General features: G+C 35.2%; 6 protein-coding genes and 1 pseudogene across 7 annotated transcripts; 5 read left to right on the top strand and 2 right to left on the bottom strand.

The window, feature by feature from the left end:
- Nucleotides 1-11,868: 11,868 nt before the first annotated feature.
- Nucleotides 11,869-13,125, top strand: LOC143585897 (protein ANTAGONIST OF LIKE HETEROCHROMATIN PROTEIN 1-like). The gene has a single exon (XM_077067572.1). It carries the CDS (start codon nt 11,869-11,871, stop codon nt 13,123-13,125), a length of 1,257 nt encoding a protein of 418 aa, XP_076923687.1.
- A 331-nt stretch (nt 13,126-13,456) lies between these two features.
- On the top strand, nt 13,457-14,665 carry LOC143585900 (uncharacterized). Its single transcript, XM_077067575.1, has 2 exons — nt 13,457-14,250; nt 14,352-14,665. The coding sequence occupies exons 1-2, from the start codon at nt 13,927-13,929 to the stop codon at nt 14,559-14,561; spliced, it is 534 nt and encodes a 177-aa protein (XP_076923690.1). The 5' UTR covers nt 13,457-13,926; the 3' UTR covers nt 14,562-14,665.
- Nucleotides 14,666-28,903: 14,238 nt separating this feature from the next.
- On the bottom strand, nt 28,904-30,960 carry LOC143585899 (uncharacterized). Its single transcript, XM_077067574.1, has 3 exons — nt 30,255-30,960; nt 29,970-30,049; nt 28,904-29,189 (listed from the first exon to the last, which is right to left on the bottom strand). The coding sequence occupies exons 1-3, from the start codon at nt 30,594-30,596 to the stop codon at nt 28,904-28,906; spliced, it is 708 nt and encodes a 235-aa protein (XP_076923689.1). The 5' UTR covers nt 30,597-30,960.
- A 7,281-nt stretch (nt 30,961-38,241) lies between these two features.
- On the top strand, nt 38,242-42,335 carry LOC143585896 (protein TWIN LOV 1-like; annotated as a pseudogene). Its single transcript, XR_013144612.1, has 5 exons — nt 38,242-38,778; nt 38,977-39,181; nt 39,260-39,324; nt 39,403-39,551; nt 42,015-42,335. The product of XR_013144612.1 is annotated as a protein TWIN LOV 1-like (transcript).
- Nucleotides 42,336-44,311: 1,976 nt separating this feature from the next.
- On the top strand, nt 44,312-44,825 carry LOC143585895 (uncharacterized). Its single transcript, XM_077067571.1, has 2 exons — nt 44,312-44,419; nt 44,517-44,825. The coding sequence occupies exons 1-2, from the start codon at nt 44,312-44,314 to the stop codon at nt 44,823-44,825; spliced, it is 417 nt and encodes a 138-aa protein (XP_076923686.1).
- Nucleotides 44,826-48,436: 3,611 nt separating this feature from the next.
- On the top strand, nt 48,437-50,717 carry LOC143585898 (putative glucose-6-phosphate 1-epimerase). The gene is made up of 8 exons (XM_077067573.1): nt 48,437-48,640; nt 48,724-48,798; nt 49,599-49,655; nt 49,737-49,897; nt 49,970-50,110; nt 50,183-50,285; nt 50,363-50,462; nt 50,546-50,717. Exons 1-8 carry the CDS (start codon nt 48,488-48,490, stop codon nt 50,707-50,709), a joined length of 954 nt encoding a protein of 317 aa, XP_076923688.1. The 5' UTR covers nt 48,437-48,487; the 3' UTR covers nt 50,710-50,717.
- Nucleotides 50,718-51,408: 691 nt separating this feature from the next.
- LOC143585893 (plasma membrane ATPase 4-like) lies at nt 51,409-58,562 on the bottom strand. The gene is made up of 15 exons (XM_077067570.1): nt 58,499-58,562; nt 55,407-55,526; nt 55,055-55,291; nt 54,224-54,985; nt 54,025-54,147; nt 53,836-53,940; nt 53,600-53,744; nt 53,362-53,526; nt 53,000-53,271; nt 52,834-52,915; nt 52,586-52,746; nt 52,316-52,489; nt 52,063-52,245; nt 51,805-51,986; nt 51,409-51,713 (listed from the first exon to the last, which is right to left on the bottom strand). The coding sequence occupies exons 1-15, from the start codon at nt 58,553-58,555 to the stop codon at nt 51,617-51,619; spliced, it is 2,865 nt and encodes a 954-aa protein (XP_076923685.1). The 5' UTR covers nt 58,556-58,562; the 3' UTR covers nt 51,409-51,616.
- Nucleotides 58,563-72,089: the final 13,527 nt, after the last annotated feature.

The raw sequence follows: 72,089 nt of genomic DNA, 5'->3' as shown, positions 1-72,089 counted from the left end.
AGAAGGTTGTGGCGATATGGGTTTACGGTAGACCACTCATTTAACAAGTATTTTCTATTTCTAATTATTTGTTGTTAAAATACAAAGATTAAAAGATAAACAAAATATATATATATATATAAATAAAAAAAGCTGAAAAGACAAATTTACCCTTGTCTTAAGGACTTTTAACGTTCAGAAACCAATGGAGTTAGTGATTTGGATATAATTGGCAATATTGATGGTGTTAAGCCTCGATTGTCCATATGAAAAAAAAAATCTTTTTGGACGAAATTCGCAATATTGACAAAAACTCAGGGACGATTTTCGCTCTTTACTCTATACTAAATCTCAAACGACAGTTGTCTCACAAAAACATACTGTTCATACGAGTAACGAATTAATTTTCTACACGCAGGCAAAGCCTTTCACTTGTCACGTGCTTACGGTTATGCGAGATACTGGATACATGTGACCTCCTCCCCTTTTACTCCTCTGTGTGTCCTAATTTTGATCACCATCCAATCCACAACTCCTACTACTAACCTTCGTCACTACATCGCCTTCTTCTCTTTCACTACTATTGTGATACTGTCGTCCTCCGCCATCCACCACCGCCACCGAAGATCAGTCCAAATTCCGATAAGCATTTTGGAGCAATCGAGTTGACACGCTGCTTCGGAACCAGAAGGACCAACCATTAGTAAGAATCTTTGATTCCAATTTGATATATTTCTTACTCCGTTATAGAGTTTTTAATTTGGGGAAATTTTGTTGTATGAGGGCATTTTATGGCAGTTGTGTATTTGAGATTGCAGTTTTGTCATTACATTGATTGATATAATAATAGGATTAGTAAATATGTGGTAACTGCGGGAAAAATTACTTAATAGCTTTGAAGAATGCTTTCTTGGTTACACCACTCCTAGCAACTGAATTTTAATGCTACCCAATCATATGTTGATGAATTTTGTTGGCAAAACTCATACAAATAGTGTGTTCGGTTGCTTAGGTTTTTGCTCAATTTGATGATACAGACTGACTCAAACGTCAATCGTACAATCTACATTTTAGTGTAGCAAGTATTTATGATTTTGGTTGTATGTATACCTTTCATGATCTATTTGTTTCTTCGGTAGATGCCACGTACCATGGTACATGTTTAGTCCTCTAAACAAACCGAATGAACACAAACAAAGGCATGACCATGTTCGTTCATTAAACTTTAAACGAACACAAACACTTAATCGGACCAATATATGTGTTCATGTTCATGTTTGTTCGTGTAACTTTAAACGAACACAAGCACTTAATCAAACAAATATATGCGTTCATTTTCGTTTATTTAAAATCTAAACGAATAGTTCAGAAACATATATGAAAATAAATGAATTGAACAAAGATAAACGAGCATACGTAAACGACGGTATTACTTTTCTTTTTTTAAAAAAAGGTGCTTATGAAACGTTATGTTGCTGTGTAATCCTGATGGCAGTGAGTGTATTACTTTTCTTGAAAAAAAAGATTGTTCATGCTTTTAGAGCTTAGGCAAAAGAATGCCAAATAGGCCTGTAAACGAACCAAACGAACATTAATGGGGCATGTTCATGCTTGTTCATTTAAATATATGAACAATAAGTTTGTTCATGTTTGTTCACTTATTAAATAAAAGAACATAAAAGAATTTCCCATCGAATGGTTCACGAACTGTTCATGAATGTTTGGTTCAGTTCATTTAAAGGCCTAAATTGCTGAAAGAAAGTATGATTCTTCCAAAGCGAAGGAAAAGAAAATTAAAAGAAGCTTCATGTTAAAATATACAAAAATATTTTATTTCTCGGTAATAGTCTATTTCATGAATGATTTGTATGTCGTGTGTAGGCTTTGAAACTTCAGTTAAGGTTGTTAAATGGGTTGTGACTCGCGAATCGACACTGACATGAACCTGAACCTAAAAATACCCGAATACGACATGAATCCAAAAATCATGTCATACACAAACTGCCAAACAACATGAATATTTGCAGGTTTACACGAATAGGACCCGTTAACCTGATTTTGGTTATTATTTCTACATTTTAGACCGGGTTCGAGTCATAGTTGAAAATAAGAGATTCTAAAATATAGGTTACTGATGCATTGCTTTTAACTTTTTTTTCCCTCTCTTTTAATTATGCCAGCTAATATGTACTTATGGTATAAAATTCGTTGTTGTAGGTATGTATTCCATTTGCAACCCGGGTCCATTGGTGATGTCTAACAGTAGTACTCGAGAGTTGCTCAGGAGTTGATGTTTGTTGTTGACTCATTGTGTTCTATTTGAATTCTTTGAGCATCCGAGCATGTAATGCGTTTAACGCACTCCGCTGCAACGTGCGGATAATAATACTGGTTGAATAACTAAAAACCATGTTGGATCGAATAACCATAAACCATGTCTAATTTATTACTGAAATGTGGATAAAAATAATTATTTTTTTAACGGCCAACAAGCATAGAATGCCTAGGTACTTCATACGGGGTGACCCAATGGCAAAAGGCCACCGCCAGCTGCCAACCCAGCCATACGGAGCCCTTAAGCGACTCCAAGTTATCTCCCGGGGAAAACCAACCGCCAGAAGGCCCGCTGGTGGTAAAACTCAAATGTCCTCAGAATCGAATTGAAAATCACAAAGATCCTAGTCTTCCTTCATTGAGCTACCCATATCCCCCAAAGTATTGTAAGTGGGAATTAAACTTGAGTCTCTATTAAGAAACTCAAGCTCCCTATCAATACACCACATTGGATGTGTGTGTATAGCTTCAAATAACGTGATAAGTTATTTTGATTAAAATGTTTATTATCGAAATAATAATGGTGTGAATAATCAAAACCGAACCATTAAAACCATAAAATCCAAATGGCTAGTTTAGTTTACGTTTATACAAAAATGCTACACCATAGGTCGCCGTAATCCAAGCCGAACCGGACCAAGAACACGTAATACCAACTTAAGGGAAAAAAACTAGTTGTATGTGAATGGGTGTTCACCGTAAAACACAATCAAAATGTAGAAGTTGAAAGATATAAAGCCAACTAAATTATACACCACACATATGGGACTATCATAGACATTTTCACATCTAGTGTAATGTTGGAACCTAATGTCCAAGACTAGTATGGGATGCATCACAATAAACTTCAAAATGCTCGACTCCATCTGGAAGCATGAAAACGAGTGCATTAATTAATGTGTGCTTCAGAATCTCAAAAGATTCACTTTACTTTGGCCTCAATCAAACCTTGGTGACTTGCGATTCATAGTATCGAAAGGTACTGCAATACCAGAGAAATCCGCGATGAATCATCTAGAATTACCGTAAAAACCTAGGAGGTTGCGGATTTCGGTTGGTGACTTTTGAATATCTCAGTTGGTTATCACTTCAACCATGTAACGATCTAATTGAATTCCTTAACAAATCAAGTCAGAAACATATATGGCAATCATGATCCTCTTTGTTTTTCAAGTAAATGAGTATGTCATCATTAATAAAATGACAAACTTGTTTAAATATGGCTTGTATAATTGATTCATGAAACTTATGAATGTTGTTGAGGCATTTGTGAGTCGAAAAGCATCATTAGAAACACGTAGTGTCATACACTATTATATACACTATTATGAAGGTTGTTTTTTGAGATATCCTTGTTGGAATTATGGACCGGTTTGGGTAAGTCAATACGGCCAACCGGGTTATGACCCGTGAGAGTTACACCGTGAGGTAAGGAACCATTAACCCGCTTAAGTTAGTTTACCGGGTTAGACACTTTAACGAGATAAAAATTACATGGAGCGGGCTTTGGAGAAAGAAGGGTACTTATTGGCCAATTGGGTTTATAACTAACTAAGTTAGTTAAACCTAATTATAGGTTATATAAACACATGATGTTATGGATATAACCTTAACCCTAAGCTAATCAACAAGTCCATCTCCTTTCTTCCTCCACCCCATCGCCGGCCAACCTGCATCACCACCGCTGCTCGACCACCGGCGCTGTCCAGCCATCGCCGTCACCTGCCGGCGCCACCGACGCCAGCTGTCACCGCTCACAGCCGCCGTCGCTGCTGTCAGGATACCACCACCACTGCCGTTGCCGTCGTGCACCACCACTGATTGGTCGTTGGATCTCGTTGTGTCACCTAGCTCGGTTCGTTAGCCTTCGGTGTCTCAACCGGTTAATTATTAACCGAGGTAAACTTAAATATATTGTTAGTTTATATTTAATGTTTTGACTCGTACTCGTATTGTCTGTAACCGGATCCTGTCGAGTTTAGTTTTCGGTGTTGATTATATATATATATATATAATTATTAATTAATGTGATTAATTATTATTTGCCACGTTTATTGAACCGGATTTAATAAACAAAATTTTAACTGATCACCACTGAAACCCAACAGTGGTATCAAAGACTTGGTTACAACATACGAGTCGATCCGGTATTTTCACCGGTTCTACATCATAAACTTCAATGGAGTTGACGTTTATGATCTAGATAAAATATTAGGGCAACTTTAGTTTGGTCAAAATTTTATTTATTTTATTTGACCAAAATATTGTCCGACTTATTTTTCATTGAATATGTAAATCTGGCCCGACCTTGTTTGTTTGGTTGAATGATTTTATTTTGGCCATATGGATGGTTCAAAAGTTGTATTTAATTTTCGGTTTTATTTTATGCTTTTTGGCCACCTTGATGGTTCAAAATTGTAATAGATAGGGTTTAGTTTTTCATTACTTGTATTAGTGTAATTTTGTAATGAAGAAGACCCGAAGAAAACCGAGGACGAGGACGAGGACGAGCTCATGGAGTTCTTGAAGTCAGTGGGAGTTACCGAAGATGACGGGATGCACCAAGAGTCCATCCTTGTGGTTGTTTTGTGTTGTGACCGCTTGACCCGATTGATCTTGCTAATAGGCTCTAGCAAGATCAATCACTAATCATGGTCATTTAAGATTTACATATTCTGTTTGCTATTTTGGTTGCTTGCTTGATTATAATAGGATTATAATACCACCAACCTAATACCAAATATATTAAAATAAATTAACCAATCAAGTTTTGCAAAATTAAACTAAATTTAATTTTCCATAACTAATAACTTAATAGGTAAAACTATTAACTTAAAATTGGTTGGTATTATCGCGACAAACTTAGTTTTAATAGGTTATATAAAACTAAGTGTCCTGAGAGATGAAAGGGTTTATCAAGTTGTCTCGATCAATAAAGTAAAACTGGACTTTTACTCTATTCGGTAATATTTAAAATAATCCCAATTTAAATCAGTAGTCTATGCCATCCTACTATAAGTCACACTTGAGGCATACTACGAAACTTCAAGTGTTTGGAGCTACAACATCACACTTGATTTCTAGCCTATCCCTTCAGGGTGAAAGGGCTTCGTTGACACATCCGGCTCTTTCACAAGTGACTATACCAGGGCGACTATTACTTTACTCTCTTGTTATGTGCTACAGCTGTCTGGAGACTAAGGTGGGCATATATGAGGCTAAACGTATCTACTTAGGCAAATGTTGTCTTAATAGGCCTCATAAACGAGAGTTGTGCTCTATTCACAATTGGCAATCGTTGTCTGTCTGCCTAACCACTTACTAATGTTGTGTGCTACAGCTGCCATTAGTAACTGGAAGCCAGATTCTCAAGTTCCTATTTATTAATGTTATTGGGTCATTAATAATAGGGTTAAAACATCGAAAATACTAATAGAATTTACTTTTGCTTATTTAAACGGATGTCTACTGGTAATAACTCCTCATTCACTCTCAAGGCTATCCTTGAGAAAGAAAAGTTGAATGGCACCAACTTTCTTGAGTGGCACCGCAACTTGGGACTTGTTTTCAAGATGGCAAAGAAGCACTATATTCTCGATGGACCTGTTCCAACTGAGCCTGAAAACAATACTGCTGACTTGACAAGCATATGGATGACTCGGCTGAAGTCGCCTGTATCATGCTAACCACCATGTCTTACAAGCTTTTTACGGCAAAAGGCTTGGAAGATTTTGGTGCCTATGAGATGCTTGAGCAACTCAAGGGCATGTTCCAGAAACAAGCCCGTCAAGAACGCTATGACACCATGAAGCAGCTTATCAGCTGCAGAATGGAACAGGGATCACCTGTTAGTGCGCATGTCGTCAAGATGAAAGGGTACATCGAACAAATAAGGAAACTTGATTATCCCCTGTCAGATGAAATGGCAGCGGATTTCATCCTGAACTCTCTTCCCAGCTCTTACCATCAGTTCGTAATGAATTTCAATATGAATGGCTGGGTGAAGACAGTGCCGGAGCTTCATGGAATGCTCAAGACGGCTGAGATGAATATTCCCGCTAAAAACAATCAAGTTCTTATGGTTCGATTTGCTGGTGTCGTCAAGCCTAAACCCAATAACCGGGGTCAAAACGGTAAAGGAAAGAAGAAGGTTACTGTTGTTGCCAAGTTTGCCACCAACACTAACAAAGGTGTTACAAAGGTACCACCGCCGCCTCTTGAGGAGCGCCAGTGCTATAAGTGCAAAAAAATGGGACGCTGGAAATGTAACTGTCCCAACTACCTTGCTGAGCTGAAAAAGGCAGAGGACCAATGGTGAAAGCTCCTCTAAAGGTATTTCTATTTATGTTATTGAACTTTTCACTGTCTCTAGCAACACATGGGTATTTGATACCGGATGTGGTTACCACATCGTTAATGTCTTGCAGGAGCCTGAAAACTGGAAGAAACTGAAACAAGGCAGCATGGAACTCATCTTTGGTAATGGGAAGAGAGTCCCAGTTCTTGCAATTGACACATATCATTTTGCTTGTCCGTCTGGTCTTGTAGTTACTTTGGATAACTGTTTGTTTGCACCTGGTTTGACCAGAAACATTATTTCAGTTTCTTTACTATTTAAACAAGGATTTAAGTACGTTTTTAATAGTATTGCTATTTCTGCCTACTTAAATGATATCTTTTATTATGAGGCTAAACCTCGAAATGGTATTTATGAGGTTGATGTTCAAATAAACAAAATGTATATAATCTTTCTAAACGTATCAGATCTGGCATCAATGATACATTTCTATGGCATTTCCAACTTGACCACATAAGCAAGGCACGAGTTAAGAGACTCCAATCCGAAGGGATTCTTGAATCCACATGGCCGGACTTTTTTGATGACTGCGAATCCTGCTTAGCTGGCAAACTCGCTAAAGACTCCTTCACTCATAAGAATGAACGAGCATAGGATCTACTAGGAATCATACATACTGATGTATGCGATCCTTTTAGAACCATGTCTAGAAATCACGAAAGATACTTCGTTTCTTATATTGGCGATTACAGTCGATATGCTTATGTGTATCTTATGAAACACAAGAATGAAACTTTTGAAAAGTTCAAAGAGTTTCAAAACGAAGTGGAAAACCAACTCGGGAAAACTATTAAAATGCTTCGATCAGATTGAGGTGGAGAGTATCTCAGCTCAGAATTCATACATCATCTAAAAGAGCGTGGAATTATTTCACAGCTCACTCCACCCGACACACCCCAACAGAATGGCGTGAGCGAGAAGAGAAATCGAACCTTGCTAAACATGGTCCGATCAATGATGTGTAGAACTAACTTGCCTCACTCCTTTTAAAGTTTTGCCCTTTTGACCGCCGCCCGCATTATCAATCTGGCTCTAACTAAAAAGGTAAGCAAAACCCCATATGAGATATGGCATGGGCGAAAATCCAATTTGTCTTTCCTTAGAGTATGGGGATGCGATGCTTATGTCACTAGTGATTCTGACGATAAGCTCGATCCTCGTGGCGTAAAAGTTGTTTTCGTCAGATACTATAACCAAAGCGGATATTATTTCTTCCATCCTGATACAAATATGATTTCTATCAAAAGGAAGGGCCACTTTCTCGAGAAGGAAATTCTCGATCAAGGAACTGGAGATAATATTGTCGATCTTGAAGAAATTCAAAAACTACAAACTACCGCTGAGGAAGTTGGAACGTCTGATCAACAAGTTGTTGTTGCTGATACATCAGACATGAACACAAGCGTTCGCAGAAGTAATAGGACTCGCGTACTGAATTCTAAATACCTATGGCATCTAGATGGTCCTGAGGTCCTCTTAGTAGCCTAGTCAAGCGACGAACCTACTAATTATAAATCTGCTATCTTAGATCCGGAATCTGAGAAATGGCAAGATGCCATGAACTCCGAGATGCAATCTATGCGTGCCAATCAAGTCTGGAACTTGGTTGAGCTACCCCCCGAGTGTCAGGCATTAGGGAGCAAGTGGATTTTCAAGAAGAAAACCGACATGCATGGAAATGTACAGACTTATAAAGAACGGCTAGTCGCAAAAGTTTTACTCAAACTCAGGGTATTGACTATGATGAAACCTTCTCGCTCGTTTCTATGGCTACTAAGACGAAAGAATGACAAACAACTGATTGCTTTTTTGTTCTTGATAAAATGGGAGCACTTCCTAATAAAAGGACGTACCCAGCCTAGACCATCTAGTCTAGGGATATCAAGCCAATCATAGTCGCTATAGGCGTCCGACTAACCGCCGGTATTGGTTGGCATCAACTTGTGGTTCATCTTATCCTTTACTTAGTTTGAGGTTTTATTCGATAGGGAAGGCGTTGGGTCAACATCCTTCCATACCGCTATCCTTCGATATGTCCAAAGTATATTTTCTTTGACATAGTACAACCATCATATGTTCTTGCCACCTCGATCCCAAGAAAGTACTTCAAGGGGCCAAAGTCCTTAATGCTAAAGTCAATGTAGAGTCGCTTCTTGGTTTGTTGTATTTTCGCAAAGTCATTTCCTACAATGATTACATCATCAACATAAATGAGGGTAGCTCTGAACACGTCTCCTTTCTTGTGAATGAAAAGGGAATAATCTGCCTTTGTTTGCCGGAAGTCAATGCCAAGAAGGACATTTGTGAACTTTTGGTACCAATTACACGAAGCTTGTTTCAAACCATAGTGGGATATGTGAAGATGACATACTTGCGTTTCATTTTATTTGGAGAAGCCTTGAGGTACATTCATGTAGAACTCTTCATCTAGATCCCCATGCAAGAACGCATTGTTTACATAAACTTGATGGATGACCCAATCATTCTTCACAGCATTGCTAAAAGAGTTCTAATAGTGACCAACTTGCCCATCAGGGAAAACGTGTCATGAAGATCTATTCCCTTCATTTGTGTATATCCCTTAGAAACAAGACAAGCCCTGTATCCTTCAATTTCTCTATTGGGTTTATATTTTATTTTGTAGACCCATGTGGAATCTATAGCCTGTTTTCCATCCAACAAGCTTTCAAAGAAGCTTCCTTCCATTTCTCGTCTTGTATAGCTTCTTTGAAAAATTTTGGCTCATTGTTCGAACTAATGGCAGCTAGGAAAGATTTGTGAGTATTAGAAAATTTATTATATGAAATGAAATTTGCAATAGGGTGTACCGCTGATGTTCCTTGATTTTGTGCGAGTTGCGTGTGGTCAACTGAACGTGAAGCTTTACTTCAAAGGCTTGAAATGTTTTGGTTGTGATTTGGTTCTTCTACTTCTACTATCCATGGTGTCTTTAATCACTATTTCTTCTGAATGGTTATGCTCATAACCCAAGGCTTCATTATATGGATTGCTTATTTCTAAATTTTGCCCATGATCCATTATATTAGTAACAAGGAATGTGAATAACAATCAAAATAAAGAAAGATCAAATCAAGGATTGAAGATTGGTCAAGGCCGTTAGCTCAATTATCTCCACATAATTAGTTATGAATATATTTGTATTTAATGTGTATTCCTATAAACTAGCCATCTCATTGTATTTATGTCTAATTGTTAATAGAAAAAAAAGGTGGTTTCATAATATATTCAAAATGTTAATAAGGTATCAAAGCTCATAACTCTTGAGCATATTAGCTTGCGAACCACCGTCCACCACCAATAAATTTCTTTTCTGACCATTACGATCCCCACCACGACTACCAAAAAACTCCCTTTATTCATCCTCTATTCCAGCAAAATCCGATGCTATCATCATATTACTCCTTCAAATACAACTTCCTCTCTCTCCATATCGTCAAGTTTTGTAAAACTACATAGAACTATGTATTTTTTATTGTCTTTGTTATCCTTGACTACTTTCCTATTCATCACACAAATTACACCCTCGTTCTACCGTGCACTTTTATCTATTATTCACTTTCTCAAAGTGCTTACTACACTTTCGACCGGTTAACCACAAAACTTACACTTCCCACAAAATTATATTTGTAAAACATAAGTTCCCTTTCGAGGAACTAACTTTCCACCCTCCACAAATTAATTATAATGCATGGATTCCTATTTATTTACCTATTTCTCGTGCATCTCAACTTTCTATGAATCCATCCGATACCCACAGGGGCGGATCCAGCATACAAACGGGTGGTTCCCCGGAACCACCCGAGTTTCGAAATAATAGTGTACGGATATATAGAAGACGCGTAGGAACCACCTTATAAATTAAGAGGGAACCACCTAAAAAAAATTCCTGGATCCGCCACTGGATACCCACTACTTCTTTACGCAATTCTGTGTCCACAGTAGCATCTTCTACGCCTAATTCTATATCAACAAACAATATATCCAATTCTGCCACTTTACATTCTACCACCGCTTCACCTCCATTATTATTCTTAAAAAAAGAACCAAAAAATATATCATATTTTACTTCATCTCCGTTTACATCTTCGACTTCTTCTATTTCTTAAATACCACTATCATCCACCTTTGTTCAAGATTGGACTTATCATACTGTCATCCATCTTGTGGGAGCATAATAAGGAATGTGAATAACAATCAAAATAATGAAAGAGCAAATAAATGATTGAAGATTGGTCAGGCCCGTTAGCTCAATTGCCTCCACATAATTAGTTATGCATATATTTGTACATAATGCGTATTCCTCTAAACTAGCCATCTTATTGCATTTATATGTCTAATTGTGAATAGACAAAAGTGTGGTTTCATAATATAGTCAAAACATTAATAATTTAGTTTCAAGAATTGTGTCAGAATGTTGTTCATGAGATGTTGAGACTGAATCAAAAAATTCAACTCGTTCCTCACTAAGGCCCTGTTCTTGAGTTTTTTTAAAGGAGGGAAAGGAAAGGAAAACTAATGATAGTTAAAAAATGGGTGTTCTTGAGTTTTTTTTAGGATGGAAAGGAAAGGAGTAGGAGGAGTTAGGAGGGATTAAATTGATGTTTTTTCCCAATAACTTATCCTCACAAATAGGTGAATAACTAAGCATAAAAAACCAAATTACAATATTACCAACTAATCTTTTCATCTTCTTCATTACTTCAACCCATTTTCTGCTTCTTTCTCTGACGCCTTTGATTCTATCAAAATCGCTGCCTTCAAAATCGCTGCTATCAAAATCAAAGGCTCCAGGTTTGTATTCATCTTATTCTTCATTATTGCTAGATTTCTATCGTAAACAAAGAATTTCATATGTTTGACCCTTTGTAACATTCGGACTTTGATATTTAATAAGTGAATTGCATCAGAGGTTGTAAATATATATCTCCTTTGACTTTCTATGATCCTTTAGTTGAATAGCATCATTAGGTTATTTTTATATGTTATAAAGATAAACCAAATAGAGGTGTGTGTACAGCAAAACATGTGATTGCATCTCAAATAGTCTTTGACTTTTCAACACATTATCACTAACAAACCAAACAGAGATACGTGCTATCATTTTATATATGATGGGTTAAGCTTGTTATAAGTATTATAAGTAGTTAATAATGGTTTTTTTATGTACTTGTATTATAATGGTTTACATAGAAATATGCTATACTGAAACAGGTTTTGATCTTGTTTTTATAATGGACGATAACCTATTTCTTGCGGTGAGACGACACCATTTAGCTGTCGTTCATTTGGTTTGTCTAGTGGTAGCTCTTATAGCACATCATACACATCGCAGTGGAAATCGTGTTAGGGGAGAAGAGATGTTACATCGACGACGAGTACGTGAAGAGATGTTGCATGAACTTGCAACAGGTGGAAAATGCCGACAAATAATTCGTATGAGTGAGAATGCATTTATGATATTATGTCAAAAGTTAGAAAGTAACGGTGGTCTCCGATTAACTCAACGTATGACTATTGAAGAACAAGCTGCAAGATTTTTGCATATAATTGGAAATGATTTTAGAAATCGTTTCGTCTCTTGGTTTTATTATCGATCTGGGTCAGCAACAAGCGTGCATTTTCATAGAGTCTTAAATGCAATTATATCATTAGAAGAGCAGTATCTTATTCAACCTACCGGTGATACTGTGCAAAAACAAATTCAAGAGAAAAGAAGATTTTATCCATTTTTTAAGGATTGTATAGGAGCAATTGATGAAACACATATTCGTGTGAAAGTACCTAGTAAAGATGCTCCGAGATATCGAGGTCGGAAAGGATATCCAACTATCAATGTATTAGCTGCTTGCACATTCAATTTGAAGTTCACATATGTTTTAAGTGGCTGGGAAGGCAGAGCGTCTGATTCAAGAGTCTTAAAAGATGCACTTACTAGGGAAGATAAATTAAATACTCCAGATGGTAAATTTTATTTCGTGGATGGCGGTCTACCACTCAAAAGTACACTCATAGCACCTTATAGAGGTGTTAGGTATCATTTGAAGGAATACTCAAAACATGCACCTCAGAATCCAAGAGAATCGTTTAACCTTCGACATGCATCACTAAGAAACTCTATTGAAAGGGCGTTTGGCGTTTTAAAGAGAAGATTTCCAATAATTAGAAGTACAACCGCGCCGTTCTACTCATGTGAAACACAATCACAAATATTTTTGGCTTGTTGCATTCTTCACAATTATCTACTTGAAGTTGATCGTGATCGAGAACTTGAAGATGAAGTTGCACAAGAGGTGTTAAATGCCACACAAGATGTAGAGGATCATGCTCCAAACGCCATGGATGATAGAGGGGAACAAATAAGAGAGTCTATAGCAAATGAAATGTGGAGTCAATATTTGTCGCATCCAAACAATGAAATTAACATGTCTAATTAATTATAAGCTATTTTGGAGTTTTTGGAACTTGAAATTTGTTAATCATGGATATTGTTGGGCCTTTGGAAACTCACTGTTATTCAGTTTCTTTATGAAAATGTTAGTGATAATTCAGTTTCTTTATGAGATTTTTATATTTGGCTATTATTAGTATGGAACAAAATTGTTACAGGGATTACACTAATGACAGAAATGGTAATGGGTATTATTAGCATATGGATTTGCTAGTTGTATACTTTAGCATATATTTGTTTCTTATAATGAGTGTTTATGTTAGACATTTTACTAATAATACATATTTGTAAATAAAACTCTCATATGTTTATGCAGAAATTAGCCATGAGCAAAAAAGATGGAATATCCACAAGATTTCATTGGACCACTCCAATGGACACCGCATTTTTGCAGGCAATGATTACGGAGAAAGACAACGGTAATAGAATTGATGGCATGTTTACTCCCCAAGCTTACACCAACATGGTGGAGGAACTAAGCAAAGCTTTTGGAATAGACCTCACAAAAGACCATCTAAAGAATAGACTTAAAACACTCAAAGATCATTTTTCTAAGTTCTATGATGTTCTTAAAGGGAATTCAATGAGCGGTTTTTCATGGGATCCGAGCACCAAATTACTTGGTGCAGAGGAAGAAGTCTGGGAAAAATTGATCAAGGTAGACCTTACATATAGTTGGACATTATTTTTTTTAATTATCCTTTATCTGTAATTTTTATGATTTTGTAAACAGGAGAGTCCCGGAGCTGCAAAATGGAGGGATAAACCAATTTTTCATTACCACGAGATGCTAGAGTTGTTTGCCAAAGATAGAGCTACATGTGCTAGAGCAGAAACTGCAAAAGAGAGAAACAAGAGACTGAAAGAAAATGATCATACACCGGAAACAATTGATGAGATTGATCAAATGGTGGAAACCAACGATATTACCTTGGAGAATATCACTAGTGCAGACGATATTCATGTTGTATCAGAGACACCTGATTCGCAAGCCAAGTATCTAAGTTTTTTGAAGAGTAAGAAAAGAAAGCTTGAGAAGGATGATGAATTTACAACAACACTTATGAGTTCAATTAACAATGTTGCTGATGCTATTGGTAAAAGCACAAAGGTATTCAATCAAATTTTAATATTACTTTTTTTTTCTAAAATTTATATATTTATCTTCACATGATTTCGTTGCCTAATACATGTTGTTTGTTACTATTTTAGGATTTATGCAAGGTAATGGAAGGTTCTCGTGCACGTGTTTACTCAGAGGAGGAAATCTACAAAGAGTTGGAGATTATGGGCATAGTGTCAGAGGAGGAAATCTTTGATGCGTATCTTTTTTTGGTTGAGCGCCCGGAAAAAGCACAGGCTCTTTTTGGTTGTCTTCTTAACAAGTGGGTGAATATGTTACGTAGAATGATGGGAGCATGAGAATGAGATTTGAAACTTGTTTTGAAACATTTGATTAAACATGTTTTTTTTAACCGAATTGAACTTTTTTGGAACGTTGCATTTCTTGTTAAAACTAGTTGGTTATTTTTTGGAGACGTTATTGCTTATTAAAAGTGTGTGTTTGTTTTTTTTTAATCCATTATTGGATGAGGCGTAAAATTGTAAAAGTGTTATTTTCCTTTTCTTTCCATCCAACTTAAGAACATAGTTATCCTTTCCTTTCCTCTAATTTCCTTCCAACTCAAGAACACACCTAATTAAAAAAAATTTCCTTCCCTTCCCTTCCCTTCCCTTTTTTATCCTTCCATCTCCTTTCCTTTTCTTTCCTTGGTTAAAAAACTCAAGAACAAGGCGTAACAGTTTCATGGGTTTCTTCTTGGATAGGTTTGGGTCAATTAATTTCTTTATCATCTTGGGCTGGTTTTCTCAATACATCAAAGATGTCATTCGTTTGGTTATCCTCCTTTGATGTAACAATAGAAAAGGGATAATTATCTTTAAAAAATTTAGCTCCATATTTATCATAATTTTTTGACTTTGAATATCATACACTTTGTATCGTTTTGTTCCTGGTGGATCTCCTAAGAACACCCCGGGCCTCCTCCTCATTTCAAATTTGTCCCCCTTTGTGCCATTATTTTTAAAATAAACAAGTGAACCAAATATTCTCATTTAATCATATTCCGATTTCTTGTTAAAAACTAATTTTAAAGGGGTCTTATTTTCAATCACTTCACACGATAACCGATTGATAATATAGAGCACGATTAAGACACATTCTCCCCATATTTTTTTAGGGAGGTTCGCCTGGAATCTTAATGCCCGTGCCATTTCAAGTAAGTGCCTATGCTTTCTCTCGACAACTCCATTTTTTTGAGGCGTGTGTGAGCACATCATCTCAAGTAAAATTCCATTCTTGGCGTAAAGAACAATCATAGAGTTCGATGTGGATTCTCCACCATTATCACATCTAACCCTTTTTATAAGTTTTTCAAATTGGACTTCTATCATTTTATGAAAATCAACTAAATAGTTACTAGTATCACTTTTGTGTTTTATAAGGAAAACCCACACACTTCTACTAAAGCCATCGACAATTGTAAGAAAATAATTTGCCCGTGAGTATGAAGGTAAAGGGTAACGACCCCAAATGTCACAATGTATTAGTTGAAAACAATCTATGGTTTTAGTTGTGCAAGTGGGAAAAGGTGACCTTGTGTGTTTTTCTTTGGAAAAAAATCACAAACCTTATTTCTAAGTTTCAAAGAAACATCTTTAAGGAAGTTAACTTTAGCTAGCTTTTCTTCAGAAGCATGGCCCAAACTCTTGTGCCATATGCCAACGTTAGTCATCATGGCTCTCCTTTTGTCTTCCACCATCTCCATTCGATGCAACCCTTCTTTGCATATACATGCACCAATCAATTTCCTTGAACTAAGCTCTTGCATAACACAAAAATCAGGGAAGAATGTCACTGCGCATTGCAGATCATTAGCTAATCGATTAACAAACAAAAGGTTACAACAAAACTTGGAACATGAAGAAATCCTTTTATTTTGATCCCCCCCGGTAAGGTGCAATTGCCTCTTCCCTCAACAGGAAAAGTTTCACCATTTGGTATGATAATAAGGGCCTCATGGAGATTTTTTCTTTTTTTTTCAAGCAGGTTGGTTCTATGGGTTATGTGCTCGATTGCGCCCGAATCCACAACCCACTCCCTGTCCTTGCTTGTCTTTCCGGCCATGTTTGTAACTGGTAGTGTTCCTTCTTTAGGAGTGAGACCAAAATATGGAAAGTATTTCAAATAAACTTGACAGGTAGTGTCCCTTTATCATCTTTTGTTTTTCCCCACCACTAATCCGGGTATCCAATCCGTTTGAAACACGTGTCTCGGTTGTGGCCGTCTCTCCCACAAAAGGTACAATTTTTTGTTTCTTCACTTTTTTTATATGCTTTAACACTGCATCTGTCCTTTAATTGACATAGTGCTCCATTACGCTTCATGAGTGCATTGAAAACAATGGTTTCCGATGCATGTCTTGTATCTGCATAAATGGATCTCTGTCTTTCGTCTTCAGCCTCCATATGGTAAGCCATGTGTTTTTTCTAGGTTAGGTTGTAGACTGCTTTGATGCCATCTAAAGAATGATGGTATAGATTGAAAGGTATTTATATATATTTCTCACTTGGATAGAGCCTTTGTGATACACGGGTGGTTAAAAAAATTAAATTTAGTAATATATATAATAGCATACCTTATGGATTAATTATATATAAATAGTGATAAAAACAATTTTACAATTCATAAATCTCTACAAACTCTTTAAATACAACATTAGATAGTGACCCGTGTGATCAGGAGAAATGTTAAGATCATTATATTTAAGCATATTCAAAGGTTAACTTATAACATACTGATAGGATATTTTATGAAATTGTGTATATATTCATTCATCTAAATATTTCAATAACTTATTTATTAGGATTACCAAATATAACATAAACTGGCTTGATAAATCTTAGGCGCTATTTTGTTGTTTAGTCTTTTGTATTATTTTGATCATGTCATGATGTATTCTATTAGCTCTCAGTTTGTGTATATATGTTTTGGCCCGAGGCCATGTACTTTGAGCCCATTGGGCCATAAATAATGAAGTATATGAAAGCCATGCTTCTCCTATAAATAGGGCAGCATGGACACGCATCAACAACCTTTTTGCAAATCATATCCATAACTTTCTACCAACTCTCTCTACTCCCTCTCTTTCTTTCCTATTTCGACAATAATCAAACACCAAACAAGATCTGAGATCTCGGTTTCTTGTGAGTGATTTCCATTAGCTCACAAGTGAGATTGATTCAAGAACATGTTGTTAGATCAATTCTAGGGGCCTGTAATTGGTATCGGAGATTTTGGCTCTACTTGTTAAGTTTCTTGGGCCACAACCTTGGATTTTGGTCTTCTTTGAGTGTTTGTGAGGTGTGCTTTACTATAGCAAAGTGAATTCAAGTGTTGCAAGTGGGTTTGGGCTTAAAAAGTGTGTTTGCAAGATTGAAAATCGGATAAAAGTTGTGTTGAAGGGTGTTCTAGTGTTCTTCAGGCTTACTAGGGTGTTTAAATCTACTAAAGTGTCAAAAAGTGTTGTTACTGATGACTTTTCTCGTTTTAGCTGGACTTTCCTTTTAGGGCATAAGGATGAAACCGCTCAGTTTCTAATCAAGTTTATGACTCTCGTGGAGAACCAAACTGATAAGAAGGTGAAGTGTATACGAAGCGACAATGGAACTGAATTCGGCAACAACTTTGTGAATGACTTTTATCACTCAAATGGGATTGCCCCTCAGTTCAGTGCCCCTATACTCCACAACAAAATGGGGTTTCTTAACGATGCAATAGAACACTGACTGAAGCTGTCAGAACAATGATGTCAGACTCAAAGTTTCTGTTTTTCTGGGGTGAAGCAATAAATACTGCTTGTTTCATCCAGAACCGTGTGTTGGGAAACAAGCATCTAAAGAAGACTCCGTATGAAGTCTATTACTAAACAAAGCTGTAAGTCAACTACTTCAAGACATTTGGGTGTCCATGAACCCTGCTTCACACAAATTCCAACTCAGGTCCCGAGTTTGCTGAGAAGGTTGATGAGTGTTATTTTGTTGGATATTCGACAAACAAAACCACTTATCAAGTATTTAACAAGAAATCAGGAATGATTATGGAACCCTTCAACGTTGACTGGCAAGAGCTTAATCCGACAGATGCTCACACGGGTCCAAACTTGATCTTTGATTATGACTACCTGTTCAACCAGTTTCATGGTCAATCTACCCCTCCTGTTGCAACTGCTCCAGTCTCCGCTACATTTTAAGCAATATCAAGCAGTTTGTATGATGTTAGTTTATCTGTTGGTCCATCAAACATAAATGTGTTACCCATAGCTCCCCATGTGGCTCAAGTCAATCCTATTCCACAACTAGCAGATACAACTAGCGTAGTGCTTGTTGAAGACGCTTCTGATTCTAATTTAGATTCTGATTCTTCTTTCAAGTCAGCTGATAACATTGATCCAAATCACATTGAGCCTGTAGTGAATCTTCAGCCAGAACCTAGTGTGGTTGATTCTATTCCCACACCTCCCTCAAACAATGAGAACATACAATTTGCTGCTGAAGAGACTGTTGCTGATAAAGTTCCTGCAGATGCTTCCAACACTACAGATTCTACAACAGTTCCCGGGATTTTCGTACCATTCATGGAAAATATTTGGGATGCCCTTATTGCATCTGAGTATGTGGTTGATCAGATAAACACCATTCAACCTGCCATAGATGTTCTCATAAATGCTCCAAGTATCTTCCATCCTGTTGAAAGCCTAACTATTGAAATTTAGGTCGATCCCGTTGAAAAAGTTGATCCGATTCCTCATATACCTATCCACCGATCACACCCAACAGAGAACATAATTAGCTCTCCCTCTGCCGGCATTCAGACAAGAAGCCAACCAGGAACTATGAACAAATGTCTTTTTACTTGTTTAATTTGTCAGGTTAACCTAAGGACCTCCATGTAGCTCTCAATGAGAACTCTTGGGTTGAAGCCATGCAAGAAGCTTAATGTTTAGAAGTTAGTAAATAAGCCAGAGAACAAGAGACCAACCGATACCAAGTGGGAGTTTAGAAATGAAAAGGATGATAAATGGGTTATTATCAGAAATAAAGCCAGGCTGGTGGTACAAGGCTTCTCGTAGTGTGAAGGCCTTGATTATGATGAAGTTTATGCTCCCGTTGCTAGGCTTGAGGCTATTCGTATCCTCCTAGCCTATGCATCGTGTATGAACTTCAAAGTATATCAAATGGACGTGAAGGCTGCCTTCTTGTACACGAAAGTGAAAAAAGAAATCTATGTCAAGCAACCGCCAGGTTTTGAGGATCTAGATCGTCCAAACTACGTATATCAACTTGATAAAGCCATCTATGGCCTTCATCAAGCACCCCGTTCTTGGTATGCTACCCTGGCAGAACATTTATTAAATAATGGCTAACGGAGAGGTGTTATCGGTTAAACACTCTTTGTTAATAAGGTTATCAAAGATCTTATCCTAGTCCAAGTGTATGCTGACGACATTATCCTTGGGTTAACGAGTGATGATTTTTGTAGAGAGTTTTCAGAGGTGATGAAGCGTCGATTCGAGATGAGTTCGTTGGGAGAATTGACATTATTTTTGGGCTTACAAGTTGAGCAAAAGCCGGATGGTATTTTAATTCATCAAGAAAAATACGTCCATGAAATTGTTTAGAAGTTTGGGTTCAAGGATGCCACTTCCTGTGTTACTTCGATTGCTACAAGACCCGTGTTAGCTCCAGATCCACCGGGAAAGCCAGTCGATCAACACCTTTGCAGGTCGATGATTGGCTCCCTGATGTATCTTAGTGCAACCAGGCTAGACATCATGTTCCCTATTTGTCAGCGTGCCATATACCAGTCAGACCCAAAAGAATCCCATTTAACTGCTATCAAGCGTATATTTTGGTATCTCAAAGGAAAGCCTCGTTTGGGTCTTTGGTATCCCAAAGATTATCCTTTGGTGTTGCATGCTTAAACCGACAGTGATTACAGGGGATGCAATTTAGACAGAAAGTCAACGCCAGAAGGATGCCAATTCCTAGCTGATCGATTGATTTCTTGGCAGTGCAAGAAGCAAGTCAGTGTGTCCACCTCCACCACTGAAACAGAATACATCGCTGCCTCCAGCTGCTATTAACAAGTGATATAGATCCAGCATCAGCTGTTGGATTATGGTTTGAATTTCTTTAATACCCCTATCAAGTGTGATAATGAGGTAGCGGTTTGTATTGTGAAAAACCCGGTCCAACACTCAAAGACAAAACATATTAACATCCAAATGCACTTCCTTCATGATTGTTTTGTCCGGAAACTTGTAAATATTGAAAGGGTCCACTCTGATTATAACTTTGCAGACCTTTCACTAAAGCCTTTAATCATGCAAGATTTCTGTATCTTGTAGAGTCACTTGGCATGATCTGTTTTGAATAAAATATATCTTTTTGTTTATAAAGATTTGTAAATATTTTTCAAATATGTCACAATTTTAGAGGGAGAAAATGAGTAAAGTTTAACTCACCAAAAAGATTTTCAGTTTGTTTTAAGAAAAACAAAAATGACTCACTTGACTTGCTAAAAAGATTTTATTTTTTCTTTTAAGAAAATCAGAAAATGTCTCAAAACGTTTTCTCATTAAGTGGAAGCTCCTGTCCAGAGGGAGTCAAATAATTTTAAAATTATAAAACTATGAGAAATTAACCCGACCCTTGGAAGATGATATGTAATTGTCTTTAACAAACCTAGCATATGAAAATAGTAGATAAAAAGCCAACAAGATCATTGCTTGATTTGTAGATAGGCTTGACAAATGAGTAGGTATTATTGTGAAATAAGCTAAAATATCCGCCAATGCTAGTGGTTATACTTTTATAAAGCGGTTGCATGTTTCCAATCAAAGTCATATCAATGAAGGCAAAAATATTATTAATCAGTCATACACGAGTCCGTTAGTGATTGGTCACCAAAATATCAATTCTTGCTTTGTTATTAATATTGAAAATTTATAAGAAAAGGCAGACAACTTCAAAAGTACTTAAGTGTTTAATGTCAACCAAAATTGTTGAAAATCGCAAACAAAAAAGGTAATCAAGAACCAGTTAAGGCGGGGCGGTAAGTCTGACAGCAATAAATCACATCGCACAGTCGGACTGACAACATAATCGGACTTGAACTGATAACACATACCCAAAAAAATTTTTTACCCAAATCTGACTGTGCGGTAGACTCAATTCCAAACGAGTCGAAGGTGATTCCAATAGAATCGCACAGTCGGATATTTTGAGTCAAATCGGATATACAAAATGAGTCGAATCACATGGATATTTGAGATAAATCGCATAATTTCTTTGGATCGAATCGCATATAAAATTTTAGTCATGTCGAATTTTCAACAAGTGATCTGATTACTTTTACCATGCGATCCGATTGATTTTTGTCATCCGATCCGATTCGTTTAGACTTTGCAAGTTTTCTAAAATCTCACTTTTTAACTTTTTTACTTTCTGTTTAGTTTCCTTTCATTTTCTGTTTTTCAGTTATTGTTCATATCTTTTTGTTTTCTCTGTGTGTATCAGTTCTAATGTTTTACTTGATGATGTCTTTACAGCAACCTAACAAGTATTGTCCCCTAACTCTCCCAAAGAAGAAAAAGGAGTAGCGAGTGTTCACTTCATTGATAGAAGGGCTTAGGGAAACTCCCTTGATGCATGCTATCACTGCAAATCCAAAAATTCATACATGCTGGATTGAAGAGTTCTGGACAAATGCCAAGGCTTCCAAGGACTCGAACTCCATTACAACAAAGCTGGAAAGAAATAAATAAACTATAACTGAAGCAGTTGTTAGAAGATCTTTGAATATCTAAGATGCCGAAGATCACTTCTTTGGAAAGATTAAAAGAACGGAGTTACAAGAGTTTGTGAATGAGATTGAGTACGAAACCAAATGGAGGTCCTTGGAGAAGAAACGTCTACCATCCTATTGGAAATATCTGTTCCACATCATAGCTAACTATCTATGTGACTTGAAACGCGGGTTTGACAGCCTTAGAACAGATTAGGTTGGTGTTATGGCATGCTTGACAAACAAAGTGCAGTTCAACTTCTCCAGACTCATTTTCCTATGCATGAAAGCAAATGCCCTTATAAATAGTACTTGGATGATGTATCCAAGGTTCGTGCAAATGGTGTTGGATGACTTGATGCCTAAGGTGTCGAGACCTATGTAACCTGTGAAATATGATGCAAAGGGTAATGAGTTGCCTCCTAAGGAGCCTCACCATGAAAAGATAGTGAAGCAGACCGTGTTCAAAGCCGTGTTTGATCCTCCAAGCCAAGGATATAAGTACACAAGACAGGTTCCTGGAAAAAAAAGTTTGGTTTGTTTGCTAAAACCAAACCCATTAACGATGATGTAGGAGATGACAAGAGTGAGAAAGAGCAGGCTGAACATGAGTCTAATGATGAGGCTACTGAGACAGAACCTGAGGTTGAAGTTAAAAAGAGGAAGAAAGGTAAAGCTGACACGAAAAAGAAGGCTGCTAGCAAGCCTTCTGCTGGTGGTTCTTCCCAACTAGCTGAGGAAGAACAACAAGAACATGAGCAACCGCTTAAGCGTTTAAGGATGGTCGGGACTTCAGTTAAGCCTATTCCTTGGTAAACAAGCTTTCCACCACAGGAACACAAACCACCACCCCACCTCCTCAAACTACCCAACCTAACTACTTCACTGCCTCACCAACTACCTTGTCTCACACTTTGGCTGCAGTGAAGGGCTGCAACATCCTACTTTTGATAATAATAAATAAAAGAATTTTTTTTATTTATTGGTGTCTTATTATTTAATTAGGTTAAATAATAATGATTTAAGTATGGGATTGGAAAATAAAGATGGATTAAGGGACGATGATGAGCCTTAAGGTCCATGGGCTTAGGGTCATTTTAAACACCCTTAAACCTACCTAAAACCCTAAAACCTTGCCTCCCTACACACTCCAAAAACACACACAAATACTCCCTCCTGATTTTGGATCCAGATCCGAGACAAACCTAGGTTGTTTTGTGTTCAATCTTCATCATATAACAAGAAACATAAAAAGATCATTACTCTAGCTCGAACCATAGTAGAAACTGAATTAGAAAAAGGTATGTTTTAAGAATAAAGGCTATGCATTTGATGTTGGTTTGCCATAAAAATCAATAGGGTACTAGATCAACTTATATTAAGTAGGAAAAGCGTAAACTTTGTAACAAACCAGGAAACAGGCGTAAGCCGGAGCCAACCGGGTATCGTTTGGGTCATTTAAAGCAAGATGAGGAAGTCGTTATGACCCAGGACTTGCTATAGTAGTAAAATGGGCCCTGGAGGGATAAAGAAAAATGAATATAACAAAAAGGGCATGAAAATCAGTCAGAATCATATGGGATCGAATCGAATCGAATCCGATTAGACTCGACACAATTACACTCGACTCGACTAGTACTTGAAAAATCCATTTTTCTGGTGAATTTTTAATCGACTCTCTACAGCTCGATCCCAACCTGGGGCTTTGCCTCTTAGGCAGGAGGACCCTTCTACTAGGGCCCTACCCTTAGACCGCGTTCGTTAGGGGTATCACTAACCTAGAAATATGATTTAATCAGGAGTAGTTAAGTGATACTTATAACTTGCTAAACATTAAGCCATGCCCAGCTAAGGAGAGGTGTTACAATTAACTCGAGAGAAAACAGGATCCAGATGAGTTTCTAGCCTATGTGTTTAGTTAATACGCTTACCTTAAGTGGTAAGTGTATGCTATATGAATGTTTATAAATGATATTTAAATGATATAGAAAGAGTTAAGAGTATGTATGTGGATATATATATATATATATATATATATATATAACAAAAAGATAAGTAAAGTATGTATGGTCATATGGCAAGATATGTATGGTTGTATGGTATGAGAAGAAGGGACCGGAGCCAAATAATATATGAATCCGAGGTATGTAGGGCACTGGACTCTAATAATATCCGAGGTATGCAGGGCAACGGACCCTAATAATATTCGGGGTATATAGGGCACCAGACCCTAATAATATCCGAGGTACGTAGGGCACCAACCCTAATAATATCCTAGGTATGTAGGGAACCAGACCCTAATAATATCCGAGGTTTGTAGGGAACCGGACCCTAATAATATCCAAGCAAGTATGGCGAAATGCTCTTTAAAACCTAGAGATAGTATGTATGAATTAAATGAATTAAAACGTGAAAGTATGAAAGGTAAAAAGCATGAAAGTACAAAAAGAAAGAAAGTATGACAGAATGAATGAATGCATGTATGCAAGTATGTATGAATGAAAGATGAGTAGGTTAGGTATGTGATATGTATCTCCGGATACGTGTAAGTAAGTATGTGAATATAATATATGTTGCCTAATTAACTAGAACTCACCCAGCGTAGCTGACTTTTAGTATGCACACAAGCAAATAGGTTAAAGCACCTGGCTTGAGGGAGCCACATGACATTGGACTGAAGAGGCTGGCATCTTGGATAAATGATATGATTTTATATTTTGTTATGCTTTTATTTTGCAAGACAAATATGAGTAATGTTAATACAAGATTAAGAATGTTTTGTAATGAATGGTTGATGCTTTTATGTTCTGCGAAAAATTTTAATTCACTCTGATATATAGAACTATATTTATGAGTAAATCAAACACCCAATATAGGGCACTGGGATCAGGGCCTTACAAAGGAAAATGAACCAAAGTTCCTTGATCAAAACCCAAAACCAAACACACCCCACGAAAACTACATGACTCACCCATGACTAGCCCCGAACTCTCCCCTTCACAACAACGTGCACCCATCCTAGGATCATCCCTACCCGATATAAGCATTCCCACAACCTCTCCAGACCAACCACAACAAACCTCACCCTTCCAACAAACACACTCTCCGCCACTTTTCACCTCACCCTTTAGGTCACCGACCTTTACCTCACTACTTAGACCTACATTTGTTTGGACATCCACCTTCATATCCTCACCTAGTACACAAACTATATCCATCCCCATACCAACCCTACCTGAAACCCAAACCACAGACCAACCCCAAACCCTACCTTTAGCCCTAATCACTTCCTTTCCTAACCATAACCTTACCTCTACAAACAACTACCAACCTACACAATCCTTCACTCCTCCTCAAACCAAAAAATCCCCAATTCTAACCCCAACACCCTTGTCCGGCGGTAAGTGCAAGAAGGCTCCAATATACACTGATCCTATACATTGATAGGATTATTCCATTAGAGGAATCAATGTCAAGCGGGCTGATCGAGAAAAGGTGTTGCTTGAGTTTATGAAGGACCAAAAAGAAAAAGGCCGTGGAGACTGAGATGAAGAAGGAAATGTTGCTAGAAAGGGTGGTGTGGTTGGAGACTGACTGAGAGGCTGACAGATCTCTCATTGCTAATCAACAAAGGATGATTGAGGTTCTCCAAAAGCGAGTTGACAATCAGCAAACTTTATTGACTGATCAATCTCTGCTACTTACTCAACGCCATAATAATGGTGTGAGACTGGAGTCAATAGTCTCTTACCTTGAAATTGACTTGCCATCCTCCTCTCGCCTTGAAACAAGTCTGAGGAATGATTTGGAGAAGGAGACTGATAGGCTATTGCTTGAGACTAAGCGTCTGGAGGCTAGAATTTTCCTACTTGAGAGTGATCAAGGATCTTCGAGGAATGTTAGTACTCTTATAGCTGACAATTCAAAAATCAGGTCTAAGGTGGATCATTTGAATGAAGCTCAACTAAAAATGAATGAAGACTTGGTCAGCAAGTATCTAGCCACTTCGGAAATAATTAAGTTAATAGACCAAGATATTGATGATCTGAAGGATCATTTAAGGTCAGTATTTGGAGGTTGGGTGAACTCCATTGATGTAGAGGAAGGACATAACAGAATGTAAGGAAAATCTGTCACGGCTAGCACTGGTGTTGGTGTTAGCGGTAGTGGTACTGGTGTCGATATTACAAGTAGTGAGTCCGATTGTTGAAGTGTCTGAAGCTGGTGGTGATGAGGAAGGTGATGAAGAAAATGATGAGGATGATGAAGATGATGTTATGGACAATTTTGATGAAGAGTCGGACGGTGATGATGATGACTCGGATAATAATGATGGTGGAAAGAATGGTGGTGGTGCTGGTGTTGGAGGTGGCAGTGGAGCAGACAAACAAACTACTTCACACGATGATATGCCATATGATGATCCCATGACAGGTGATGTTGCTTAGAAAACAAGAGAAAGAGATGCTAGGTTTGGATGATGAGTTTCGATCTATTTTTGAGGTTAATGAGCTTGCAGGAACCTTGTCTCTAGTTCAAGAAGGCTCTGATGATGGCATAAATTACTCTCTGAATTTGGGCATGCCGTTTTGTGATAGTTAGAACTTCAGATCAAGAGGCTGCTACAGTTGTTTCTCTTCTTGCTGCTGAAGCTTCTCAAGTGCCTAAGCCCAGAAAGAAAACGTGGTACAATATCGGCAAAAATGCCAGCGTCAAATGCCGAAATTACCCATACCACGATGACTCTCCCATTCTCTACTGCAAATGGCACAATGACAGCAAAACATAGGCTCTCAGACGTGCGAATGGAGATCTTATCTACATGAACTACTACATGAACTACTCGGAAATGCATTCATTATCTAAATTTGACATGAATTATTTTCAAAGAATTGTGGGTAAGGGTGCTTATGAAGATAAATTGTAGGGTTGTTTTAAGCGGTATTTGAGTAAACAATGGAAGGATGATTACCCCACTTTTAAGCTTAACAAGGGAAGATCTTACTTTCATCCAACAGAGGTCGATCTGGTCACCGGAAAGAGAACAAAGGCATTGAGGTACAAGATGCCAAAAGATCATGGGCAACCAATCTATCATGGAGAACCGTTCACGCCCAACATGCTCTATGACTTCATTGACTGGAATTCGACAATAGCATCGGGGAAGTCATCATTCACTGTGAGACTATGCATAGACTCCGCTTCTTTGACGAGCATGAGCTAGAGGGTCTCGGAAGGAGGATTTTTGAAGCTTTACAATTCTCTTTTGTCCACAGTTGAAGTCGTTCGAAGGTACAATAGTGACAAGATAGTTGAGAAGTTCAAAAGTTTTGCTCGTTATCTTGTTGACAATCAACTATCTGATTATAACTCCCCGTTTGATTACGAGATGGACTGAGAACGAAAGCTGAAGATAATATTAAAGACTAGAGGGAGATTGTTAGGCCCTATTTTGTTGTTTAGTCTTTTGTATTATTTCGATCATGTCATGATGTATTTTATTAGCTTTCAGTTTGTATACGTATGTTTGAGCCCGAGGCCATGTACTTTGAGCCCATTGGGCTGTAAATAATGAACTATATGCATGCCATGCTTCTCCCATAAATAGGGAATCACGGACATGCATCAACAACCTTTTTGCAAATCCTATCCCTAACTTTTTACCAACTCTCTCTACTCCCTCTCTTCCTTTTCTGTTTCGACAATAATCAAACACTAAACAAGATCTGAGATCTCGGTTGTTTGTGAGTGATTTCCGCTAGCTCACAAGTGAGATTAATTCAAGAGCACATTAGATCCATTCTAGGGACCTACAATAAAACAGAAAAGTACCAGGTAACATCTACGTGGCATCCAATGTGGAATCATTAGAATGGTATCATGTGAAAAAATCATCTTGCTTTAATAATATACTTATATTCATAGAAAACTACAGTGAATGGAATATAAAGAATAAAATAAGGAATAAACTAAGCCCGAGATTGAGGGTGCAAATAAGAAAGGATATTAACCAAATCTTTTATTAAGTGTAAGAATTCACTAAAATAGTTTCTAGAATTGGTTAGTTTGTTACAAACATAACAATATTGCCACACTTCATTTAATTTTATGTACTCTCTCTTTTGAATATTTTCAAGTATAATGATGTGCATATATATCTGCATATGGTATATACGCATATTAGGTTGAGAGGTAGCCCGCCTTACCCCTTAACTTTCACCATGAAATACAGTTTTAGTATTTTTTCTTCGTTTTATATATTGATTATACTCGAACAATATTTTTTAGTTCGTGCCACCCTGGCCTTAACTTCTTTTTTATAGATCCGTAGTTGTTAACAAAATACTATCAACATAGTATCTATCTTTTAAAAACAAATCTGAAAACATATTGAAATACGTGTGATTTTAGTTAAATTTATATGATAGATAACGTAAGGGTCCTTAAAATACCTTTTCAACACATACACTAATAATTGTGCATCCTTCTATGCGCATCGATACACACATATACATAAACACATTAATAAGAGTAGTACTGTATATGTACTTAAAGGACATTAATTTGATGCAACGAAGAAGTGTGTCTATAATGTTTCATCCTCAATTACATTAGTGTTAAAAGTCTCAACCGAACAATAAAAAACCAGGTACTTAGCAATGAACCTCATGATATCTTCATCATTATGATTTATAACTTTATATATTCAAATCGATCTTAAACCCTAATTTTGTAGGGTTGGCTGGCAACATAATCATGGGTAATTTATTAATTAGTTAATTAGGGATTGCCTAACACCCTAAAGCAACCCTACTTAATTATTAATAACAATCAAAGCCGTTGTATATATTTTATCCTACAACAATTTAGCAGCTGCAGCATTCATTTTCTTACTATTATCACGCATCTGGTCCATGCTGTCTCCACTGGTTTTTCTAATATCGTTGCAGGGATGACGATGATGATGCATCGTTGGCATGAAGAAAGGTAGCGGCGCTTGTTGGGCCAGCTGATGATGACCAGATTTTATTGAACAGCGAGCTTCATGCAACTCTTTCTTCAGTCTACGATTTTCGTCGTTAAGAGTTTCACAGCATTTCTTTAACAACTCACATTCGTTTTCGATTTGCTTCAACTTTGTCCTGTATAAATGATCATAGATTATAAATCGAATTTTTTTAAACAAGAAATTATTTGTTTACTAGATAAGCGGATAGTATTAATTTGATGAATAACAAAATAGATAGATTATGATGTGAAAATGCATCTTGAATATGTGAATCCCTGAGAGATATGTTAAAAAGTTCAAAGGAGTTGAATTTTCTAAATGATTAAATTAATGTTGTTATACATTCGATTAATATTAATCAGTTTCAGAATTACATGAGTTTTGCTTTTGCTGTAGGGAACTAGTTAGAAATTGGAACCTGTGCAGAATTTCATAGCTAGAAATGTGCCATATGAACGTATTATATTTCCATGATGATCAAAAAATAAGGTGAAACTTGGTGCCCCGTATTTAACCGGCCCTTAACTTTTAGGGGTTAATTTCATTTTATTTTCGGTCTTTTGATAAAAAGAGTGAAGCACCTTGAAATGGTTTCTTTACCCAAAAACTCATGCCAACTATACTATATGTGATCGTGTGCCTTTTATAAATCGTATGAAAAAAAAAATAATGTATGTTTATCATATATATCCTCACGTGTTAAGATTTAAAAGAAATATATTACTAAATAGAATTTTATTTTAGATTTCGTTTTAGACACAGAAAAACGAACCATGTGGGGTTTGATCACCAACTGCTACATATTTTAACAGTTCTACGTCTATGAAACATGTTTAATTTAAGTCTTTTTCTGTAAGATAATGTTTCTAATTCAATGAATGTGTGTGTATGCGTGCATATATAAAAAGTAAACCTTGCTCTTCTATTTTGGAACCAAACTTCGATCTGCCGAGGAAGAAGATTCAACTTCTTTGCTAGTTCTTGTTTCTGGCCCTGCAATCACCCATCACCAAATTATTTTTTATCTAGCATATTGAATGGAAAACGAAAGCATATTTTATTATACTACTAATTATAAATTGAACAAAAACAAAATTTTATTTAAAAATAAATAAATAAAAATAAGAAAAACATCTAACACTTCCTATGATTCATGCCGTCACCATGTTTGTTTCAAATTATATTTAGGAAAACATACTGTGTTAAGGGTGCTATGGATATTGAATTCATCTTCAAGCAGCGTAGTTTGCTCCGTTGTGAGTTTTAGCTTCTTTCTTGATCCATCGTTGTTATTACAAACATTTGCATTGCTAATTACACCTTGATCATCAACAGTTTTAGAACTTAAAGAATCTTGATCATCTTTCTGATCATCATTCTTATGAATATCATGATCATTGGCTTCAATCTTTGGATGAAGAGGCAATGAAAGATCCAACCAAAACCCTCTCTTCTTATTATTTGATTGCTTCTCACTTGTGATCCCTACTCCAATCCCAAGACCAAGTGTTGTATTGCATCTATCTTCTTCATGATTCATAATCTCGAATGCAATCGTTGATTAGCGAAAACAGAAGAAAATTATAGGATGACAGCTATGAATATAATCAGGAAAGTTGGGAAGCTTTTGATGGAAGAGAAATGAAGATGGAAATATGGATTTATAGATCAATAGCAAAACAATCATAATTAATTATTAATTAATTAGGGGTGTTGAATAAATGTGAAACAAAACTATAACAATAATTAAAATTAATAATATGAGAATGAGTTTAAAGTGGTATTACGTTACAAGATCATTATGACACTTCGAGAGAAACCAAAATATAATTACTATGCTTTGACAATATCCTACATTCTTGACTTTTCCATAATGTAAGTCAAAGTTTCGTTAAAGAGTATTTAGAAGTCATAACGGCCGTTCATTCTAGTTAATATGTACAAGACGTGATTCAAGTTGTACGATTGATAACTAATGGTAATCAGATTACTTTGTTAGGAATTACTGAGATCAACATATTACCTTTTTATGTTCTTTTCGTCTTTGAATAAGTTATGGTTATTGAGTAAACAAATATATTATATTTACTAGCTTTAGAACCCGTATATGACACGAGATTTGTCAATATGCAAATTAATATAATGAATTATTTAAAATAAAAAAAACTAAATGCTAAACATAATAACATAATTAGGTAAAATGAATTGCAAATATATTTGAATACATATACTACAAGTACTAAGAAGTTTTGAATTTACAAATTTGAGAAAAGCAAAAAGGATTACTTGGTAACTTCTTGAAGGAAATTGTCATAAGTATGAAAGTAAAGTAGATTTTCTTTATATATAGTTAGTCTCTCAAAAGTAAACCTTCTGTTAAATAAAATAAGTCATCAAAAGAACTATGATCCTAACCACAATGCATTTTCTCTGACATTGGGCTTGTTGTTAAGCATACATTTTATTTGTTATGTGTTGTTAATAAAATAAGATGTAAGTAATACAAATATAAAGTTCAATATTAAAACAATATATGAATGCATGAAGTTGACTTACAAGATGTGACAAGTTTATATGTTTCAAATTTGTAATTAATTACACTTCAATCTCATCAGTGACAGTACCCCAATTGTCACGCTCAACACCTTCGCGTTTTTACTTATTATTGCAAACCATAAGACATAATTAAAACATATGACCATTTATTATTATTTTTTTATCAATTTAGTAAAAAGTTACAAATAAAAGAGCTCACCCGCGGCCGATGCCACTATGGCGTTAAAGTTTTACAAGTTTGTAAAAGTTTGAAAACAAAAGAAGTTAATTGTGAGTCCATTGAAACATTGATTTCTGTTGGAATGTTTGATTGCATAATAAATCAAAAGAAGAGACTTGAATAGGAAAAATTACAATAATGAAGGTGTGATACACGTAACATAATCCAGAAGACATTGATCAATTGAAATAGTAATATTCTCAATTAAAATTGTATATTTATATATTTAAGGCGGATAAAAGAAGAGTATGTAAAAACAATTCTGATTTTGTTATATTAAATAAATATTGGGTTGATTAGCTATTAATGTCACAAATCCATTAAATTCATTTTTTTCTTTTGTAATTTAAATCCGTTTTTTACATATGAAAATGTTTTTAAAATTAGAAAACATATATGTATATATATTTTTGTTGCTATGCTACAAAATATAGATATTTAAAAAAGTCAAGATATTAAGAAGAGTAATTTAATTTTTTAATGAACACGTAATCTAAGAAATCATAATATTATTATTATTTGTATTATTATTGTTGTTGTTGTTGTTGTTGGTACATTCTTTTTATATTATTATACATGACATTATAATATATATTATAAATTAAACTTGAGATTTGCTAAATATTTCAATTCCATTTTTAGTTTTATATTTTTTCATGTAAATTACAAAACATTATTTGTTTTATTAGGAATTGTTCAATTTTAGAATATATAATCTTTATTTATTTGGAAAGTTTTTAGAATGTCTATAATAAGTTATTAAGAATTTGAGCAGAAAAAATTAGCCAATGAGGAATATGAGACTGTCATATCATCCTCATTATTTTCTTTGTAGATATTGGTGTAATTTTGGGTAGCCATTCTTGTAAGGGAAAATTCCCAAAATATCTCATTTTTAGAGAGAGATTCCAAATATGTCCCTTCAAAAATCGAATTCCCTATTTGTCCCTTAACTAACTCGTCGGCCTCTACGTTAGAAAATCGAGATGACATGTTTCTTAACTCGCTGCCTCCCCGTCATATTAGCTTATAACCCGTCGTCTCCCCTCCATGTTAGCTCAAAACCTATCGTATCCCCTTCATGTTAGCTCAAAATCCGTCGCCTTCCCGTTGTGTTAGCTAAAAAATTAAATCTAATATTAATATATCTTATTATTTAAAAAATTATATCTAAACAAGTTACACATAAAATGATTTGATGGCATACATGAGTTTTATAAATCATATTATCATCCAAAATCTAATATACAAGAACTTAAAAACCAATAAAATTTAAAATATTCAAATATTTTTTAATTAAGTTCTGGCTTCATGTTTTTAGTAAAGATAAGGTAGAATTGTTTTTTAGCTAACACAACAGGGAGATGACGAGTTTTGAGGTAACATGGGCGGAGATGATAGGTTTTGAGCTAACATGTCAGGGAGGCGGCGGGTTATGAGCTAATATGACAGAGAGGCAGCGAGTTAAGAACATATCGTCTCGATTTTCTCACGTAGAACTGAAGATGAGTTAATAAACGAACAAATGGGGAATTTGAATTTTGAATGAATATATTTGGAATCTCTTTTTAAAAATGGAATATTTTGAAAATTTTTCCATGACAAGCATGTTATGAAAAGTAATGGTACATCACCAACAATACTAGAAAGAGAACCATTTTCTAGGAAATCTTTCATGGAAAGATGATAGGTTGAGAACTGAGACCTATTTCCGGCGAAATTCCAACACATTTGAAAATGCTAAATTAGCGACCAAATGACAACCGAAGTTGAAAAAATATGGGAAAGGGTCATCAATTTTTCTAGGAATTTCTAACGAATACTTGTGTATGAAATGATCCAACTTTCTAGCAGTGCTAAAGGCTCAGATCATGTTACAAAACAAATGACTTTTATACTGACGAACAGATACATCGGTGAAGGTGGGTACCGACTTAGCGTTGAAAAAGAGATTTAGATTATCCTTATTACAAATGATTAGTGGATGGTGTCTATCTTAATCTGATTAGGAGACATAACTTCAAACTAATATTATTGGTTGTTATTTTGATTCAACAACAAACTAAAATTCAAATGAATGGCAAACTAAATTCGGGTTGATAGACAATATGTTAAATGATTTACCTAACTATATTAGGAAGTTAGAGCATTCTCGTTCAACCCCTCATTTGATGTGAGGGGTGTTTTTATAATTTAAAGAGTGATTCAGGGTGTTGTGAGTGAAGAGTTTTTATATTTTAGAAAAAGTAGTGATTTTTCTGTATATTTGAAAAGTTACTGTTCACCCTCTATAATTTTTTAATATATTTTGAAAGTGGTTGTGAGTGAAGGAAAGAGAAAAGGTAATGATAAAAGGTATAAAAAGTATTATTTAATTAAAATAAAGAGAGAAAATGTAGTAAGTTTTAATGTAATTTTTGGTTTAGAGATAGAGGGTGGAACGAGAATGCTCTTAAACAGACATAATAACACAAGTATATGATGATAATGTTGGAATAAAAAAGATATATGTTTAATATTATTAAATATGAATTAATGTATATATACCTATACTATTAAAGCAGCAGGCTTTTAAACATATGACATCTACCTATTGGTGCATTACTATAGTTTCTATACATACTAAGCTTTCTCAAATTTTCTAGATAATTAAATAATTCAAAAATACATAATATTATTCAAAAGTAAACAATTCAATTAATATATTAATGTTAATGATTATGATATTAAATAGAATAGTAACTCCTAATTTACATGTGAAAAGTTGAATCCTATTTAACTTTACACATTTGTTTATATACATTCAACGCACAATGTTCATGGATTAGACACTTTTACATTAACGATTTTATAATCCTCTATCTTGTTTGAAGTTAACCGTTATTCTTCATATCCAGTAGACTAATGTATGTTATTCATCTTTTCCGGTAATATTTGTAATTTCCATGTTTTTTCAATTACATTATGAACATCCAATAGAAAAGCCACAATTGTGATTAAACTTAATACTATCTGTTGTCCCGTTTTACTAATTAATTGTTATATTTCGTGTATTAAAATCCTTCATTAAATCAAGAAAATAAGACAACATGCCATATACGTTTTTTTCTGTCAACATTTATTGTGTTTCTCATTTTCATATGTTAACCTTATTATATTATATTACAAATGTCTTCAAAATCAAAGAAACATAATTTTGTTCAATCAACCTCTTTCAATAAAAGGAGTAATTCAAACGATTAGTCATTTTAATATTTTTTATTTACCCTTCAAATGTTATATAATAATTTTTTTTCATCAAATTGTACTATCAACATCAGGAGAACCACTGAGTAATATATTTATTTATAACACTTTAATATAGTAGCATATATTTAAATTTATTTTGTTATGCTATTAGCTTTATGTTAAAGCTTACGTCAAAGGATACAATATACTATAAACATAAACAAGTATTTCTACCCCGCACGCTGCGGCCAATCGGATTAAATGCGTTGCATCTTTAAAAGCTATCACGTTTTGTGATGGGCAAGTGGCAAGAAGTCGGTTGATATCGGTTCTATTGTTATGGTGAAATTTTTGTGACAAAAGTTTCATTACCAAAGTTGATGGGTCAAAAGGTAAATATATGAAATTAAGTTGAGGGGTCAAAAAATATTTGTGTAAAAACATTTATGCCAAAAGTCTAATAAACAAAGTTTGTAACAAAAGTTGAGAGGCTAAAAAGGTAATTATTTGAAACTATTGTGATAAAATTATAAGAAAAAAAACTTTACTGTTTACCTTTTAAATGTATATATAATGCTTGTGCAATGGTTAGTTGTATATTATGTAGGAAGATTTAAACATTGATAAATAGTAAATGTGTGACTGTAGGAAATAATATATATATATATATATATATATATATATATATATATATATATATATATATATATATATGGTAAGGTTAAAATGAAAACCCACTTGAGTTGTGAAAACCCGCGAAAACCCTATGTCACATTGTTTTTCTTTTTTTTTTGTTACATGTAATATATGTTGTAACATTTAATACAAAACATCGAAACATCAAAAAAAAATGTTTTAATATTTTTTAACATTTTTTTACTAATTTTTATATATGTTTTCAGGAGAGAGAAAAAGTTATATTTATATTTACATTTTTTATTCACTTTAATTATTGACCACAAGATATAAACATTAATTAAAAACATGTGATTGAGAATGGGTTTCTAGAGTTTTCACAACTCAAATGGGTTTTCATTTTATACTTAGCCTATATATATATAAATATATATATATATATATATATATATATATATATATATATATATATATACTGTATAGTCAAATAACAACTGATTTTTGTATGTACTATCAATTTTACAAAATGTAGCATACATAATTAGTCAAAATAAGTAACCTAACATAATGAAATATGTTGTAACCGTCCTTTTTAATGTTGATTTATAACATATTTTAAATACATTTTAACACTTAATGCCGAAATTCAACTTCGGTTGTTTTTATTAACTTGTAATAAATAAAAGTGCAGCATAAGATGTAATAATGTCACAAACCTAAATCCAATTATATTCTTTAAGTGAATGTGATGAATACTACCTATTAAAATTTTAAAGTATATTGTTTAGATATTTCTATTGAAGTTATGAATTTTTAAAAATATATTACTTTTTACAGATATTAACACCGCATTAGTTTACGTTCCTCAGTACAATTGGCAATATTTTTTGGGTCCATTAAAAATACTTAGCCAATTCGCCTAAATCCAATTACATTATAAATTTTATATAACGTGTATGTATTTTCCAGCATGGTGCTTCGTAAGGATGACTGAAATGATAAGTTTCAGTTATTTTTTGACAATATAATTTCTTATGTGAAGTCCTTAAGTTCTATATTACATGTTTGCAATATTTGTTACCACATTATTTGTGAATATATATGTTTTTATAGGTTTTTTCATGTTTATATGATTTTACATTACATTTATTTGTGTATTTAAATTACGTACGTAATAAATATCATGTTGTCGTCCCAAAAAATATTCTACAAATTATCTTGCCATTTAAATTATGTGTTTGTTAGACGATTTATATATTTCCACCTGTGTCGTACACGGGTCAATAGCCTAGTTAATATTAACCCTAATAGATTAACCATCATCCTGAACACTCTGATCATACGTTCATTCAATCTTCATCATTGATTTCTTCTTAAGTACACAAGAATAGTTCAATTCATCTCTGTACTAACCTTGAAGAGCAATTGGCAACGTCTATTTGTACCCCGGTAGTGCTCAAATCGCTTTTAAAGCAGTTTGATTACACACGACACAGGTTCAATTTTATTATTGCTTTCGTTTATTCAATTGTTTGGCAGATTCCTCCAACAATTTAAAAGCGATTTTGATTTCAAATCACCCAATTAGAGATTATAAATTTGTCAAAAATTACTCCTAATTTGTCGAAACTCGAACCATTAGACGGAACCAATTACCGTCATTGGTCTCAAATGATGTTAATCTTTTTCGAGCATTTGGATGTAGATTATGTTTTGCTTGAAGATCCATCCAAATATTAGTTCAATCAGCCCCTATTCAGATTATTGCTTCTTCTTCATCCATGTCTTCAACAGAAACTGTTAAAAAATATGAGAAGGATAACAAGGTTGTTCGTGGTCATTTATTAAATCAAATAACCAACAATTTATTTGACTTGTTTATTGAATACAAATCTAAAAAGGATATTTGGGATACATTGAATAAAAGATACGGGTCTGATGATGCGGGAAAGAAAAAATATGTGGTAGGGAATTGGTTGCAATTCCAAATTACTGATGATCGGTCAATAATGGATCAAGTGCACGATTATGAAAATCTTCAGGCTGCTATTTTATCTGAAGGAATGAAGATGTGTGAAGTCTTACAAGCAAATGTTCTGTTAGAGAAATTTCCTCCATCCTAGAGTGATTACAGAAATTATCTTAAACACAAGAGAAAAGACATGTCTTTGCAAGAACTAATTGGTCATATGCAAATGGAAGAGACTAATCGACTCAAAGATAAGCTTTCCAACATTTCTTTAAATACTTCTAATGCTAATCTTATTAAGTCCTCAGGAACTGAAAAGGGTAATAAGTATAAGGGGAAAGACAAGAAAAATAACAACTTTAAAAATTATGAGAAAGGAAAAGGGAAGCTTGGGATTTCAAAAAATGATGGAAAATTCAAGAAAATACCGTCTCAATGCTATCTATGTAGGAAAACTGGTCACAAAGCTTATTAATGTCATGAAAGGAAATATCAAGATGCTCAACTAAATGTTGCTGAAAATGAAGAAGTAATTGCTGTTGTGATTGAACTAAATTTAGTGGAAAGCAAAACCAAATGGATCTTAGACTCTGGGGCTTCAAGGCACTATTGCAACAACAAGAGTTTTTAATGTCTAATTTTCAAGAAGTGGTCACCATAACCGACCCCTCCCTCCCGGCCCACCCGATTGTTTTCGCTTCCAGAGAATTGTTAAAAATGTCCGGGTATTCCACCCACGAGGTTATCGGGAACAACGGCAGGATGTTTCAAGGGGTTAGGACCAGCCGCAAATCGGTTATGGAGATTCAGCACGCCGTTAGGGAAGAGAGGGCCATACAAGTTACCTTATTGAACTATCAAAAAAACGGGACGCCTTATTGGATACTGTTTCATATGTTTCCTGTTTTCTGCAAGGAAGATGGGAGGTTCATCCACTTTGTTGATGGTTAAGTTCCTATTATGCCTAAGCCGAGGCGGTCTGGGAGTGAGTTTCCAGGGTCAGTTTGTGCGAGACCGATGCTGCGGTTCTTGGCTTTTGTAGAAGGGAGGTGTGTTCTGATACCGTCGCTGAGTTGACCCGTGTTCCCAATTTGGACTTGGCAGCTGATGCAGGTTTGGACTTTTAAACGCCTTTTCGGCTTATGTAGATTGTTTTAGACTTGTATGATCTTACAATATCAGTTTGGCTTACAAATTTATTGTATTGTTGGCCCGATTAATTCCTTGATGGAATTACTAATTAATGTGTTTTAGTATCCGAGTTTATTTGTAAATTCAATGTTTAGATATAGACGAGTTTGTGTGATATAGAAACTACCGAGACGGCGTGGAAGGTGAGTGATTTGGAAAGACAAGGAGCCAACAATGCCATGTACAACATACTTTACTTGCTGACACACTATAGCCAGTTAACGGGCAGATTAGTTTCAGAAACGAGATGCTGCTCAACGTACATGAGTGGTGTTAGTGCATCGTTAAATATATCTCTTGGTAGAATAAAACAAAGCTTTGCCTTGTGAGTAATCTCCTTCTTTTTAGTGTTTTACACATTCATACAAACATAGTTAGTTTCTAATCGTTATGCATCGTGTAGGACGGATCCACATAAAACTGATATCCCGATCGTGTATGCAAGTGGCGCTTTCCTAGAATTGACAGGTACGCATTTGATGGTTGACATCAAGCACAATACTTTTTCCTTTTTCAAATTTAATGTAGATAAGTTTTATTTTCTAGGATACGCTAGACATGAAGTATTGGGACGGAATTGTAGAATTTTAAGCAGGCAGGAAACCGATGCTTTGACTGAGTTGCAGGTTAGAAATTATAAACCAAAATTTTTGAAGATACATAACAATAACAACAATAATAATAATGATGAGATGGTTGAATTTTGGTGAACCGGTTTAGATGGGAACAAGGGACACGGCTGGAGTTCACGGCAATGGGAAGGTTCTTCTAAAACTTACTTCTGGAAAAACTTTAGTTTTATCTGATGTTTTATATGTTCCTTCTCTTCGTAGGAATATAGTATCTGGGGTAGTTCTCAACAAAGTTGGCCTGAAACAAGTAATAGAATCTGATAAAATTATTATTTCCAAGAATGGCAACTTTGTTTGGAAGGCCTGTCTTAGCGGTGGATTATTTGTGATGAACACGTTAATGTTTCTGATAATGCATCTAGTTTTGCTTATATTGTTGAGTCTGCTGATATGTGGCATGCTATATTAGGTTATGTTGGATTTTCATCTATTAAAAACTTAAAAATGCGGGCACGATTCATGTTAGTAATATGTGTGAAAAGGTTAAGTGTACCATGTATGTGTAGAAGCCAAACATGCTAAAAAAATCTTTTAAAAAGGTTACTAGCAGGAGTACTGATGTGCTAGAACTTATTCTTTAAGATTTAGCTGATTTTAAAAATACAACTAATAAAGGAGGTAAACATTATTATATGGCTTTTATTGATGATTATTCAAGATATACTAAAGTTTATCTCTTAAGATCTAAAGATGAGGCCGACAAAACGTTTATGATTTATAAATTTGAAGTTGAAAACCAACTTGATAGAAAAATCAAAAGGTTAAGATCTGATATAGGTGGTGAATATATTACTAACACTTTTAAAGAATTTTGTGAACAAAATGGTATTATACATGAGTTTAGTGCACCTTATGTTCCTAAACAGAATGGTATAGCCGAACGAAAAAACAGAACCCTTAAAAATATGATGAATGCTATGCTTTTAAGTTCGGGGTTATCTGATAACATGTGGGGGGGGGATCTGTTTTATCTGCTTGTCATGTAATTAATAGAGTTCCACATTAAGGAAAAGATAAATCACCATATGAACTATGGAAAGGTTATGCTCCTAATTTAAAATTTATTAAAGTGTGGGGGTGTTTGGCTAAAGTTGGATTGCCTGATTTTAAAAGAACCAATATTGGATCTAAAACTATAGATTCGATATTTTTTGGTTATGCTCAAAATAGTGTCGCATATAGATTCATGTTATTAAGTGATAGAACAATTATTGAATCTAGAGATGCTGAATTTTTTGAAAATGAAATTTTCCTTGAAAAGATGTAAAGATATTGTGTTATCTAATGCTATGTTGTCTGCTGATAAACCATCTTCTAGTTCAATTAGTGAGATTATTGATAATATTGAGCCTAGAAGGAGTAAGATGTGTATAACTCAGACTAGTTATGAACCAGATTTGTTATGACTTTTGTAATTGAAAACTTTCAGATTGATATGCTAAATAAGGAATTTGTTCTGTATACCTGATTGAAAATGATCCTAAAACTTATCAAGAAGCTGTAACTTCTGTTGATGCTAGTTTGTGGAAAGAGGCAATTAAAAGTGAACTAGATTCTATATTATTTAATAATACTTGAGAATTAATTGAATTGCCTAAAGGGACTAAGCCCATTACTAGTAAATGGATTTTTAAGAAAAAAACTAAGACCTGATGGAACTATTGATAAATACAAGGCTAAACTTGTAATTAGAGGGTTTACTCAAAAAGAAGGAATTGATTATTTTGTCACATATTCTCCGGTAACTAAGATCACAACTATTAGGTCATCAAATGGATGTTAAAACAGCTTTTTTAAATGATGATTTAGATGAGGAGATCTATATGTTACAACCCGAGGGTTTTATTGTTTCAGGTCAAAAGAATAAAGTATGTAAACTTAAAAAATCTTTATACGGGTTGAAACAATTACCTAAAAATGGTATGAAAAATTAGATAATTCCTTAAAATGGATAGTTATTTGGTGAATAATTCTGATTCGCGTTTATACTCTAAACAATTTGAATCAGGATATGTCATTATATGTTTATATGTGGATGATATGTTGATTTTTGGTGCTAATGTAAATGATTTCAATAAAACCAAATCTTTTTCATCATCTAAATTTGAGATGAAATGCATGGGTGAGGCTGATGTAATTCTAGGAATTAAAATAAAAAGAAATCAACATGTTATTTCTTTAAATCAATCACACTATGTTGAACATGTACTTAAAAAGTTTGGTTATTTTGATGTAAAACCCGTAAAAACTCCTTATGATCCTAGTGTACACCTTAAAAAGAATAAAAGTGAAGGTGTATCACAACATGAATATGCAAGGATCATAGGAAGTGTTATGTTTTTAATGAACCGCACTCGACTAGACATAGCTTATACATTTAGTAGACTCAGTCGTTATACACATAATCCTAGTAAGGAACATTGGGATGCCTTTCATCGATTATTAAGGTATCTTAAAGGTACTATAGACTTAAGTTATTATAATAAATTTCCTGCCTTGTTAGAAGGATATTGTGATGCTAATTAGGTCTCTGATAATGATGAAGTAAGTTCTACTAGTGGGTATGTGTTTATGTTAGGAGGTGGTGCAATTTCATGGAAATCTTCTAAACAAACAAGTATTGCACGCTCCACTATGGAGTCTGAATTTATGGCTCTTGAGTTAGCAAGACAAGAAGCAGAATGGTTAAGAAATTTATTAGGAGATATTCAACAATGGGGAAGGGAGGTAACTCCTATTCCTATTCATTGTGATTCACAGGCCACTATAGGTGTCACCAAGAATGATGTGTATAATGGAAAGAAAAGGCACATACGGCTAAGACATGGTTCGGTAAAACATATGTGAAAGCCGGTGTCATGGCTTTGGAATTTGTGAGATCTGAAAGATATTTGGCAGATCTATTAACTAAATCATTGACTAAAGGTTTGGTCTTATCAACGTCGAGAGGGATGGGGCTTAAGCCCAATAAGGAGGATCGTATGGTGGGCACCCACAGTGGTCAAACGAAACCATATGAATCCTAATTTACACTACATTCTCATCCCTATGGCGAAATGTAGTGTTTTAAATAAAGGTTGAGAATTATCTCATAATGAATTCATAACCTAATGAGGTGGTTCTTTGAGACGAACTTGATGAATTCACCAAAAATGTGTAGAGGTTGAACATTCTTATGTTCTTAATGATTTCATAACCAAAGTTTGGGTTACTCTATGTATGAGGTAGGCTTTTAATTGAAATCACTTATGTGAGTGTGAAGGTGCGGCCGCTTTCGCTTTCTATAAGAGATATGGGCTATCACTTTAGATCACTCATGAGTTCCAAGGTTCGTAAATGGTCACATAATTTGTTGTAGTACCGCGAAGATTGAATAGAACACTGGGTTTGGTACGTGCTGTGGGGGTCTCATCTGAATTCATTAAGTTCAAGAGTTATTCACTTAATGAAATTCTAATGTTGCCTCACTCCACTACCTGTTAATTCAAATCGTAAGATATTAACACTTATGTATAAAACAAACTCCATATATGATCACAATATTTTGAATTGGTGTGACTATCTTTTTGTGGAGGATTGTTGGAATAAAAAAGATATATGTTTTGTAACGTCCGACTTTTAGAAATAATAGATAAAGTAATATTCAAATAAACTTTGTTATTTAATTTCCGTAGAATAAATAATACCCCTTAAATATTTCCTAAAACCCTAGATCCATAAGCTAGTAACCACTCATGAAGAGTTGCAATGGTTCACAAATAACTAGGTTTAACTACCAAAACCATCAAATTCGTCAAGCAAATCTTATCAGGTGTTGACCAACATTGACCCGCCGTTGACCGACACCACATTGTATATGTATGATATCTACAATGCTATTCAAATGCCCCCAAAGGCTTCGCGTTAACCACCGCAGCTTCATAGTTGACCAATGTTGGTCAACGTACAACTACTGGTCAAACTTGTAGCTATCCATGTGAACGTATATGTTATACGTTACAAACATATATGCAATATATGTTATACGGCGTATAACACGCCGTATAACATATGCACCCGTATATGTTTTCATATATATTATAGGTTTCTTTTTTCTTGTTTGTGTAATTTTTTATTTTGAAATAAAAAACAAATCTTCCATTCTTCATTTCTTGATTCATTCCCGTGTTATCGTTTTCAAAGATTACATGGTATCAGAGCAAAGTTGTTAGTCCTGCTCTTCGTTTCAATCGGTTTTTTCACAATTCACCGGTTTTCTCTCTTCATCAGCTGTTTCTTCTTAATCTTTTGATCATCCTCTTTTCACCGTTCCTGTGTTTCTTCGGATATTGATCTTGTTTCTTTCTTCAAATCCTCAAATTCATCTCTTTTCTTTCTTCTTTTCTTCATTTCAGATTTTTTTTTATCCATTCAAACGTCGTCAAAATTTCTCAACATGTCATGTTCTGGTTCTAAACTTTTTCTCAAAGTTTCAGATCATTTCTCATTCATTTTCTCTCAAATTTTTGTCATTTTTTCATTCTTTGATCCATCGTATCAGTCGTCAACATATATCTTATACACCATTAAGAAATATACGTCGCATAAGTTTATTTTGTCAGCGTATATGTTATACGCTGTATAACACATATACGACGCATAAGTTCCTTTTGCTCATTCTTTCGTGCGTTTGCTTCGTTTTGCTGTGTTTTCTAAGTTCTGTTGTTCAAAATATGACCATTGATTCCTCGAATCCTCTTTATCTTCATCTTTCTGATCATCCCGGTATGATCCTCATTTCCAAATTCTTTGACGATAATGGTTTTGGAGCTTGAAAAGGAGCAATGGCGATTGCTCTTTCAGCTAAAAACAAGCTCGGTTTCATCAACAACACTGTAACCATGTCGGTTAATCAACCACATCTTGCTTATTGGAAACGTTGCAATGATTTGGTGATATCATGGATTCTTAACACTCTCAATCATGATATTCGTGATAGTGTTTTGTATGCTGAATTGCTCCGAGTCTTTTAAATCTCATTATGGTAAGGCAAATGGTGCTAAGATTTATCACTTGCAAAAGAACCTTTGCCAAATCACTCAAGGTAGTAATGATATTTCTACTTATTTTGCTAAGATGAAGTCGAATTGGGACGAGTTGAATGCAATTAATACCATTTCTTCATGCACTTATGGGGCCGCTCATTCTTTTGCTAAAAGAGATGAGGATCAAAGGCTAATTCAGTTCCTTGTTGGCCTTAATCCTAATTATGATATGATCAGAAGTAACATTTTGATGATGCAGCCCCAACCCTCTATGAATCGTGCATATGGGATTCTCATGCAAGTTGAAAAGTAAAAGAAAATTCACACCACCACTATTTCACTGCATCCTCTGCATCTATGAATGCAAGCAGTAGAGGACCCATCAGTGGAGGAACGTGGAAGAATATGAAGACTTTGGTGTGCACTCATTGCAAAAGAAATGGGCATTCATTGAACAAATGCTATAAACTGATTGGTTTCCCAAAAGATTTCAAGCTCACTAAAGGAAAGAAGTTTACTAACCTTGCTGAAGAACAAGGAAAGAGTGATAAAAATCAATCTAACCAGCAAGGTATCACTTAGCAACAATATCATGACTTGATGGTTTTATTGCAGCAGAACAAAGTTCAATCTAGCCCTTCAAGTCTTCAACTACTTATGCTGCTAACAGTGCTATAACCATCAATCAAGATTCTTTCCGATGTATAATGCCTTGCAGTTCTTCAAAATATTATTCCAAATGGATTATTGACGCTGGTGCTAATGTCATATGTGCCATGATCAAAATATGTTTTCAAGCGTTTCTTTTCCCAAAAATCCAATTTCGCACATCCGTCACTGATGAAAACATATGCGGGCGCATATATTATACGACATGTAAGTTACGTGTCGTATAACATATACGGCGTATATGTTTGTAATGTATAACATATACGTTCACAATCCATTTATTTGAAGATCAATCTTTTATCAATAGTTTTAAGGTTATGTTGTATGTGCCGGGACCTTCTGTAGCTTTTGACGTATACACTACACTGATTTCATGCTAGACATAAATCCATCCTTAGCTTGGTTCCTGGCTTTGAATTTGCGATAAAGTTTACATGGTTGGGTCGGGCCAGACCAAGTATGGACTGGTTTTCCTTTCATTGTTAGGCCCATATTCGCATATATTTGGGTTTGGACGTTTGGTGCTGAGGAATTTTACATGGAAAATACTCAAATAGCATGACAGGATTTGGAGTACCGGTGAGATCCGGATTATATTAATTTATTAAATATTATTATTATTATTTATTTACTAACAATAAATGGTCTGAAACAATGGCGGTGTAAACCAACTGTTTTTAACACCCCAGCATAAATTTAGTGTTACATTTTTAATTATAAGTGATTGTGTTTTAAACGTTTAATGTAGCATGTTGGACGTAATTTCCGATTTCAAGTCAAAAATCGGTGAATTTGAGGGGCAAATATTACCACGTAGGTCATGGTTGATTATATTTTCTAATTGTATTGTAATTATAGTTGGTAATGTTTTGATTAAAAAGTTGGGTTAGTCTATATAAACTGAGTTATGGTTAGACAATATATAATGTGTAAGATGTAACCGAGTTAAGGTTCATCTAGAGACACACATCAGATATAACCGAGTTTGGGTTCATCTACATGCACCAAGTTATGGTTCATCAAGAGTCAAACCGAGTTACGGTCTGAGAGTTGTAATTAGTTTTTTGAATTATATTTTCTGTTTATTAAACGAGAGTTATTCGTTTACATCATGTTTGATTATTGTTTCGAGACTTGATAGTAAATAAAATATCTAAATTTAGTATTTTCATTATTACTTTAACACGCGCGTTTCTAAAACGTTCGATATACATATACCATATTAAAAAAATATGGTGATCATCCTTTGGTTCTCACCTTTTCTAGTTATTTGATTTTTTGGGTTCGGTTTTCATGTTTACGTCCGAACCAAAATTTGAATGGAAAAATTTTAAAATGACCCAATTATAATAGAAGAGTTTATTTTTATCCTTTTAAATAAAAGTTTCTAGAAATGTCCTCTATAAACACGTTTTTGACGACATGTTATGCCTTAACGCGTCTTTCACGGCCTGTTAACCTCCAGCGCGCGTCTTTCACGGCATGTTAGCATTTAACACGTCTTTCTTAATATTACATGTTAGCCCTATTAATTGTTTTTTTAATATTACATTATTATAATTAATTTAATACATATTTGCCATTTCTTTTATAACTTGTAATATATAAATTTATATATAATTTTAATATGTCGTTGAGACGTGTTTATTTTTTTACATGTTGTCATAAATTTTACTCAAAACCGATTGTTAAATTGATATTAAAATGTTCAATAAATGTTTAATAAAATTTGATCAGTCTTGTTTTAAGTAAAATTTATACCAGCACCTAGATAAAAATAAGTAAGTCTCAACGGTATATTTGTTACTTTATAAAACTTTATGCATTATAAGTTATAAAAGAAATGACAAATATATGTATTAAACTAAGTATAATAAAGTAATATTAAAAGAACAATTAATAGCGCTAACATGTCGTGAAAGACGCGTTAGAGGCTAGCATGCCGTGAAAGACACAAGTTGGAGGTTAACAGGTCGTGAAAGACGCGTTAAGGCCTAACATGTCATCAAAAACGTGTTTGTAAGAGTATTTCTACAAACTTCTATTTAAGGGGACAAAAAAAAGCTCCTATTGTAATTGGATCATTTTGGAAATATTCCCAAATTTGAATTGGTAACTAGGTTTGATTTTAACTTGTATCGGTTTAATTTGATCGATTTTAAACCAAACAATAAGGCTGAGGGGTGCGGAGCGCTAGTCAGGACGCGAGAGGGAGTTCGCTCGCGCCCCGGGGCGCGAGAGCCACACCACCGGGGCGCTAGAGGGGCGCGAGAGGGGCGCGAGAGCGGAAAACGAGGCTGGCGCCAGGAGGCTCGCGGGACAGGTTGAGCGTGAGGGGTGTCTTGGGATGCAAAATAGAGCCGTTGGGGTTTAAGCTGGGTGTCTTGGGAATGTTTCAGCATATATATATATATATATATATATATATATATATATATATATATATATATATATATATTATATATATATATATATTCGTGCAGAAAAGCTTCAATTCAACCACCGAGTGTAGGTGACGCCGATGGTGGTGGAGGTTACGGTGGTGGTGAGGAGGAGGAGAGAGAGTGAAGGTGCCATGGTTTTGACCGGATTCCGGTGGAGGTTACGGTGGTGGTGAGGAGGAGGAGAGAGAGTGAAGGTGCCATGGTTTTGACCGGATTCCGGTGGAGGTTACGGTGGTGGTGAGGAGGAGGAGAGAGAGTGAAGGTGCCATGGTTTTGACCGGATTCCGGGTTGAGAAATTCCGGTTTTGACCGGATTCCGATTGAGTTTTTGAAGACCGGATTCGTTGAGGTTTTGACCGGATTCCGATTGAGTTTTTGAGAAATTCCGGATTCGTTGGGTAATACATTTATAAAAAAAAAAAAAAAAACCGCTCGCGCCCCCTCTCGCGCCCCTCCACACCATGCCCCGGGGCGCTATCACCACTACCAATACCCATCTTATCAAGTTTCTCTCTCTGCCACACGTCACAATATTATTGGATGGCGCCCCCACTCACGCCCCCTCTCGCGCCCCCCACACCCCTCAGCCTAAATCATATAATCATTGGCATATGTCATAATTTTGTCATATGAATCCAATTATTCTTATTCCGAAAATACGAAGACAAAAAAAAATCTACAAATGTGAAATGCCCATGATTGAAGGAGTCTACTTTTACCAAGTCAATCTCCACCTTAAAAAGTGTCTGTCTATGCTTACCAAACACTTATCCCAAAAGTCTTCGCTTACTAACAGGATTTATACTCACCTCATCTTGGCCTTTGTAGACTGCGTAGGTTGTTTGTATCTTCATCCAATCAAATGATGAGATTGCTGCATACCATCTTGGTTTTTAGTGCACTTATAATATCAACCCAGATTGTTGAGTCATCAACAACTGATGTTAAGATCACTAAAGGCGTCAATGGCCTAGAAAAAGTCATCCTCAGTCAAACTCTTGGTGGTAGTGTGGAGGTATGTCCCCTGATTCCAAATTAATTTATACAAATGATCTAGATATGAACATTTTTATTTTATAAACATTGTGTGTCTTGTAGGTGTATTTATATGGAGCTCATGTGACATCATGGAAGAATGAGAAAGGTGAAGAGTTGATATTTGTCAGTAGTAAGGTACCTACAACATATTCATCATTTCTGTTGGCCCCACCAATACAAACACCATTTATGTGCCATCCAGAGACACCGGTGGCTGTGTCATATTGGCTGTATGGTAGGCCGGAAAATGTGGTCAAACGAGGCCGTTTTGCTAGTTATAGGGCTGTGTGATAGGGCGGAAAAGGCCATATGGGTTGTATGAGAACCATATCATACGGGCTGCGTTTTTTTTTTAGAGCATGTTTGGGATTGAGTTTGGAAAATGCTTATTGGCTTATTGACTTTTTCTAAAAGCCAGTATTTGAGGCTTTCCAAAAACTGCTTTTTAACACTTTCAAAATGCTAAAATAAAAAAGAATTTTGTGATTGCCAAACACATTTTAACTTATTGGCTTTTTGAAAACACCAATAAGCCAATAAGTATTTTTAAAATTGACAAAGAAATGATTGATCTGACAATTGACAAAAGCCATATGAACCATATAACCTTTTCCGCCCTATCATACGGCCCATGTTATTGGGTGAAAATTTGTCAAATGGGTCATTTTGATAGAGTGAAAAAACTTTATGCGGGCTGTATGAGGGCCATATCATACGGATTGTATGACGTTTTGACTGGAATCAATAATGTGACCACTAATTGTATGGGCTGTATGACTTTTTTCGCCAAATGAGATCATGCGATAGGGTGAAAAAGGTCATACAGCCCATACAATGTGACAGACAAGCGATAGCAGGACGCCAGGACCCTATCTGTTTTTACTTGATCTTGTGGTCATCTTCTTCAATCATCCAGAAACTAAGTATTTTTGCAGGCAACATTTAGTCCTCCGAAGCCGATACGAGGGGGTATTCCTGTCATCTTTCCTCAAGTATGCATCGTCATCACGTTTTCAGCTCCTTAAATCCTAATTTTGGATTTGCTCTAGTTATTGACATGGATTTGTATGCAGTTCTCAAATCTTGGCTCTCTTCAATCACATGGATTTGCTAGGAACAGACTCTGGACCATAGACAATAACCCACCTCCATTCGCATCCAATGTCACCAATGGGGTTTTTGTTGACTTGTTACTAAAGCCCACTCAAGAGGATTTGAAGCTTTGGCCTCACAAGTATATGATTGTGAAGTTGTTATGACGCAAACTTAGTATCGATATTCTCATCTATTATTTGTTTATTCGTAGATTCGAGTTTCGGCTGAGGGTTATTCTGACACCTGGAGGCGACTTAGTTTTGGCATCTCGTATCAGAAACACCGATGCTGTTGGAAAGCCGTTTACTTTCACATTTGCACATCACACCTATTTTTCTGTTTCAGATATCAGGTAAGTCGATTTGACATGTTTCATATATGGGTCTTCGATATGAAACAAATATCTTGATAATTTTCTCTCCAGTGAAGTTGAAGTGAGAGGGATGGCGAATCTTGATTATCTTGACAATCTGAAGAACAGGACACGGTATACAGAACATGGAAACACGATAACCTTTAATTCAGAGGTACTTTCGTTACCTCGCTTTGATTACTTTGTCATATATGGTTAATAATGCTTACGTAGTGACAATTGTTTACTCAGTTTGACAGGATCTATCTTAACACACCAAAGAAGGTTGCGGCTTTGGATCATAAAAGGAAGCGGACATATGTCATTCGGAAAGATGGGCTTCCTGATGCTGGTTAGATATGCATTTCTTGTTAAGGTTTCGTGTTTGAAGTGGAACATAAGTAACATAATTTTGTTGTTTTGTTCGTGTGTTAGTGGTGTGGAATCCAGGGGAAACGAAGGCTAAAACTATAGTGGATTTAGGAGAAGGTGAGTACAAATATATGGTTTGTGTGGAGGCAGCAGCAATTGGAAAGCCGGTTACATTGAAGCCTGGTGAAGAATGGAGAGGAAGGCTACAACTTTCAACTCGACACTAATAATCGAGAAACATGTTCTTTTTTTGTAACTATGGTGTTCCTACCTATGGCTCTCCCAAAGGAAGGCTCGCGTGGCCACAATATGTTTTGTTTTTCTTTTCGTGTTGAATCCAATGAGATTCATGTCACCACAAATCACTTTTGTTATAAGAATGTTTAATTGTGTGCTACAAAAACTGTCAATTATATCTGGTGTAAACAGTTATGCGCGAAAAGAGTTAGGATTATGCCTAACTCGTAAACTTATGTTTACTCCGTTATAAACATAACATAACAAAGCAAGACATTAAGATGCATGATAGAAGGACCATTAGGACGTGTATTTAAGGTAAATTGATTATTACACTAATCAATAGATATTATGTACACTGATGTCTGAATGTTTGACTATGTCATAGGGAGTGTATTGTTCCATATTATCGATTAGCAATCATGATTGCCACTTGAAACTGCATAACTATCACTACGTACGTTTGGAGTTACGGGCCAATAAACAATCGACGAAAATATCCCAAAAGGCTGGATGTCAGACCCAAATTCCACTCTCCAGGGCCAAAATGTCAATCTCAACTATTTTCTCCAAATTTTAGCAGTTTTTATTTTATTTTAATTTTTTTGTAAAAACACGTGAACATACATGCTAACTATTTTTATAATAAAAGAGTTTGATGTAACAGTTAAAAAATAAAAAGAGCTGGAAAATGCTTTAAGTGGCTTTCATTCTTTCTAAAACATACACAAACCAGCAGCAACCATACGCTGTAGTACTCAGAAATGCACTAAAGAAAACAAAACAAGTAACCAGATTCGGGGGTTACATTCAACTTCCAGCATATAAATTACTGTTTCCCCACGAGTTATCAACTACTAATAAATTAAAAAGAAAACAAAACGCTTGCTCTCTCCATTACACTGTGTAATGCTGTTGAATATTATCAATATCGAGCCCTTTCAGCTTCACAACCGATTCAACATGGCCCTTCAATGTAAGCACCTCCCTGAGCCTGCACATCATCACCAAATTTATAAACATTTATTACCATTTTTAAAATCATTAAAAAATAGTGTCAAAAACAAATACCAATATTGTCATACCTTGCAACTTCAGCACGCCTCTTAGCCTGTTCTGCTATTTCAGACAGTTCCCTGTAGCTGCTCTTTTCATTAAAGATATTTGAGGTTTCCGGTTGTTGCAGCCCATGAAGTGTCCTCTGAGCAAGAGCCCATTGAGCCTCTCTCTCTTCTCTTCCATAATCCTTCTTGCTTGTGAAAGCAGTCTGTTTCAAATTCAAAGGCTTAGTTCACAACTTTTATTAAAAAAAAAAAGGAAATAATAAAACCAATGAAGTGTACCTTGTTTTCAAGCAAGTTGTTCCAGGCTTTCCCACTAAGGATATATCGGATGGCGAATTTCATAAGGTCGAGCGGGAAGTAAAACACGATGCTGTAGAGCCAGATGACACCGGCCCATCCCCACCCGACTCCCTTGATTCTTGCAAATTCCCACTCAGCATACACTGCTATTAAAGTTGCCACCTGAAAGTTTTCATATTATTAGAAAACAATATTCGATTAGTATAGAAAAAAACAAGTTGATTTCGTTTACCAGTTGTGCTGCTAAGAAAGCACCCAAAAGTAACAACCCTGGACGTTCTATAAACGACCAGCTGCGTGAGCGGGTAACGAAGATTAAAGCTTGGCTGACTATACTGACTTGTAGATATAAAGCAGCCATCATCTCAACTTCACTGTGTCTTAAAAATCTAACACCAAATGTGTCCTGCACGTGTGATAAAATATGAAAACCAGAGTTAGTTTCATTTGTATGCAGGAATCAATAATGCTAATATTGGATCATTTAAATATTGACACGTACTGAGAAGAAGTTGGTGTCTTTCATGATCCAGAAGAATATGACAGTCATCAATGCTAGGTAACCTCCGAGCACAATCCCAGTGGCAAAGATTTCTTTTAGCTTCCAGCTGTCGGGTAATGGAGAAGGTTTCACCCTATCCTTTGAGATTGTCATGATTGTACCTTTTATAATTTTCACAAAACTTGGAATTAATAAAAACTATGGTTATAACGTTAGTGTTATAGAGTGTAGTGGAACTGACAACTCACCATCGTTAAGGATTGCAATAATCAGAACCATGAAAGGAGAGAAGTCAAACTTCCATATCAAAGCAATGAACATAAACCCAAACTACAAAAAGTCAAAGTAAGTTGGTCAACAAACTCGAATGTTATATTAATAAATCTATTGATTTTAATGTCACATGCAACTTACCACAATACGAATGGTGATGGAAACAGCATAGATGGTGTAATTCTTCATTCTTTGGAAGATAGCACGACTGGTAAGCACCGCACTGATAATAACACTAAGTCCAGGCTCAGTGAGCACAATATCAGAAGCACTCCTTGCGGCATCCGTAGCATCAGCTACAGCAATCCCAATATCAGCCTTCTTTAAAGCAGGAGCATCATTGACACCGTCACCTGTCATTCCACAAATGTGCTTTCTTTCTTGTAACTTCTTCACAATCTCATACTTGTGTTCTGCGTATTCAAATCAAAAGAGTCAGTGTTAGAAGAATACTATTACAACAACATTAAATTAAAAGAATAAAAATATAAATAATCACTCACCTGGGAAAACTCCAGCAAACCCATCGGCTTTCTCAATCAACTCTTCAATAGGAAGAGCAGCAATAGATGCATCCTTGTGGCCACCAAGTAAAGAAGAAGACGGGTACATATTTGTTCCCATGCCGAGCCGTCTACCGGTCTCCTTAGCAATAGCAAGTTGATCACCTATATAATAATAAATAACATTTAGTTACAAAATAAATAAAGAAATATCAGTTATGAACTTATGATTAATTACCGGTAATCATCTTGACATTAACACCAAGATTTAGAGCTCTGCGAATGGTTTCAGCACTGTCATGCCTTGGCGGGTCAAACAAGGACAACAAACCGACAAACTGCCACGGTCCACCAGGGGCATCTTTACTTTTTTCAGGCACCTCCTGTTAGTTTATCGCGATAACGAGAGTAAGTAATCATGATCAAACATAATAACAAAGACGGGTGAGAACAAAAATGAAATAAAATGCATACCTGATATGCAACAGCCAACGAACGCAATCCACGTTCTGCAAATTTATCAATCATTGCATGCACTTTCTTTTTCATATCTTCTTTGCATCCACAGAGAGTCAATATCTATTAAAAGCATTACATTTAGTAACCAACAGATTCATAAATCAATGTATATATAAAAAGAACCAGAGAAAGTGAAATATGTACCTGTTCGGGGGCACCTTTGCTGGTTCTATGCCAATTACCACGGTCATCAATGTAAGTCAAAGCGGTCCTCTTGTCAACAGGGTTAAATGGGAAGAAATGGACCTCTCTGATTCCAGCTCGTGCCTACAAAAACGTATAAAATTACAAAATATTATATTCATTTAGTAACAAACTATACACTTGTATAAAGAAACTATACCTCTTTAGGATCAGCAAGGGTTCCCACAATGGCGGCATCAATAGCATCCTGATTCTCAGTCCTAGAAGCCCGAGCAGCGTAAAGCAAAACCTGCACCTTATCCAAACCTTTAGCAAAAACCTCAATCAAATTCTTATCAACCGAAAGCTTGTTAAGCGTCAAAGTCCCTGTCTTGTCACTACAAAGCACGTCCATTCCCGCCATTTCTTCAATAGCAGTCATTCTCTTAGTAATAGCACCCTGTTGCGAAAGCCGGTGGGACCCAATAGCCATGGTGACCGAAAGCACAGTTGGCATCGCAATTGGGATTCCACCAATAAGCAACACCAACAGATTGTCAATTCCGCTTCTGTACGGCCTGTGCTGAATTGGGTACATGACAATAATCTCAACTATCATTCCAACAGCAATTGAGCAAATGCAGAAGTTTCCAATGGCGGTCAAAACTTGTTGGAAATGACCAACTTGGTTAGTGCTGTCAACTAAATGTGCCGCTTTACCAAAGAACGTGTGCACGCCGGTTGCTATGACAACTGCCTCTATTTCACCTTGCTTGCAAGTTGAACCGGAAAACACTTCATCATAAGGGTTCTTGTTCACAGGAAGTGATTCACCAGTAAGGGCAGACTGGTCAATCTTTAACGGGTCACCTTCTAGAAGCCGTGCGTCAGCAGGAACGATGTCACCAAGTTTGATACTGATAATATCTCCTGGAACCAAGATGGCAGCTTCTTGCTCACTCCAACGACCATCACGTAGAACCTGAAGTAATAACAGATTATCAAACTTGATGACTGACTTTATTTTAATAAATTGTGAAATAAATTAGACCTTGGTTTTAGGGGCAAGACCAGCCATGAGTGCAGCAGCAGCATTTCCAGCATTGTTTTCTTCTATAAAACTGATGGTTGAGTTGATCACAAGAAGGCAAACAATGCCAACAAAGTCTTGCCAATCTGGCGGTTTTCCACCGCCATTAGCCATTGCAATTGCCATGACTGCTGCAGCTTCCATGACCCATGAGAGAGGGTTCCACATGAACCCAAGAAACTTGAGTATTTTGCTTTCCTGTATTCATTTTTTTTTTAAATAAATATAATGTTAAGCACTTAATAATAGGTAAACAGAAACTAAATAAGTTTGATCATGAATTGATGACTGAACTATGAATGAATATGCCAACCTTTTTCTCCTCAAGTTTGTTAGGTCCAAATATTTGAAGCCTTGTGGCCCCTTCATCTGAGCTTAGACCTTCGCGGTTACATTTCAACTGTTCAAACACCTCCTCGATCGGTACTTTTTCCTGTAATTAGACATAAACTTATAATAAGATAAACATCAAGTGACAAAGTTATTATTCTGTTATCTGCATGTATCAACATGCTTAACTAACACTAATGGTCTTGGTCATTATAGCACTAAACAAAAAGGTTTACCTAAACTAGCATGCCTTTGGTAATTAGGTTGGATTCATTTGTAAAGTAACGTATACACCTTGTATTTTTAATTAAAAAGAAACAAATAATAATTCAATTACAAAGTAAGTAACTAAGATATTAATCAAAAAGTTGCTTTAGAATATCTTAATGTTTATCTTTACTTTATTTATATTCCACAATTATATGTGACTGGTATCGGATTCCCATGATTATGACCGATCACAAAAGTTCAGGCAAGAGAATCAAGGTCCACTAAAAATGAGAACAATTCCTTTTTTATTTGGAAATTAATAAATTAAATTAAAACACAATTCATGTGAAAAATATAAATATTGTGTCACTTTATTTGGTTAAATTGTACAAAATTTATAGTCACAAAATTAGACTTGCGTTACCTAACTTTCTCGGTCAAAATGTTATCTTTTTTAATCTTGTTGGGTCAAAATGATCACTTAGTGATTTTTCAAGAAACACGTTCACATGGGGTAAAATTAGATGAATAAAAAAAAGTAAAAGGATGGTTGAGTAACCAAGTTGACTTGCCATTTAACACAATATGTGGGGCCATGATCCATATATTAGAAAAATAAAAAGAGTGGGTGTGACACACCGAATACCAAAAAGTCCCTAAAAGCTAACCCCACCACACGAGAAAACGAAGGGTATATCGGGAATTCCGTGCCACAAAAAAAAGTGGGTGGGGCAAAAGAATAGAATAATATTTATTCACGCATAAAAACAACTAAAATAAAAGGCAAGATTAAGATTAAATATTCTTTGGCCGATTAATATATTATGAGCGTTATGTTCAAATAAGAAGTTTGATTTTTTTAAGAAGACTAGGAAGGAGAGTATTTTAGTTTACCACTTAAATATCAAAACCCACTTAATTTAATTTCAAAAACCCACTTACATTAATTTCAAAAACTCACTTACATAAAACCCAATTACATATTTACTCTCTACAACCACCGCCACCACAACCGTCACCCACCGCCACCACCTCGCCGGAAAAACACAATGGAAAACACTATGAAAAACGCAACGTAAAAAACACAATGGAAAAAACATAATGAAAAAACACAATAAAAAACACAATTGTATGACACAATGTAAATAATATAATGGAAAAAACACAATGAAAAAAAAAACACAATGAAAAATACTATTGTATAACACAATTCTGTAAAACACAATTCGGTAAAACACAATTTGTAAAAAACCCACTAATTTTTTTTTAATTTTTATATTACAATATGATACTCATATAAAAGATAAAAAGACACTCATTATGGTGAATTTGTTTTTCAATTAAAAACGTTGTAAAAAAAAGTTATGGACGTTTTAAAATGATGTGGGAATTTGGCATGTGACTTGCATGTGGAGAGAAAAAGTCAACAAATGTTTTATTCCTTTTATGCTCTTTACCTTGTGTTCACACTTAATTTCCCCATAAACTAATCTCAACCCTTTATATTCAAAATCAATAGACAAAATTACTTTTTTTCCTTCCTATAAAAACTATACTTCCAATTATAACCTAACCCTGTATTATTATGATGTAAACATTTCATAAAAATTATATCGTTTTCCTTTCCTTTTTTTGACGTGAATTGAAATAATAAAACAGTAAAAAGTTGAATTAGTTATTAGTGCATGTTACAAATCCAATAAATCATGAGACATTAGTCAGAGCCGCTAAAGAAAAATAAATATAAAAACAATAAAATAAAATAAGACTAAGGTACCACAGACCTGTACCCACATAGCCCGTTCACCGCATTCAACAGACACATTCTGTTGATTTTTTTGCAAATTACTGTTCTACCCTTTCTCTCTCCCTGAATTTCTACACTTTTACGGTTATTTTAAAATAAATTTTATACTTTTACTGTTTTATTATGATTTATGATTATTTTTTCTAACAAGAAATGAAGCATCCCAACAAATTGCATCCGAATTTTTCTAAAAAATTTAAACTTTAACATACGAGTAAATCGAAATAAAATAATAGTTTCTCCTCGTTTTCTTCATTTATTCAAATTACTTTCCAGAATTTTTGCTTAAATAAAGGACCTACCTTGACTAGCAATAAATAAAATAAATAAACATAACTACTAACCACGTTATAGTCAAAATAGAAATTGAAAACAAACATGACCAAACTAGTAAATCTGACTCATGTGATAGTCATCAGATCTTCCTCTTATCTTGTTAAAAACATAAAATTTAACGAATCGAAAACCGACATAATAATTAATTAGTTTTTCATTATTTTAACTTCTTGTAGTTGTTAAAAACGTAAAATTATTAAAAATTGAGAACCGACATGTCAATTAATTAGTTTTTCGGTATTTCAAGTTGGCGACTTTACTTAGATGAGTCTCGAATCAAGTTTGTTGTGAACGGTAACACTAATAATAATAATAATAATAATAATAATAATAATAACAAAATCTGTGGCAAACCCTACCGCGATCCTATGTAACAATTCCCTTTGGTTATGTAGAAAAATCATATCACAAAACAAAAACAAAATATTATATACGGAGGGAAAAACAAGTAATGAGTTTGTCGAATACCGTGCAAATCCGTACATGCATTAAAATCATTATTTTAATTAATTTAATCAATTTGTAACCGATGAATAAAAAGTAAACACCACCTCACCGGAATAAAAAAGTTTTTGTTCAGTTCACACACACACACATACACACACACAGTAAATCAGAAAATCATTGCTACGACGATTTTGATATGAAATCAAAACCCAGATCAGAAATCAAAGAAAACATAGAAACAAAGTAAAGTAGTGGTTATAGTTTTGGGTTCATACCAAATCAACAGTTTCGTTCTTAATCTCTTCGAGACTCAGAGCTTTATCGCCGCCCATGTTTCCGAGGAAATTAGTGAGTTGAAGGAATTGGTGCAGAAGAAGAAGAGCATCAGGATGTAAATGAAGAGAGATGTATGTATATATTTATGATGTAATAAGGGGTTTCATCAGGTGAGGTGTATGGAGGTCTTTATATACTTCTCCTGCCTGCCTTGCACCCTTTCTTACTTTTATTCTTTTTTAAATTTTATTTATCACTTTACTACTTTTTTTAAAAATTGGTAAACTAATTAATTGTACATTATAATGGTTGGTTGGTTTTATTTTTTCACTTTTTCAAATTAAATTAGTTAAACACATATTTTGGATTACCTTTGTCCCAATTTTACGGAGTTTGTTTAACTTTAAAATAACGGATAAGTGTATACATGATAATCGTAAAAGTAAACACTTTATTATATTATAAAAACTAAACTATATAACAAAAAATATAAATAAATAAATAAAATAAAAAAGAGCAGAACTATTAGTTTATAAATTAAAGAAAACTAGAGCTTTCAGTTTGCATTTACATGGCCAATGAGCTTTAATTCAACGAGCATGAGAAAAAAATGTAGAGATTTGTGTTAGATATTACAAGGTCTCAAGCTTGAATCTAATTCCAATCAGGTTTTATTGTAGTGGCCCTTCGGATGACAGGTTTTCTCCGAAACAGTAAATGGTGGCCTTGGGCTATCAAGCGTTGTCTGCAATCGCAAGCGTATGAGGTCGTCTTTTGCCATTCATGACCGGTCCTAAGGGAGGGCTGGGTGGTCAACCGCCCGGGCCTGACACCTAGCTAGGCCTAAATTTTTTTTTTAAATTATATGTATTTTTATGAAAAATAATATGTATATTTAATATTTAAACTTAATTACATAAAAATTAGCTTGGTCTAGTGGCAAAGAGATATGATTCCCAACCAAAAGGTTGTGAGTTCTAGTGTCATTTGAGGTAGTTTAAGCCCATTTTTATACAAAAGTTTTTTACACAACCTAAATCTTGCAAGTAAGTTCATTTAAAAATTAAATTTTTTAACCAAATAAAATATTCCTTTTACTTAAGGCTCAAAATATTTTTCGCATTCAGTCCAAAATATTTCAACAATTTTCGGAGACGGCCATATTGCCATTGGGTTACCCCGAGTAGCTTGACTTTGGTCATTGGTCGTTAAAAAATAGGGTAAATTGGCTTCATATAATCCTAACTATGCCCGATTGACAAATATAAGTCCTAGTTATTGAAATGACAAAAAAATAATCCCAACTATACATGTGGGTGCAAAGTTAATGAAAACTTAACCAGCTGTTAGTTTTTGATGACATGGCCGCTGAGTTATCATTTATTACATACGTGGCGTTGTCTCTTAATCAGCCATACTTATATAACTTAAGTCTAAAGAGTATATATATTTGAACTTGAGGGGTAACTCGTGTTAATAGGACTAAAGCACAAGTGAATTTATATTTACTTTTCGGAGGGAGAAGATGACAAGAAATGGTAGGCATGAATAGTGGGCAAAGGGAGCATAAAAGGAGCAAGAGGAAGTTAGGGGAATCCGGCATTCATAATAACTATTTTAAAACTGTGATTTAAAAAATTAAATTGAAAATTTGAAAAATGTTATTTTATAAAAAGAAAAGAAAATTGCGCAAGTTTAGTTTATAATTTATATACACTTCTTAAAAGTGATGAAAAATAATATTGAATAGATATGTTCAAAAAATTAAAAGTCTAATCTTTATTTTTTATTTTAATAAGTATAACTGAAAAGGTTTTGATCGTATAGTAGTAGTGACTAGTGTAGTACAGATTCACATGTTAATTTACATGAACAAATGAAAATTAAACTTTCCAAAAGTGTGATTAAATGCATTCAAACTATTTTTTTAAAGTCATTTCATTTTATATATTAATCTTGTGAATTTTTTTTATAAAATGCAACTTTTTTTTTAAATTTAATGACATAAAGAAATGTATAGAATATAGAGTTAATTTATTGTAGCCAAAACAAAGTGTTGAACCATCAATCAAACGAACTTTGATTGAGCCAATTTTGACGGCGTTGGAACCGCCTCATCGACATCAAATAAATCATTAGGAGGCAAATCAATGATTTTTATCAAAATTTGAGAAGATTGAAGAGTATCTGTAAGAAAAATGAGAGTGTTTTAATTAAAATGTGAAAGGTTTGTGCATACATATATGTTTAAAATAAAAAAAAAATAAAGTAATTTCTTTAAGAAAAATTGAATTTTAATAATTCAACTATTATCTATTAGCCACTAATAATTTCAACTAACAATCTAACCGGTGACAATGCTAACTTTCAATGTTATTACCAACAACAGTCTCTATCTAACATATAGTTAACTCCGTTAGTTATTTTCTTTTAAGTTACTATGAAATGAGCATCAAGTCAGTAGAAGGTTAATTTTTTATTATTGACTTTTTTTTTGAACCGTGAAATTTTATAAAGCACCGACCAGCCAAAAGCTATGCGGGCGAAGAAAAGAAAAAAGCATGGGATTTTTCATCCACTATGTCCAAGAAGCCTTATACTTATTTTTCCTACTCGAGAACCAATAGAAAGAAAAATACATAACATCATCAAACGACCACGAGTTTTTTAATCGGCTATTCAAGAAGACCAGATCATTTCGAAGCTTCCAAATAGCCCACCAAGTCACATATATAATCAAACCTACAACTTCTTTCTTAACCACACTTAACGATTAATGAAGAGTTGTTCATCTAAATCCATTAAATCTGAAGGAAATCTTAAAATTTATAATTTCACATCGAGCCATCTTTCAACCAAAATCCAAATGTTTTTACCACATTACAATCACCAAACACATAAAGTACATATTTTGTTTCGTCATTACACAAGGGACATAGAGTAAACGGAACATCAATACCTTTAGCCACTAAATTAGACCGAACTGGGATACGATTACCCAAAACCCGCCACCCACAAATACTAATCTTCCTAAGTGGACAAGAGAACTAAATAGTTTTCCTCAGACCGTTTGGAAGCGTGTGATTATCTATATGTTCTTGGAACCCCCGACCACAAATACATTCATCCCTGTAACTTATGGTGATCATTATCAATCACCCCAAAGAAATTTTATCAATCAGTTAAAACCTCATTGGATGACTATTTTACGGATCAAACACTTTAGTTAAAACGGAAGACCAGAAATTGAAAGAAGGAATATCTGTTGCAAGCTCCGCAAATAGAAGATTCCTAGTTAATATTGTTTGTGTGAGCTGACAAATGTCCCTAACTTACATTGAATCAAATCTCTTATCACAAATACGCAGTATCAATCTTAATGCTTAGATTTTCTTCATTATCACTGTGTTAAATGTTAATGATTGCAGCATATTATATATTATATGACTTGCTTTAGTAGTGCATGTCAACACGGCATAAAATGTATTCAAATCATTTTGATGCCAAATTTTGTGTTATCGTATGACCTTCCTTTTACGTTATTTAATTTCTTTGTTCATATAACTTTTAAGTTAACCGAATAAACGATCGAAGACAAGCAGTTAAACAAACAGTTTTTTCTTGCTCATGTTGGTTTATGTGCATTCGTTAATAGTATAAACAAATATATGGTTCATGGAAGTATAACTAATGAACATAACTGAACACAAAGGAACTAATATAACTAAGCTAAAACGTAATTAAAACTTAAAAGTAATATGAAAAAAATGTATTGGGTCTAAAAGGATATAAACTAGATTAAACGTATTGGAACATAAAAAAAATAATAAATGAATATATTAATGTAAGTAAACTAACGGGCCTAAATAAATAAATACTAACAAACATAAATGAACGTAAATTGACAAAAATAAACGAACTCAAATGAACAAACATAAACGAGTGTTCACAAACATATATGAATTATTCTAACTTAATAAACAAATTATTGTGTTCATGTTTATTCGCTTATTAAATAAACGAACGTAAATGAATTTCCAAGCAGTTCACAAACTAATAAATAAACTTTTGAATTTTGATCCATTTACATGCCTATCTGTAGCACTCATTTTGTATGCTGCGTACTTTTGTTGCACGTTTTGAACCTAGCCGTTTGTTATTTTACTTTTATAGACTATCATATCTAGTTTTCTTTGTTATGAACTTAGTAAAAACTTCAAGTTTTAGTTCGTTTAGTTGATCGTTTATGAATTTGAGAATTTAGAGTTGAAAACGAGCAAATGGATAAGTATATAAAAATGAGAGTTAAGAGGGAAAAAAATATTTAATTTAGAGAAAATAAACATGTGTTTCTTCCTTTTGCTTTTGATACATTTGGGTTTCTAGCCCCGGAGGCTGTGAATTTTCTAAACAGGGTTCAACATGTCGTCCATGGTACTTTGTCGTCTCCTACGACCCAACGCTTTGTTTTTAGTAGAATTAGTTTTGCTATTCAAAAGAGGGTTGCGGCGCAGCTTGTTGCCCGTCTGCCTGCTACTTTATTATAATCGTTTTGATTTTAATGAGAAATAGCTAGAATTCATTTAGAGTAATTACCGAACAAATCTTTGATTCTCGTGAAGGAAATACTCTGGATCAATTTAGATCAGATTTCTAGAATGGCACTTTATCATGTAACCTTTAAAAGCTTCAACTACCACATCTGATAACCCGTTTTATTAACTATTCTTTTCCAAAAGCAGCAGCATTTATATATAATAAAGAGGAAAATAACCAGCATGAAGCTAGGTGAAACAAATTACAAGTAGTGCGTTCATGAACTTTTTCACTGTAGTCACTTTTTTTCAATGCTATAATTTCATAGAACAAAAAATAGATTCGGGTTATGAACCTGATGACATGGAGTAAGGAATAGGGTCTCCCATTTTATATGACCCCATTTTATAGCCAGAAATTAGTTAATAGAATCTAATTTCATATTAAACAATAAGAGACTATTAAAATAATTCAAAACGCATAAAGTAATAAAACTTCTGAATGTAATCAATTAGGAATGAATTGTAATGATTCATTTAATTCTATTATTCATTTCACTAGCCTTTTGAATATGTGTATTATACGGGATTTGTTAAATAACAAAAATAAATAGGTACGTTATATTTGAAAGAAAGAACAAAATTAAAGGCAAGAAGATAAAATAGGATAAATAAGATGAGGAATTAGAGAATTATGAAAAAAAAATATAACCCATTTGTCAAAATTAATTTGACTCATGACTCATGGATAGATAGGATGAATGAGATGAAAAATTAGAAAGGAAATTATAATAATTGTCAAAATGATTTTGTCCATAACCCATGAATAAGAAGAATGAATGAGAAGAGATATTAGACCAAGAATGAATGTGGGATTGCCACATCATCCTAATTATTTTCTTTTATTAGTAAAGTTAGATTAGATTACTTCTTTCATTTCATTCCCTCTTAATTTCATTACCTTCAACCAGTTACGGATCCAGAAGTTTTTGCCAGTTGGTGCCAAAAATGATCAACCTAGAAAGGGTCAAGTCAAACTAAAACGGGTCAAACCAGTTTAGGTCAAAAGAAATCAAATTAAATAATAAACCACGTATAGACATGTAAACAATAAATTTCATCAAAACACAATAAACAAAATACATGCTACAATTGACAAAAATCTTTTCATATTTGTCATAGCTCAAAACTCTTATGTACAAATAAAAAAAATACAGAGTTAAATGGTATAGAATTATAAAAACGAAATGATACTCTGAATATTGCCATATTTTGGTTTAATTTTTATAATGGTCCAATTAAACTCAAGAGTATAATACTATATTAATAACTAGGATATAGCCCGTGCAATACACGGGTGGTTAAAAAAATATAACAAACAAAATTAAAATTTATAATATACGTAATAACATAACTTATGGATTCATAATATTTAAATAATGATAAATAAAATTTTATAATTAATAAATATCTAAAAACTTTATTTAATACAACATTGAAAGTTACATTTGTAACTTTGTTAATAATTGTCGTACTAAAAAGGGAGCACAAAAATGAGTTATAAAAAATTAATTGTGGTAATTGATTATGATTATAGAAAACATTAATTAGTGAATATGTGGCAATTATATAAATAGAAATTGTATTATGTGGCAGCATAGGTGGATGGTCTAGAAAGATGACATATAGATACATTGTTTTGTTTTAATGATATAGGTGGAGGAGACTATGATATAGCCCGTGCAATACACGAGTGGTTAAGAAAACATAACAAAAAAAATTAAATTTAATAATATATGTAATAACATAACTTATGGATTCATAATATATAAATAATGATAAATAAAATTTTATAATTAATAAATATCAAAAAACTTTATTTAATAAAAAATTGAAAGTTATATTTGTAACTTTGTTAATAATTCTATAAATGGTCATACTAAAAGGGGAGCACAAAAATGAGTTATAAAATATTAATTGTGGTAATTGATTATGTTTCTAGAAAACATTAATTAGTGAATATGTGGCAATTATATAAATGGAAATTGTATTATGTGGCAGCATAGGTGGATGTCTAGAAAGATGACATATGGATACATTGTTTTGCTTTAATGATATATAGGTAGAGGTAGATAATTGATGACGTGGTTAGACAAGTAAGTGATCTAAGCTTAATTGTTATTTTGTGAAAGCAAAATTAAACTTGCCTTTGAATAGTTGGGGTCAGAAAGTTGGGTTTGGGCACTTTGGGTCTTTGAACCTAATATATTAGAATTTTATTGAAGAATATACGAATTTGAGGGGGTGCCTGTGCTCCCCTAACTCAACACTAAATCCACCCCTACCTCCAACCAAACATACTCGGGCTAATAATATATGGATGAACAACTTTACACAAAATAATATATATATGGTTTGGATCAAATACAAATGAAATTAACGTGCTAAACGTGAGAATCAAGTAGAGTAATTATATATACAAGTAGAGTAATTATGTAATTACATCATAGAGTAATTACGTAATTACTCTTTGGTGTAATTACATAATTACTCTACTTGTATATATAATTACTCTACTTGATTCTCATGGTTAGCACGTTAATTTCATTTGAACGTTAACCCTCCGCTATATATATATATATATATATATATATATATATATATATATATATATACTAGCAAAAGAGCCCGTGCGTTGCGGCGGGAGGCAACGGGCATTTGGACGGTAGAGGGTTGGTTCGTTATGGTACTGGCATTGGCTGTGGATCCCTGGCGATTGATTGAAGGGTGGTAGCAGGTACCATACGCCAAGAACTGGAAGAAGCAAAGAATCAGAAAAAAAAAGTTGTTAGAAGTGGCTAACAAATTATTCAAGACTGTGGATAATGATTAGGAAATGACCTGAACTCATTTTTATCCAAACTTGTTTTGACCCGAACTAAATTTTATCAAAACACATATTGACCTGATGTATTTGCAATCTACTCTGCACTTCTAGATGTCAATCTTACTCATGAAATATGTTAGAATGTCAGGTCATTATGTTCATCAATGGATCGGTTGTGTATTCTGCTTGACCCTCAAGAAAGATATCCGCAACTTTATGTTTCACTGTTGCTTATCTGTTGCAAAATAGAGCATGCTAGCATACATGAATATTAAATTCTTTACATGCATATATTTGGTTCACTACTTTAAAAAGGTGAAAGTGAATATAGAGTTGTTATACATCTAACAGAGATACACACAATATATATGCCAAGTTGATCAAGCAAAAGTGTAAAGCACACAGCTTAGGAGAATGTAACAAAATTGTATATTGTCTCTAATTTTAGTTTTGAATTTCTTTTAGTAAACCTGCAACCTAACACATATTATAAATCATTTAAGGTTCCTAAATGAAGAGACCCGTGCATATGACAATATACCTATCAAATGCACATCCTAAATCAAAATGCATAAATCTCATACTTTACTTGAAATGACCAAATAACATAAACAACCTTTAGAAGGATGCCAGAATAATAATAATAATAATAATAACAACAACAACAAAAATAATAATAATAACAGCAATAACAATAATAAATTTAACCAAGAAAATAATAATAAAGATTATAAAATAATAACATATAATCGCATGGGGTTTCGTTTATCGGGTTTGACAGTTATTGTATGTCCATTGCGGTACAAATTCCCTTTTGAAATAAACAAAAAGTATAGTGGTTTTAAGTGATTTCAAAATAGGCAAATCTAGTTGCAGAACATGCAATTGGCAAAATTGTGTTTAACCAAGTAAGACCACCTGAACAATATGGTTATGGAGCAGTATCAAAATCATATCCAAAGTAAGACCACCTGAACAATAGTGGTTTTTTACGCGATGCTGCGGCAATAATTTAAAATGCATTAGTTGTTTCAATTAGTTTATCAATTCTTACATGACATGCAAAACATTGTGCATAGTTCTATTCACTAAACAAATCAACGTCATAAACAGTTTCAAAATCTCAACCAAAGTCAACATTAAACACCGCCTGCAAGGGGTGCATAAAGATCTGGTTCCGGACCTGAACCGACGGTTCCTACCCTCAACCGGAACCGACCCGTCCGTACCCGCAGGTATGGACCGGGCTTTAGGTTTATCCCCAGAATTGTACTCGGAGCCGGAACCGACCTGGACCCGGTGGAACGGTTCCACTAATACCCGGTCAAAACCCGACCCAACCCTACCCGAAACCCCAAAAATACCCGGCTGAAATGGACAAATACCTGACAATATTCAGAAACGGTTTCTACCCGGACCCGGTGTTTGTGCACCTCTACCGCCTGCATCCATTTGTTCTTCACAACCACTGTTCCTTTGCAAAACCCATTTGATGTTGACAACCACTGTTTCTTTACATGTATTTGAAGAAGGTGTCTAGTGACAAAACGCTATCGATATCGGCTACAACTTTGTATCCGTTATAGCCTATAACGTGACTGAAAAGGCAGAAAAGAAAAGCCATTTGAGTAAGCTTCAATGGCTAAACAAAAACAAAATTTAAAATTCAGAAACATTTATATTCACTTAGTAAAACTCAAAAATTTAAGGTTTACAACTAAGTGAAGCTTCGGTTTTAACATTTTGCATTTCCTTAACGAATGGACATGCAGAAATTTTTTCTGTTTAATTGACTGTATTCGTGTCTTGTTTCGGTAAGTAAAATGAGCAAACACGAATTCCCATGTTTGTGCTCGTTCAATTCGTTTACATGTATTTATCCATATTCGCATGCATATATTCAGGTTTGAATTTAGAAAAAAAAATAGAACAAAAAAAAACATTGAACAAAATCAGTGAAAATTGGATTCACCTTAAGTACATGTTTGTGATATGAGAAACTCAAAATTTTCATCCAGAGAAGGAATCTATGTCTCACGTTAATTGAATTCAAATCTAATCTACAATAACAAAATATAATAAGGGACACATTTGGACATGTTCAAAAGATCAAATTCCGAAATCCCTCAATCTAATACATGTCCCTTGTTTTGTATTAAGATAGCAAACTTCTATCTCCTTATAATTAATTCATAACAAAATGTACAGGAATAAAAAAATCTCTTAATTAACATGCTAACCAACTATAACTCCTTTACTGCAAGAAACCGCATCACTTCCAAATTTCTTCTTCTGATCTTGCATAAATCGAGTGTCCCTAACATATCACTTAATTAGCAATTTTTATAATATGATAGCATATTCAAGAAAAAGATTTTAAAGCCCACCTCAAGCAAGCAAGCCAGCGCGGTCATTGGATATTGAATTGTGTTCAATAATCAAGATTCTCTCATTGTTAAAAAAACATCACTTATGGGCTTTGGATGCATTTAGTTTCGTTCCTAGAAAGATTAGAATTACCCTTTATGAAAGACAAGAAAGTAAAAGTACAATCAAAGCAAGAAAACACCATAAGAAAGCTTCAAGCTTACCATCCATGGGTTGAATCATCGAATTAAAATACGAACTCTATGAGATCTTGGATCAATAATTCCACCAATGGCATACCGGCTTATGAGACATTATGTCAAAATTAGGGCATTAAGAACAAAAACCTAAATAAGAAACATCAATTGTATAAATCATACACACATAAATTAACATAACAGGTGTAGAAAATTGAAGAGGTAGGTCCCAGCAGAGCCCAGTTGGACCCGCAACTCACCTTGAAAAGGGACGTCTGCGCAGTTGAACCCGCAAGACTCCTTAACGGACGTCTGCGCGGTTGAACCCGCAAGACTTAACTTAAAGGGACGTCTGCGCCGAGACCAACTGGATCCGCAGGACCCACCATGCTCAGAGACGTGACGTCCTTACGCGCAGTACGTAAGCTGTTCCCGCAAGAAAAGCCTCCCAATGGTGAAGTACTCTGCCTGTTCCCGCAGCTGCGGATACAAGCCATCAGGGAAGGCTACCTGCGCAGCAAAGCTACACGCACAAGGCACTTAACTCATAATAATTCAGTAGTCACCTGAAGAAGGAATGAGCAAAGCCGGGAATACTCCCGCCCAAATGAGCCAGTCCGTACGATACTGGAGGATCTTTTGTACTGTACCTGACGAGGTATGGACAAAAGATCTGCCCAAAGATACGACAGCTCACTGACAACAGTATGACGAGCAGCACGCTCTTGTACTGTATGTCACTATTAGCCGCTGCCTACTCACCAACCTGTCGGAAGACGTGCATGGCATGGCCTGCAGTTGGTGGAACAGGAATAGTACACAGCCGGCCTGGTCACTATCAGCCGCTGCCTACCCACCAACTACCAGCATGGCATGTGCGTAGCCCACAGTTGGCAGAACAGGAACACTATTCAGCCGGCTGTACCTTCTTGGAAACCTACCTTCGGCTATAAATACTCCAACACCTTGGAATGGTATGATCATCTGGTATCTCATCTTATATCTTATATCATATCTTGATATATTACCTGATATCTGCTCTAGTCATTCTCTTAATATACACTTATATTCAAGAGCAATCTAGTCTGATTCTCACGCCGGAGGGTGGTCACAAGGAGGTACCCCCCCTTCTCAGTGACGAGCTCACGGTGTCTGTTTTGCAGGTTATCAGAAGAACCATCTTTGCCGGATCTAACCCCTCGTGGGAAACATCTATTTAACCCCCAGATTATCCGTAATCTGCCCGGGGTCGATTAGTGTTTCTTCATTGGCGCCATCCGTGCATAAAAGCTAGAACTTAATCCTTTTCAGTTTTCTCAAAACTTCTGGAAAGATGGTTAAAGAAACTCCGGTAACCACAACCCCAGCTACTGGGGGGAATACCGGCGACTACACAGTTTTTACGAACACTACCCCGGTTACCCAAGCCGGGGCAAGTGCAGTAAATTTTACGAACACTACCCCAGCTACCCGAGCTGGGGCAAGTGCAGTAAATAATCGCTCACTGGGATTCACCGATACCCAGTTAGAGAGACAACGAACGAGGCTCCCCCGCCAAACACTCGATGAAGTTAAAGCGTGGGCGGAAGCACGTCAAAAAGAATTCCAAGCTGAGTTGGATGAACGCTTACGTTCACTCCAACAGGCTGATGAATTCGTAGAGTACTTGGACGATGATTCGGAGGAATCCGATAGTGACGTAAACCTTCGTCATAGGGCGAAAGGGAAGCGTAAGGAAACGGACTCCCAACCGAGAAGGCATTTTGGAGAAACCTTCAAACCAAAAAACGCAGGTGGAAACCCACGTGACTTCTCCAAAACATTTACACCAACTGCTACAAAGGCGGGAACGTCCAAATTTGCAAGGGACATTGCGGAAGCAATCGCCCCGAAAAGTGCCAAACAGATGTCCAACATCGGCACTTACGATGGTATATCTGATCCAGACGATCATTTGAACAGGTTCATAGCGGGGGCAACCGTCAGTAGTTGGACGGAACCTACGTGGTGTTACATGTTCCAAATGACGCTTGTTGGGGCAGCTAGAGCGTGGTTCGATCGTCTACCGGTCCACCACATCTACGATTGGGCAGACTTCCAGCAGAAGTTTAGCCAACACTTCAGCCAACAAAGAAAGTATACCGAAGAGCAATGGACAATCCTCAATTGCATTCGAGAGGAAGATGAATCTTTGCCAGACTTCATCACTCGCTTCAACTCAAAGAAGCTAAGTCTGGGTAATATTAGCGAAGATCTTGTTCGCGCTGCTTTCATCCAGGGCGCGAATGACCCAGAGCTCATCCGCACCTTAACGGGTAAAGATGGCATGCCATCCACATGGGATGCCATCATGACAGCAGCTAAACGCTTTGCGGAAACGGAGAAGCAACTGGGTAGAGATCTCCCCCAGAGCACAAACCTCTACACCCAGAAAACAAGAGAAGACAACGTCCTTACCGCCCGACTAAACAAAAAGCGGAAGCTAGGCATTTGGCAGTCAAGGGTAAACTTTGACACCTCATCCGGCTTGCAACATCGGTTAGGCGGAAGGGATAACGTACAGTCGAACCAGAACTCCAGATGGACGCCACTCACCAAAAGCGTCACCGAGATATTCACCACTGAGAAGCTCCCATGGCCAAAGGCTCCAATAATCCGACATCGTCACAATGCTGATCGGAGCAAATACTGTGACTTTCACAGGACAAAAGGCCACAACACTGAAGAATGCACAGACGTGAAGGACATCGTCGAAGCATTTGTCAGAGATGGGACGCTCGCGCACCTCGTGGCGTAACGAACGCTGAGAAGGCTGATGCGTGTAGAACCCCAGTTGGGGAAAACACGAATAAAATTGCAGCTTCAATGTTGGAGACTACATACTGCGTAAACAACGAGATCCCGAACCAGGTGCATATCGGCTCGATGGCACTCCCATCCCAACAACATGGAAGGGAGCTCAATTACACAGTTTGCATGTAGATCAATTCCAAACTTGTAAAGAAAAGGCCCAGAGCCACTTCTAATGGAAATGATTCTCCTTAGAACATTGATGCTGATGATCTTACATTTATACTTATGAACTTTCCACACTGATATGCCGGTCTTCACCGCATACATAAGTGGGGAAGTCGTCGCTTGTGGAAGGCGGCAAAACCCGCATAAACACAAAACACGGCAAACCTTCACGCAGGTCAGTCATAGGTAAAGTTTGATGATCCCACTAAATGAGAGTGCCGGTCCTAACCGCACAAATCATGATAGAGGAAACCGAACTAACCTATTGACAACCGCGCGTCGAACGGTTAATTTATTCAAAACACTGATGCCGGTTTTCACCGCATAAATAAGTGTAAAGAAATCGTTGCTTGTGGAAGGCGGCAAAACCCGCATAAACACAAAAAACGGCAAACCTTCACGCAGGTCAGTCATAGGTAAAGTTTGGTGATCCCACTAAATGAAAGTGCCGGTCCTAACCGCACAAATCATGATAGAGGAAACCGAACTAACCTATTGACAACCGCGCGTCGAACGGTTAATTTATTCAAAACACTGATGCCGGTTTTCACCGCATAAATAAGTGTAAAGAAATCGTTGCTTGTGG

Source organism: Bidens hawaiensis, unplaced genomic scaffold, assembly GCF_021521415.1.
Source record: "Bidens hawaiensis isolate Kalapana, Puna unplaced genomic scaffold, B.hawaiensis_p1.1 tig00034208_1, whole genome shotgun sequence".
Classification (NCBI taxonomy): Eukaryota; Viridiplantae; Streptophyta; class Magnoliopsida; order Asterales; family Asteraceae; genus Bidens; species Bidens hawaiensis.
This window is presented reverse-complemented; position numbering and strand designations above follow the sequence as displayed.

What these genes read in the sequence shown, in the direction of transcription:
- LOC143585897 (XM_077067572.1), top strand. Translation starts at nt 11,869, where the DNA reads ATGGTTTACATAGAAATATGCTATACTGAAACAGGTTTTGATCTTGTT.
- LOC143585900 (XM_077067575.1), top strand. Translation starts at nt 13,927, where the DNA reads ATGCTAGAGTTGTTTGCCAAAGATAGAGCTACATGTGCTAGAGCAGAA. An exon ending in CTATTGGTAAAAGCACAAAG is followed by an intron (nt 14,251 to 14,351) that starts GTATTCAATCAA and finishes TTACTATTTTAG; the next exon opens with GATTTATGCAAGGTAATGGA.
- LOC143585895 (XM_077067571.1), top strand. Translation starts at nt 44,312, where the DNA reads ATGGCGATTGCTCTTTCAGCTAAAAACAAGCTCGGTTTCATCAACAAC. An exon ending in GGAAACGTTGCAATGATTTG is followed by an intron (nt 44,420 to 44,516) that starts GTGATATCATGG and finishes CATTATGGTAAG; the next exon opens with GCAAATGGTGCTAAGATTTA.
- LOC143585898 (XM_077067573.1), top strand. Translation starts at nt 48,488, where the DNA reads ATGATGAGATTGCTGCATACCATCTTGGTTTTTAGTGCACTTATAATA. An exon ending in TTCCTGTCATCTTTCCTCAA is followed by an intron (nt 49,656 to 49,736) that starts GTATGCATCGTC and finishes ATTTGTATGCAG; the next exon opens with TTCTCAAATCTTGGCTCTCT. An exon ending in TTGAAGCTTTGGCCTCACAA is followed by an intron (nt 49,898 to 49,969) that starts GTATATGATTGT and finishes GTTTATTCGTAG; the next exon opens with ATTCGAGTTTCGGCTGAGGG.
- LOC143585899 (XM_077067574.1), bottom strand. Translation starts at nt 30,596, where the DNA reads ATGAATCATGAAGAAGATAGATGCAATACAACACTTGGTCTTGGGATT. An exon ending in TCCATAGCACCCTTAACACA is followed by an intron (nt 30,050 to 30,254) that starts GTATGTTTTCCT and finishes GGGTGATTGCAG; the next exon opens with GGCCAGAAACAAGAACTAGC. An exon ending in TTCCAAAATAGAAGAGCAAG is followed by an intron (nt 29,190 to 29,969) that starts GTTTACTTTTTA and finishes TCATTTATACAG; the next exon opens with GACAAAGTTGAAGCAAATCG.
- LOC143585893 (XM_077067570.1), bottom strand. Translation starts at nt 58,555, where the DNA reads ATGGGCGGCGATAAAGCTCTGAGTCTCGAAGAGATTAAGAACGAAACT. An exon ending in CCCTTGCTGATCCTAAAGAG is followed by an intron (nt 54,148 to 54,223) that starts GTATAGTTTCTT and finishes ACGTTTTTGTAG; the next exon opens with GCACGAGCTGGAATCAGAGA. An exon ending in CGTTGGCTGTTGCATATCAG is followed by an intron (nt 53,745 to 53,835) that starts GTATGCATTTTA and finishes ATAAACTAACAG; the next exon opens with GAGGTGCCTGAAAAAAGTAA.